The 72,089-nt window shown below is 39.1% G+C and overlaps 2 protein-coding genes across 2 annotated transcripts in view; one reads left to right on the top strand and one right to left on the bottom strand.

Moving 5' to 3' along the window:
• ALDH7A1 (aldehyde dehydrogenase 7 family member A1) overlaps positions 1-8,180 on the top strand; it is a 16,294-nt gene extending 8,114 nt beyond the window's left edge. The window contains 10 exon segments of the mRNA XM_029965401.1: positions 521-618; positions 1,640-1,681; positions 2,798-2,892; positions 3,770-3,854; positions 4,143-4,249; positions 5,003-5,119; positions 5,550-5,647; positions 5,825-5,898; positions 6,865-6,940; positions 7,685-8,180. Coding sequence (XP_029821261.1) covers positions 521-618; positions 1,640-1,681; positions 2,798-2,892; positions 3,770-3,854; positions 4,143-4,249; positions 5,003-5,119; positions 5,550-5,647; positions 5,825-5,898; positions 6,865-6,940; positions 7,685-7,739 — 847 coding nt within the window. The 3' untranslated portion in view covers positions 7,740-8,180.
• Positions 8,181-23,706: 15,526 nt separating this feature from the next.
• On the bottom strand, positions 23,707-66,716 carry GRAMD2B (GRAM domain containing 2B). Its single transcript, XM_018086125.1, has 14 exons — positions 66,520-66,716; positions 42,255-42,377; positions 38,798-38,885; positions 38,415-38,481; positions 37,350-37,453; positions 34,033-34,128; positions 32,973-33,044; positions 32,763-32,843; positions 31,961-32,072; positions 31,136-31,258; positions 30,836-30,923; positions 30,290-30,391; positions 28,424-28,517; positions 23,707-24,980 (listed from the first exon to the last, which is right to left on the bottom strand). Exons 1-14 carry the CDS (start codon positions 66,642-66,644, stop codon positions 24,939-24,941), a joined length of 1,317 nt encoding a protein of 438 aa, XP_017941614.1. The 5' UTR covers positions 66,645-66,716; the 3' UTR covers positions 23,707-24,938.
• Positions 66,717-72,089: the final 5,373 nt, after the last annotated feature.

Below are 72,089 nucleotides of genomic sequence, written 5' to 3'. Positions count from 1 at the left end.
ATGTCCCCATTTTCCATGCTCACACAGGACTCAGCACTTGCTTATAGATTTACACTTGTGCTTGGAAGCTGTTCAAACCAAGCTTCAAACCAAATTATTTTGTTTGATTTTTACAATGTGGAAATTCCCAGTACAAATGTATACTCAGATGTGTCTTTTGAGCATTTTAAGAGGAGACAAAACAGATGGCGAACATTAAAAAAAAAGTCATAGATATGCATATTTTCTTAGAGATCATAACAATTAGATCTGATCTCACTATGTAATTTAGACTGAATTTTAGTCTTACTACAAATGATGCTTTTATGGCCTGAAAAGGTAGAAGGAAATGGCCTTGTTCCTTGTTTCTCACTAAGAAGGTTTCCTGCCATTAGCTCAGCCACTTACCAGATGTTTCAAAGAGGTGGTTCTGACTTTTAAAGATCTCCCTGATTGAAGCTGGTGTATGTGGAAGGTGCAAGCTGCTTTTCCATTTATGTGCTCTTCCATTGGACATGGTGGTATGTCTCCCATTATGCAGGACAGCAATGGCGAGAGATGAGAGGATGGACCTGTTGTCCTTCACTGGCAGCACAAAAGTGGGCAAGGAAGTAGCACTTATGGTTCAGGAGAGATTTGGTGAGTGTGTACATTCTCCTCCATTTCTCTCTATGGCTGGTACAGGCAGTGGAGCCCCATAGCATTTTAAAATAACAGCTTGTTTCAGCTGTGTTATCTTTTTCCTTTTTTTTTTTGACTTGGGAAAATAGGAGTTGAAACTGCTCAGAGATAGGTACTGCATTTTTTAGTTGGTTCTGTTAGAGCTCGGCATTTTTTTCCAGGATATCCACAAATCCGTGGTCCTACAACTAATAAAGAGAAGGGTGTAGTGGTGTCCATGAATGTAATTGTGTGTAAATCGTCAAGGTGGACAGGCCTTATGGTCTTTTGGCAATGTGTTCATGAATACATGCCCACTCACCTTTTATTCCTTATAAATATAGGAGAAGAGTGATGATTTTTGAGATGCTGTTTTTGTTGCAAATATTTAAAAGTGTACAGGCATGAAATGTACAGCAGCTCAGCTGCTGGATTCTAACTTTTTAGTTTTGAACAGGAAACCTTGTGAACATGGTTTTCTCATTTTATGCATTTGAAGTTCATAGAAGTGTAAAAAACCAAACCAAACCAAAAAACCCAGAACAGATGTTTACTCAGAGGTAGAATTGGGATTCTTTCGATCAGATTTTAGATAAAACAGTTGCCAGAGAAATAGGTAAGCCTAGTTAAATTTTATGTGTGCATTTTGATCTCTTATTCTTCTTTGAATTCTTTTTCTTTGTCTGCATCACACTATTCATGCTGCAACTTTTTCCTGTTTTCCTGTTTTTCTTTCCTGTGCTATTTTTGCATGTTTTTTAAGCTTCTTTGTGCCATAACTGCTGTCCATGTATCTTTCTTCACAACCTGTGATAGATGTAGTATTTGGTGTAATTTTCTGCTTTGGCTAGAGTGGTTAGTTGATTGTGATGCCTAAAACCTTTTGTTCATCCAGAAAAATATGTTTAATGAACAATAGCTCTAGTTAGAGGTGAACTCACTGACTGAGGTGTAGTGAATGTGTGTGCATGACATAACTTATTTTGTGTGTTCTTGTTAGGTCGAAGCCTGCTGGAACTGGGAGGAAACAATGCCATTATTGGTAATATGCACTGTAGAAATTTAGTCCTATAGATGATATTTGGAAGTTATTGTGCATGTTTGTAGCAAGTTGTCCCTTTTTTCTGCTTGATGGGGGCTTTTTTTGGTTGGTTGGTTGGTTGGTTGTTTTTTGTAAGGTTCCCCCCCCACCTACCCACTGGACTTTTGAAAGTACATAATAGAATGTTTGGGGTTTTTTCTGTCTTCGGTATTGTGGAAGGGATCCAGTTCCCAGATAAACAACATAAATACTGTAAAGCTGAGCAACATGGAAGAAAGAAAATGTAAGCTAAATACCTAAATTGCAATCCTGTTGTGTTATAGTCTTTTGTTTCACCTTGCTCATATTCTGAACAAATGTGCTTATCTACATGTATCTCATCTACTCTTTTGAAAATCACAGTTGAGCAAGTCTTTCTTTTTTTCCTGTGCTGCTTTGTAGCCAGTAGCATAAACTGGTTTTAGACTTTGAAAATTGTTTCATTTTTCATATCAAAGTCTTGCTTTTTCTGGAATTGGCTTTGAATGATTGCATAATCATTGGTTGGATTTTATCCCAAATTTAATAATACTTTTGGATGCTTAAGAGAATTTTGTGGAATTGGTTAAACTCAGTGATATTTTGGGAGTCATTTGAGGCTTATAAAATGTCTCAGTGTCTTCTAGCTGGAGGAATTGGTTCAGCTCATTGTGTATTTTTTATTATTGTACACCTGTGTGTTTAAGCTACGTTTTTTGAAAGGCCATCTGGATATACTTTAGCATTGTTACTTTATGCTACACTTCTCAGTGTGGAGAAGGTGGAGAAATGGCAAGAAATTGCTTGTATTTTCTTGAATTAAAATGAAGCTGAATTTCTTTGCAAACTTGATTGCAAAAGGCTCTCTTCAGTAGTTCAGAACTTCATTTATGTCCTATTGTATGTACCTAACTCCAGTTGTAAAGAGATAATAAGAGTTTCAAGGTATTTCTATATATCTTAACTGTGCTGTGCTAGTGCAATGGCTCTTAGTGCTTCTTGACCAACTTGTCAGTTTATAATATAGTGTAGGCATCTTAAGTCTTGTGGATTGCCTGTTTACTTCAGTAACATGCTCATGTTTTTATTTTTTTAAAGTGTTTGAAGATGCAGATCTGAACCTAGTCATCCCATCTGCTCTATTTGCCGCGGTGGGAACAGCAGGTCAGAGGTGTACAACTGCTAGAAGGCTGGTGAGTAAATGTGTATTGTCTGGTTTGGGTAGCTCTGCATTTTAACTTAGTTCCAAATTAGCTTAGAAAATGCCTGACAATTCCTAATACTATGAAGAGCAACAAATAATATTTGAAACACATTTTTACTTAGTATAAGTATACTTAAATAAGTATGATGGAAAAATAAGACTATGGTTTCATTCCACCATAATTCTAGATCTAAACAGTTTCTTTGTATGTGTTTTCAAAGGTATGTGGTGCTAAAAGCCCAGAAAATAATACTTGGCATGCTTCTGTATTTCTCTCTGTTTTCATTGCCAGAACTTCTTTGCTTGTGACTGCTACACATTTTGGTGCAGGCTTTAGATTTCAGCAAAGCAAGGGGCTGTGTGTTGCTTACTTTGTTAGTAGTTTTTAACCAATCATTTTCAACAAGTTTAAAGGTGTTAGAGTGTCAGTCAGTGTTTGTATAGTCTTTTCAGAGTTGGGTTGATTGGGTAAATATTAGTCAAAATTGATTTGGGTGTATTGGGTGTATTGGAAGGGCAGTGATTCCTCAAATTGTAGCAATAAAATGACTTGAGTATTTGTCCTAGAACACTTAACTGAAGTGTTTACAGAACACATCGATGTCACTGATACGAGATCGGGTAAAATTAAAGCAGGGTTTTGTTTCTTCACTTGCTTTAAATCTTCATGGTGAAGATTTTATGTATTTGTTTTCTAGAGTTGATGCTGTTTGGAGACCTTACTCTGTGTTTATTTTTAACTTTGTGATTTGCTGAATATGAGCAACACTATCTCCACACTTCATTCATCCCTCTTCAAAGTGCAATGGTATCCAGGAATAGTTACATAGACTATGCTGTCTTACACCTTTCTTTCCACATTTTAGTTTCTCCATGAAAGCATCCATGATGAAGTGGTGGCAAAGCTTGCTAAGGCCTATGCCCAGGTCCGCATCGGTGATCCATGGGATCGTAAGTAACCATTTCCAGCTCACGGATTTAGGAGACAAGTTTGTCTGTTTCTTTCTCTTTAAATTCCAAATGGGTTATAGGTCAAGAATATCTAGTTTTAGCAGTTTACCTGGGAGTAGAAATAGCTGGTTTCATTTAGAATACAAGCTCTGAAAGGAAGATGAAGAATCTGGCTAACACTGCTCATCTTGGACAGATTAAAACGTTAGTCCCAAAATGTCACGATAAGAGTACTTGCAAATGTATACAGTTTTGCTGAAAGTATGCCTCTGAATCTTCTGTTTTTAGCTGACACTCTGTATGGGCCTCTTCATACCAAAGAAGCAGTGAAAATGTTCCTTGATGCAATAGAACAAGCGAAACAACAGGGTGGCTCTGTGGTCTGTGGTGGAAAGGTGACTTTAACTTTTATTTTTCCTGCTACATTTTGTGCTCTAGGAAAAAACACAGTAACATGGTGGCTTAGACCAAGATTGTTTCTCAGTTTGTTCTGTCAGCCACTACAGGATGTTAGTTTAGTCAGTCTGAGAATGTTTGAATTACCTTGTCTTCAGGGTAAAGGTGATTGTACTTCGAAACTACTTTCTCCTTCAAGAAATGGTTAAGAGTTTTTGGCTCTTTCTTACACCACTCTCCTGTTGCAGGTGATGGGGAAAATAAAAACAGCATTGTAAATGGTGAATGTCAAATGTATAACAAGAGAAATAGGGGAAATCCCTGAATTCACAATATCAAACTGCAGGAAATACTGAAGATTCAAGACAGCCACTTGCATATTTTCATCATATGGGATATTTAATTCTCCTTGAAGTAACATTCTGGGAATTCTTGCCTTCACTGGCACCTTCTTTTATTCTTGATACCTTTAAAATTCCAATTAGCATACAAGTTGGAGAAAAGAAGTGTTTTTAGTCTCAGCTGCTAGAGTTTGCAATTTGGTTACCTCCTTAGTCGACATAAGCTATGCTTCTATATTTTAAATACTTAAACAAGTAAAATTTAAGTTACCTACTCAGATTACCTGAACTTCTGTTTCTGATTGCTAGACACAGCTGTAGTAGTCAGACCACGAGGGATTCCTTTCCTACACTAGTGCTAAGCTAGATGCTAATTTAAACTTACTCAGTTGCTTTTTGTGTGTTTTGAAGGTTATAAATCGCCCTGGAAACTATGTCGAGCCGACCATTGTGACTGGCCTTCCTCATAATGCGCCCATTGTCCACACTGAGACATTTGCCCCCATACTGTATGTGCTGAAATTTAAGGTAAAATAACAGTAGGGAACTAGTCAGGTGTCAAGGATGCTAACAGAAGAGTCAGGAGAGAGATGTCATTTCATGTATGTCATGTCCATGCAATTCTCCCAGCACTTCAAGAGGTGGTAACTCTTGTTCTGCGCAGTGAAATATCCACTGTAATAGCTCACCTCACTGCGTAGCTACGTTTATGTGAAGAGCACTGGAGTTAAGAGTCTGTACAGGAATAGATTTCTATTGTTTATGTTGTATTGTTGATATTGTTCCTATCTGTTGAAAAGCAGAGAGTGTGTTTTGTGCAGTGGTGGAGGTACTACTGTCATGGTACGTGTGTGTTTGTTATGGCTGTGATATGTTGGGGTTTTTTCTCACAGTGCTTCTTTGTAACTGCTTTGCCTTGAATAATCATGGCTTAACCACTTGTACATGTTCCTTCTAGGAGGAAGAGGATGTTTTTGCCTGGAATAATGAAGTAAAACAAGGTCTTTCCAGCAGTATCTTTACCAAGGATTTGGGAAGGATTTTCCGCTGGCTTGGGTATAACTTAAATTATTTTTCTACTTTCCTGAGGTATAAGTTCACAGTCTTCCATGTATTTTGTAAACCTATGCACAATTCTAGCTGAGCATTTTATAGCCCTCATTTTAGGAAAGGAGGGCTTTAGGAAAGGAGCCTTTCCTGATCCTAAGGAGGAATTGTGTCTTATCCTTGTAGGCCAAAGGGTTCTGACTGTGGCATTGTGAATGTTAACATCCCAACCAGTGGAGCTGAGATTGGAGGTGCTTTTGGTATGTTATTTATGCTTTTTTTTTCCTTTTCCTTCAAATGGGAAAGTCCTCTAACATTTGATCTAGAGGCTTGGTATTATTCCTCAGACTTCACTTTTTCTTAAAAGTGAGAATTTTTTTTTTGTTTTTGTAACAACTCTGGAAGAGAATAAAACATTACCCCTGTAAAACTGTTATAATTTAGGTATCCCTTTTTTATTTTTCAAGGTTTTAATCAGTCTATTTAAATGACTAATTGTGAAGAAATCAGTGAAGTTGATTTTGAGTTAGACTGCTTTAGCAGTAAAGAGATACTGGCCAGAGGTAGTTGGATTTAAACCCCCAAATATGAATATTTTAAAAATATCTGTATTTAGTTTTTAAAAATTCCATATGTTATTTCTTCCTTCCCATCAAAGGAATGTAAGTCAGAGGTATGTTCTGAAGGTGTTTAGAGGTATGGCCAGGTGGAAAACTGTTTAAAACAGTTTTTAAACAATCTTGAGCATTTTTGTTGTGAATATTTGCATGTTTATATAAGATCCATAACCTATAGTATTTTCATGAAAAAGTCTTTAAATAAGCATTTTTGCCTTTATTTCTCTCTTTTTTTTACATATTTAAGGAATTGAGGGAGTAGAAGAAGAAATATTCACCTTATTATTTAAACAGTACAAGAACCAGCACATTCTGGTACTCTTGTCTCATGTTAAGACAAAATATCTTTAAAAAAAGGTTGTTTGGTGCCACGATGATGAGATTTCAACTCCAGGCAGATATTTTTTTGCATCAAGCATGAGGGAGATAGCTAGCTGTGGGTATTTTGTGGGGTGGTGTTCTAGTAATTCAGTTCAGATAGGGAATAAGGGCAAAGGAATAGTTTTTCCCCATGTATTTTTGTAAAATGTCTCACTTCTTGGAGTTAGTCCAGATTCCCATGCTCAAAAAAAAAAAAATCAAATTTAATTTATAACCTTTTTTCCACAGGTGGTGAAAAGCACACTGGTGGGGGAAGGGAATCTGGAAGTGATTCGTGGAAACTTTATATGAGACGGTCTACTTGGTAAGACAGACCTTTTAAATTCCAAATAAATGTAAACTGCAGATAAACTTTCAAAACATATAAATCTTTAACTACAAAGAGACTCTCTTTACTGAATGTGAGATAACTATATATGAGTGTAATTGCCTTTTCTTCATATTCCTTAGAAGATTATTTGAAGGGGTTTTATGAAGACCCTTTTTTCCTTTCAAAAGGAAAAAAAAACCCTGTTTTTTTTTCCGCTCTTGCTTGATTTTAAACTCATCTAAAAATTAAATTACTGGAACTTGTCAGGAAATACATAAAGCGACAACCACAGTGAGGAAACCACTATTGCCACTGGTGGGTGATTTAGCTATGTTTTGGTTATCTAACCCCAAATGTCCTGACAGCCCATGGTGGTTGACCGTTCACATTCCCTGCTGGCCTTCACAGCCTTTACCTGTGCTAACTTTGGTTTTATGAACATGAGAAATCCCACTTTGCTTTTTCGATCTGGATGTTGTCACAGTAAAAGATTAAATAGATAAAGAGAAATAGATCCTCTATCAAGGAAGAAATAATGGGGAATGTGGTCTTTCCCTGTATATAGTTACTAGGTTGAAAACTGGAGTAAAGTCAGTTCATAACTTTAAATAGGCAAACTGCTTACAGAAGCCTTTTGTTTACATGTGACAGAAATCAGAAGCCTTGTACATAAGAAGTGGACTGCATAATCTGTCTCAGTGATTAAGTCTGGTCTCTAAATACTTGTTTCTCTTCCAGTACAATCAACTACAGCAAGGATTTGCCTCTGGCTCAAGGAATCAAGTTTCAGTAGCAGCCTTATGAATGGTGGTGCTATGAACCCTCCTACCATTTCAGAATCAAGCACCTTCTAAGCATTATGGGGATAAAAATTTATTATCTGAAACCAATTCTATCAGAAAATCATCTACTCTAAAATTGCTTCACTTTCTATGTATGAATTTACTACTTCAGTCTTCAAATGAGAGAAGTATATGGTCTTTGGGAAGAAGGGAGAGGGACTGATACTAACAATCTTGTATTCAGGTGGCCTGGATAACCTGTTGCCTTACTGCTGTTTTTCAGTACCAGCACTGTATCCCTTCTCTCCCCACCATTCCCTGATATTTCCAGCTCGAACACAGCTTGTGCTTCAAGCTGTGTGCCGAGTTTCCTGCAGATAACTGGTGTTGTGGGGGTGGGCAGTACAGGGCTATTTTTCAATGCACAAATAAAGGTACATTTTGTGAGATGGCTTGGGCTTGTCGTTTGTTTTGTTCATTGTTTTGGAGCAGGAACATTCAGCTAACTTTGTTTTCACACACTGGGCTACGAGCTGAGGGAATAGCATTGGACTAAAAGGACTGCTTCTCTTTCAGAAAGGAGACATTCATTGAATATGTTGGGAGATATAGAGTAAGGCCAAGGACTACTGTAGTCTTTTGGAACCTTCTCTTAATGCTAGAAAGGGTTACAGCCTATTCAGGTTGTCACAGCTCATGTGACACCCTACAGCCAAACCAGCTGAAGCACTGAAGATGCAGTCAGAAGGGAATACTCTTCCTGAGGGAATTTGCCAGGAAAAGGCAAATTGTTTTTATATGTTTCACCTCAGATGGGAATTTCTCGTGGCCACTGGAGATTACAGCCAACAACAGCTCATTTAGGAGCCTTGCTCAAGACTCAGGGTTAGAAAAGGCACAGTGTGACTAGACTGATTTTAGCTTTCCACAGAGTAACTTCTGAGGTTTTTAATGTACTGGGTTTGGAGATTTCTTTTCCTTATGTACCAAATTTCCACATTTTGTTCATTTTGTCTCAGATTCTAGGAGTCTGATTTGACTTTTGATGTTGTAATAGCAATGCCATGCAAACTGTATTGCAGGTCCACCATACCACAAGGCTAGTTGGTCTTCTTTCACCTTAGTATCTTTTACCTTAGTTTCAAAATCAGTAGTGTTTAGAATTTTACATCTGTATTATAGAAGGTATTTGGGGTGTTGCTTTCTGTAGATCAACCATTAGGCAGGCAGTGTTTCATCCTACTGAGTCTCTTACATCCAGATGAACTTTCCTCTATTACTTTGTGCTTGGCCATTTAACTAGGAAATGGATTTCATTAAAGAATGTTGTATGTTAGCACAGAGAAGGAACTGTGTGCATACCCTAAGCAGAGAGATAAATCACTAGCAGACAGAGCAAAGAAACAATTCAGTTCCCAAATTTAATAATTCTGAAAATAGCACAGATTTATACAAACTGTATTCTTCAATGCTGTTCTATGGCACTGAATGTTATATGAAACTCTCAGCAATGAAAAATAAGAATTCTCTGCTGCTTATTAATAGTATTTTGATAGCCTCAGGTCACTTCTGTTGTTCTTGAAAATAAAGGCTCTTTTTTACTCTTTTTGGGTAAAATAATTTCACAAGTCCAGTGATTTAATTTACAATAATAAGGTTGATTCTGCCATCTGGCTTTAGATATGTGCACTCAGACCATGAATGAGGCAAAAATGGGATGGCAAGTCTGATGTTTGACTAGTCTTCAAATCATTATCTGAAAATGAATATGAATGGAAAAAGTGTGAGAATGTGGTCAAGAGGGTGATTATAGCAAACCATGCTAAACTGCTTCTGGAGGTTAGATTGACATTTCGATACATAGCAGTCCCTTCTTTAATACAAAATTTGAGTAGTCTTACAGAGGATTTGGCTTGAAATACTTGTGTAACTACCTTTGTATGTTATGAGTAAGCACGTTAGATCGACTTTATGTGCTCTCTACCTAAGCAGATTACAAATTCATCCTGACTTTTGCAAAGATCCTGTTATCTGCATGGACTACTAGTATGGCCTCAGAGCATGTAATCATAATGCTTCATCTGCTTTCCAGACAGCTTTGAATGCCTTACATTATTTTTGCAATTTGCTTCTCCCCACCCTTTTATATATATAGGTATGTGGTGTTGAACATTCCTACCTGAATTGACTAGCTGAGTGACTTCCAGTGAAGTAGCTCTGGGAAGAGTGACTTTTAAAGAAAGCTGCACATTGCAGTATGTTTTGGCAAGAATTTAGGTGCCTGTGAGCAGTTATGATTATGATGAAGTATTAATCTAAGGAGGTTTAAAGACATGATAAGCTCCCAGTTTCTCAGTTTCTGCTTTAATCTGGAAAGTCCACTAAGGAGATTGTAAACTGCATTAGCTGTCAGCAGGTTATCTCACCCAAGCAAAGCAATTTTGAGAATTCATAAAGTGTGTCTTGGAGCTACTGGTATGTGCAACATAATGGAACTTGCAGTTTAATACAAATTCTGTCAGCATCTTCCACAGTTGCATAAACTTAATTACCACTGAGTGTGTAACACCAGTGAATAACAAGTGTTAAATGACACGTGATCAATAATTCATTTGTTAGCACAGTATTGCTTACTGTGAAATGACCTTGATGGAACAGTCTTGCAAGTAGCTTCCTTTCTTTTTGTGATATTATTACCTGAAGAAAAATGAAAATTCTACTGATTTAATTTTTGCTGATAAACAAAGCAGTTGCTTTTTTAATGAATGGTGAAAATGTGAGCTGCAGGCTGCTTCTCTTCTATTGTATCCTATCACAGTTTCTAATTGCAGAGCTGGTATGGGGACTGTTTTCAGGAACCAAGAATACTACTTGCCAGTAATAGGTCTCAGCTTGAGATTTTGCAAAAAGCGATCCTGCAGTGCTGAATTTAAAAGAACCAGGGAAGTGCTCACTTATCTTTCAGTACTAACATACCAGCCCATTCATGTTGTATCATGTTGTTTTCTTGCAGTTTCTGTCGTTCTGTTTATGTGTTGTTGCTGAACAAGTTGAAAACCACATGGCTGCCAGATCTCTTAATTTGTGGCAGCTGTCTATGTTCCTGTACAAGAAACCATATGTATAGCTGCTGCACTCAAGACTCATTAGCCAGTACTAGTCCATTTATATCTCAGCATTAATCTCAGCAGGAACTGTGTGATAAAGTGTAAACTACAGGAGACATCTTTGCCTGGATTTTCTTCTGAATCACTGGCCATGTTGGTGCTGCATTAAGGTGCTGGCCATGTACTGGAGAAGTGTATACTCTTATTTTCCTGACTTAATCACATAAAATCAAATTCTTGAGTAAAAACACTGGCTTAGCAAAGACTTATTTTAGTGTTTTCTGTTTAGTATTCCTTGATCAGTAAAACCTGCTGTCATTTGCACATGCCAGGTGTTAGAAAACTGATGGATTAATTGCATTCTGTCTGCAAACTTCTGCTGCAACTGTTCCTTGCAGAGAGAAGTGTCTTGCCTTACTTTGCATTTTCAGCATGCTTGCCTGTGGATAGGTGGTACAAAGGTAGATAATTTGTTATCAGTCTTTCATTTCTGCTTAATTATTAGCACTGATTTTCCATACAGCTCACTACTTAACAGGGAAATGCACCTGCATTTTGGGACAGGGACTTACACAGAAGAGTGTAGTGGAGCCTTTTTTAAAATCGTTGTGTTCCTCCTGGTGTCGCTGTTGGTCAGGCTAAAGCCTTTGCATTTGCTAGCCAGCTGTGTAAAACACAGACCTCTTTGTCTGAATGTCTTTTATGTTCCAGTACATCTGGGAATGCTGCTCCTGAGCTAGTAATTAAATACATTGCATTCTGCAAAAGCCTCAGTTGATTAGTGCAATGGCTATATAAAACATTAACTTCAAAACCCAAAGGATATAAATAATAATGTTTCAGCCGGGTACTCCTTTCCAGGGAAGAATAAATGGTTTAATACATACTTTACCCAGTATGTTACTGTTCTCCAGCATTACAGCTCTTTTCCTGAAGCCTGATTTCAAGGTGGGCTAATAGGGAACAAATAGTGCAAGCTAGATCTTTGAACTTCAGGGGAAGGTAAATCTTTGCACTACATTAAAGTCTGGAAAGCTGGCAATAGGTGGCAATTGTGTTTTGCACTTCCCTGGCACTATCCTTACAGGTGTCCCAAACCTCCACAGATGTGATAGTGAAGTTAATATCACCTGTTTGCATATTCAGGACTGTTACAGAGGTAATGAAATCACAGCATGAGAGTTTAAAAATGGGAGATAGAGGAGGAACAGAGGATAAATATAATATCTTTTGCTCCTAAGGATTTTATTTAATTCCTGAACTAAGTGTTTATTGTCTCCTGTCTTTTATGAATTTTAAGAGGCTACTCACTCACTGGCCTGTGACTTAGACTGACCTATAATGATAGAAACATCTCAGTCCAGTGTGACAGCTGCACTTGAAAAGTATCTAAAAAGTGTAGTAGCACTCAGCTTTTCTTTGAGCTGTATTTCTTCTAACAACAGTTTGGACCACAATTGCTGGTATTTTTATATGAATACATTTATCTGAAGAAGTATGCAGAATTCTCATAGAACCCTGGAACACAAACCTCTTTCTAGCTCATATGTGACTGTATTCACTTACACCTGTATGTGCTCCTGATTATATGTTTGAGAAATAGGGGATATCTGTTTGCCACATAAGGAGTAAAGACACTCCTCCTCCTCTCTATTTAACTCAGACAGCACTTGATTTATGGTCTTGGTTTAAAGCAGAACAAATGGCAGAATAAGGTTATGGTGATGTTTCATGATACAGTACAAGTCGAACTATTCTCCAAAGATTTGCTACTATATTAAGTCCTTGTAGGTTAAAAAAAAACAGTGTGAGGACTTCAGTTGAAAGAGAGGATATTTAGGATCATGGAGTGAAGGCAAAAGAGACAGAAACTTAATGGCATAGAAAAAGGAATGGAGCACAAGTAGGAAATCTAAAAAGGGTAGGTCAAGCATTGCTGTTCCACAACCAGCTTAACCAACACTGGCTGCTGGCCCCCTGTTTTGCCTGTTCATTGCCTTCCCATATTTTTTGGTTAGCTGTGTTGCTGATTTATTTATTTTCCCCCTGCCAATTCAATGTGGAAGTGACTCCCTGCAAAATCTGAAGAAAGACACAGGCAGCATTGTAGAGAGACAGGACCCAGTACCATATTTTTAGATGCTGGATATTACATGGGGGATGCTGGGGGAGGTCTGACTGTTGCAAATGGGAGGCGGAGCAGAGTGTGCAAAATAGGATAAATTGAAAGAGCATGTTTTCAAATATATAAAAGGATAAGAGAATTACTGCGTGAGAAGAGCGGGGAAAGGAGTCAGATGTAGTTTAAGCTAACACATAAGTTTACATTTATGGCATATTTAAGCATAAACAGACATACTCACTATGGTATAATATCATCCCAAACCTCCAAACCTGTTCAGAATTCATTGATTATGGCATGAATCTAATAGCTGTCAAAACTATCTATTGTGATTAACAAAAATACCCACTATCAACACAGGCACCTCAGAACAGAAGAAACATTCTTGTTTTGATGGTTGTGTTTCTCTTAATGTTTTCTTTGCTGTAAAAATTGTCCCAATGTCATTAAACATGTTTTGTGAAAAAAATAAACCAAACCAAAACACCACACCAGTCCCTTTGGTCTGCGTTTTTAAAAATCATCTCTGATGTTGCAAACCATGCATTTCAAATCTCTGTGAGATTTATGTCAGCCATTGTTTGTCTAAGTACTCCAGCTTGCATGCTGATCATATCATTTTCTCTTCCGGGTGTTCACTGCCTTCTTCTTTCTGAACAACAAATACTGAAAGTTCACAGAAAGGCTAACCCTTCCTGGTACTGAGCCCGTGTTATTCCGTGTTGTGTTGTTCCTGTGGGAAATAGTAAATATGAAGAATAGTTCACTCAATTTTTATGAATTCTTCAAATCACAAATTTCCTAATTACTGTAAGTGAGAAGTTTGTCATTCCTCGGAGTGTAAGTTTGTTTCTTTGGGGCTTTTTTGAAACTGGGATAAGACATTAATATTTTGGGGTCCACTGGGTTGCAAAAAATAAGTGATTTGCTTGGCTTACAATGGCCTTCAGCTACTCAGAAACTATATTTTGAATTATGTATTTAAGCTGCTAAGAAAACTTCTGCAATGTGGGTTAAAACATGGAAATCATGGTCTTTCATTATTTCTCTACCAGAGATCAAACCAAGTTCTGTAACAGAATTACAGCAGATATAACCCAACTCAAAACAATAATTTTCCCCCTAAGTACCTATAGACTAACATAATATGCTCTCTAGCATCTCCATAACTTTGCATTTATTTTAATTATCTGTTTCGTCATTCTATAGCTTTTCATTTCTCAGCACTGAGGGATTAGTCAACTTTTGTTATAGTTCAGTAAATGATCAGAGCAGAGCAGAAAATATTTCTGCTCTTTCCTCATTATTGTGACTTAGCATTGTTTCTGTCTGTATAATCCTATGTAATTACTCTAGATTGATATTTGCTGGGGATAGAGAATCTGGATCTACCAGACTGCTTAATTAAGACTCAAGGTGTTAATTTTTGCTTTCTTCCATGAAGGCAAGATGAATACAGTGAGTGCAACCAATGCACAAAAATCAAGTTCTTCCTGATATCTGCTCTGATCATTTCCTTCTCAGCTCTTCCCCAGGACAGAGCATGCGAGAAGCTGAATTTTTCTGCAATATGCTGTTCTGTAGTTCTACTTGTCCAAGAGATGAGAAAAGCTGTCTGCCCTTTTCTGCTGCCCTTCCTGGCCCACAGTGGAAGCCTGCACTCACAAGATGCCCTCCCAGTTTCTCATCAGCAGGGCAGAGTGCCAGGGGTCAGAGGTACCAAATAAAGGCCTCCCGCTGTGTCAGCCACAAACGTGACAGCCTGACTGCAAGGTGAGAACAATGCATGAGCATCTTGGACTGAAACAGGTCTGGTCCTGTCTACAAGATGTCCAGAGGAATTGTTTTTGCTCCACAGTCACATGGTGCAGTGACTGCAAGGTAAAAACACAGAGATTTCAATACAAAGACATCTTCCTTTGTATAGCTGTGGCCAGAGCACTGTAAAGCAGGATTTTACCTTGTGCACTGAATTAGAGGCTGAACAGGTTCTTGGTTAATCTGTTGCCTCATCCTGTTCTTTCCCACACAGGACATGCTGTCAGGACACGTGCTGCTCTCTGAGACAATGCTGTTCCCTCTGTGGCCCACTGCCAAGTCTCTATCAGTAGATGTCAAAAAGCATTTGCCTGCCTAATTCAGTAAGTTTTCTCTGAACAAGGACAGGGCACCTTACAAAACCTAGTTGTAAATGTTTTCTTTTATGTCCAGGGGTGTATATCCAACCTCAGTCTTAAACATAGGCAAGTGCTGCCAAAAGGGAATTAGAAACATATAGCAGCATCTTCCACATCTACCCATAGGAGATGAATGTGTAATTACCCCCGACACTCATCATTTCCAGTTCCTCATTCCTCTGCCAAACTGATTACTCAGATGCTCTAATCTATTTAGCAAAGCTGATGCAGCAGAGCTGATGCAACATACCTTTGCACTCTGGACTTTTGCACAAAATAATCCCAGCTGATTTTCCTGGAAGCATATTAGGGCTACTGCACTACAGGCCCACTGGTGGGGAGGGGAAGCAGCAGCACATGACCAGGAAGGTGGTAAAGGTAGGGTGACAGCAATGCTGGTTTTTAAGGAGAGCAATGGATGGCAGTTTGGACAACAGTCACAGCTGGCTTCATTTAAGTGCTTAATGGCAGAGGAGATGGAAATATGCAAGGATCTGAACTGAGTTGGGCAGATGAATGACTAAATCCTTAAGGATCAGGCAATGCTGATTTCTTTACAATAACTTTTAATCTCAGGAAAGATACTAGCCACTCAACCATATGAGTGGTGAGATAAATAAACATATCATTATTGTTAGTAATGATAATAATGATAATGATGAAGATTATGCAGTTGGTCACAAGTGTTTTGTGAGGGATTGCTCACTGCAAGTGCTAGAGAGGTGGTGGAAACACAGATAGTGTAGGTTACCAAAGCACTCTGCTCTCCCGTGGCCCATGACACGTGCTTTTGCCAGTAAAATCCCAGGTGAGCAACTCACTCATCAACCAGCCCTAGGAGAGAAACTGATCAATTGCTCGTGACTTAAGAGGAGTAAGAAGAACCACTGAGCCTCAACAGAGTTGTGAGTGGATATTTTTGCTTGTTTGACTAATTCACACTTCCTGAACTGTGCCTCACTATGCCAACTACATATTGGTAAGAAAATTACTGACTTTCCCTTCCTTCATAAACCTATACTGAAAGTAGAAGATTGGCAGACACTTGCACAGTGCAGATTCTCTGTTGTCAGTCATTAGCATTGCTGCCAAAAGCCTGTCAGTGCCCTCAACCACTGTTTGCTCAGACCTCTGAGCCGGTATAGACTCACCCACTGCAGCAATTCACACTGTATAACAATGCTTAGTATAACACAATTGCATTATCATATGTGTTATGCAATTGTATGTGATGCAAAGCAGTGGGGAAATGCCCTGGAATTCCAAAAAAGACCAACATACAGAGACTTTTGTTCTTTGAGCAACTTCTTATTCATAACATAATTTAGGCTGTTCATACTCTCTCTTTGGTGGAGCAGATTTTCTACTGACTTCCTTAACAAGATTGGCAAAAATTTTTCTAGACTCATGAGATATATGAGGACAAATATATTGGAGGAAACATCAAGACTTCATTCCAGTGCATAGACCATCTATCTGTGTTTCATTTGCTTGCATGGCACATCCCTATTACTCTGCAATGATGACAAACTTCTGCAGCATTCAAAGATACAATTTTCATCCCTCCAAGACTGGTAACAGTGCTGCACTTTCCTGTCATGAGGTTGCAGTTGTTAGCCTGTGTGCAACCTTATCTGCTTATGAAATCCTCATGTCAAGACCAACATAGGAAGGAATAGTTCTCTCCTCCAGGAGATGAGAGTTGGATGCTGGATGAGAATCCACAGTGTTGGATGAGAATCCACTAGAAGGGCATCCCCTTGTCCAAGAGCAGTGGCATATACCTTTAAGTGGTGGGTATCACCAGGAGAAGTAACAGCTACCAAAGTGGTGAAATGGCTGGAGATTTAAAATTTTGCCAGTACATTATCAAAGGTCTTTGCCTGGCGGTGACAGAAACAGAACTGCTCTGCACAGGGCACTTCCTCAGACAGAGCAAGGAATAGATGACTGGGGAAATCCTGTACTGCTTTGAGCTTTACAAGTCCAGGCTCCCAAGTACCCTTCTAGGGTGGCCTGGGACACCATGTTATAATAATTTAGTGGCTCAAATAGCACAGTTGTTACACACTCACTCAACTATGCTTGGGGCCATTGTAATAACTTTTTAGTTGATGGAAAAACTGTCAGAGAAAAAAAAAATCACCTTTTATGATTTAGGCATTAACTTCTCTGTTTTTCCAATGGGATTTGAGTACATCTGTTTTTGCAGTACACTCTTGCACATTGTAAAAGAAAGAATGGATCGATTCAGACCAGAATAAATATTCAAACTCCAGAAATCAAACTAGCTTAAACATCTCTTACTCTGAGAGCTGGAAAAAACCAAAAAAAACCAACAAAAAATGTAGGTTTCAGAAAGGTAGAAAAGAAAACCCAAAACCTTGAAAAGAACACTATATAATACAATGTACAGTTGTTATTGTATATCTCCAAAACAAAAAGAATGACATTTTTTCAAAAAATGCAGAACTATAAATAGAATTTCTAGTACTTAAGGGCTTATTATAAGCATTAAAACAGACACAGGATATAACAGCTCTGCTTCTTACAGCAGACCAGAACTAATTCATCAAAGAGAGATGAATTGGAAAACTGGTAAGCAGAGAAAGTAAGAGATGCAGGAGATGATTATTTCTGTTTGGTGTTGGCGCCTGGAGACTAATTTCACTATTTAAAAAGAAGAAAAATTCCAACAAAGTATGCCAGCATATAACCTTGCTTTTGCAGGAGAGTAAAAAATATTGTGCATAGCATGAAGTCCATCTTATCCCAAGGCATACTTGCTGTGACAGATGTGCTTCCAACTTTACCACTAAAAGTTGTCACAGCTTTAAAAGAAGGTCTGATTTCCTCTAGTTGCAGGTAGTAGTACAGGTTTGATTGCATTAGGTAACTCTAACTGCTCCTGGAGGGAATACAAACTAACAAAAAAAAGAGGAGTTTTCTCTGATGCTCACAGTTTGAATAAAACCAGAGCTGTGCAGAAGCCTAACTTACTGCTGCTGACACATTTGGTCAATCTCACTTGTCTGTGCCCATGGCTCCTTGGGCAAGCACAGAGGTAGGTGTACAGGGCAGTTGTACAGAGAAATTGCCCCAGAATATTCTTGGCATACAATTACACAGAAAACAATAGAGGGAAAAAAGGTAGTAATGTCAGCAAAACTCCTAAAACATAATTTCAGGCATTGCTCAACAGGCCTGCATTTGATACTGGGCTGTCTTACAGACTCTTATCAACATCTCTGGTGGAAAACTATTTTTGGATGGGTTACTATTTACCAGATCAGCTTCTGGATCCAGCACACATCTGGTAGAACAAGATGGAAAATAGAAGCAGACAATGGTCTGTAAGCAGAAGAAGGGAGTAACTAAGTACTGGAGCTCTCAATAACCAACTCTAAGCACTCTCATTTCTTTAGTCCTAAACCTGATCCAAATCCTGTACTTTCATTAGTTCAAGTTTTTGTGGTAGGAGTTACTGTGATGGTCAAAGAGTGATTTCAGAACCAGAAATGTATGAAGGGACTTGGAAGAGAAGTGTGTCAGATGTGTTCTTAAAATCAAGAAGTTTGTCTTTCACTCAGCAACATTCTTCCTTATAGCCATTACTGTTGATCAGAGTCTTTAGAAGCATGACCATTTCCAAATCAGCTCAGGTAGATTATATTGGTTTTTTCATGTGTGCTGTTAGTGGCTTTGCTTAGAACAGTTTCTGGGAAAAACACCAAAGGACATCACGCTACTATCGTAAGTCAGGGTCAAGGCATTTATTTTTCATGATTCATTTGTGAAAGAAAGTTCATAGTTCACTACATACATCATGGAAACAGCTCTTAGTACAAGCTGACTTTCTTCCCACCTTGCCTCTGCTCCAGAAGGTGCCCATGTGTGCACGCTGCCATGACAGCAAGCCCTAAGTGTGGGAAGGATTCAGAACTATATCTGCCCTGTGTGCCAGGTTCAGCATGTAAGGTTTTAATTAAGTTACTCATTACCTTTTCTTCTTGGAGGGAACCCTTATCCATCTATTTGAAGACAGTATGAAGAGCTGGTTTTTAATTTTGTACTTGGCAGCACATTGGAATGATTTTCCTTTAATCTCCTGCTAAGCACAGCTAAAATGCCTAGTCAGTAGAAAATTACCTTATCAATACCATTATGTGAGAACAGCAGTTGAAGAGGCCTTTATTGTACAGTCCAAACTACCTGCATTGCCAAAGATTAATAAATCCTTGTTATGAAGCCTAATGTAGAATGTCACACCTCCATAACAGGATGCAGCTACTACATCATCATGACATGAGCTTGCTGTTGGTTATGTAAAGCCTGAAAGATACCTTTTCAACTCTAAGAACATAATGAACTTCTAAGCAGTTTCCAAATGAACTCAGTACAGAAATTGGCAAGGTAAGAAGGTCACATAAAGAATACAGTACATTGGCACAGGCTCTACACACAACAAACAAAAGGAAAAAAACAATGGGGGGAAGAGTTATCTAGACTGAATTCACAGAGGCTGGCAGCTAGGGAGCCTAGTCCATATGAAATGCATATGGGCAATAATTTTTTGGACAATTATCTTCAAGAGCTGATTTCCATGTTTTTTGGTACAGTTTATTTAGTGAACAGACATCCAACTCAGGGTGGTTACTCCTTACACCTACAGTTACACTCTTGGCCTTGCAGGAGAGGGAAGATTTTTTGGCACAAATGCTGCCCATAGTGGTGAAAATAGGTAAAGTGATTCATGCAAAGCATTTCTAACTTAATAGGGGGTATCTGGAATATTCTTATAGTTCTGTATATATACTTCCACAATCTTGGCAAAGGCTTTTCTGGCATACCTTGAATTCGTGCTCAAAGTCTGCCTGGTAAAATGCTGCAGCCTGCCCCCTTGTTTGTAAATTATGATATGAAACCAGGTGCAGAAGAAAGACAAAAACTCCTGATTATCATACTAACCCTGCTGGTATTCTCTCAGAGCATATTTCTCATCAGTTATTTCTGGGGATCACCCCCTTTGAGGGTCCTATCAATAGCAGGTGTAGTCAAGGTTTCCTAAGCACAGGATATAGGCCTTGTCATCAAATAATCTTAGACTTAATCTGAGTAGGCACAGTCTTGATGGGTGTTTTGACTAAAAGGAATCTTGCGGTTCAGTAGATGTCCCCAGGAAGAAAAATAGAAGGTCTGAAAAAACCCTCTATATAAGTATCAGTGAAATGCCTGTATTTTGGACAGCAATAGTGACAGGGATCATGACATTGCATGAAGCTCAGGGAATAAACTCTCTTAAATGCTGTGGAGTTCATGTATATTGTACATTGTTTTATTGCATGGATTTGACTGATTTTTTGTTAAAATACAGGAGGGCTACTGACAAACAGGGAGTAGCAACTTAAGGGACAATTAAGTGAAATTTACTGGCATATATTTTGTTATGGCTGTTCAGTGACCAATAGGATATCAAGAGGCGCTACAACCATAAAGTGGTATTACACTGATTTTAAAACCCAAGAAAGCAAAAAAAACCCCATCCCTTTTGTATAGTCTCATTATACGCAACCATGTTTAGTAGAAAGCTCCACCGGGTTCAAACTATAAACACAGAAGTGTCAAATGAGATTAGTCAATTTCCCCTCCTGAGCAAATTTGCCTGTCAGACTCAGATAGTCTCACCACGCAAACTGAGAGCAGGTGCCGGTAAAATGCTTTCAAACGACATTATTCCTCTGCTGTTTATAGAGGCATACAGAGGCACTGAGCGCAAAAGGGAACTGTTTGCTCAGTTTAATGTTTGCTCAGTTTTCTGTTTAAACAGCCAGCTTTTCCATGATCATTACTGCATATCACACCTGCGCTGTAAATGCAAAATCTCTTCTGTACTTGGGAATGACACCTCACTAGCAGTTGCAGCTGAACCAGCTGAGCAATAGCCTGCCAAGGCCTGGATAACACCAACACGGAGATTTATTTAGCATTTGTCAGCTGACTATCAGGTGGAAACACAGAAATGAAAGTGCAGGCGTAGCAGGAAGCAGAAAGCATTACTACACACCTGCTTGAAGGTTCATGTGAAAGTAGTTAATAGTATTAAATAAGCCCACACAAAACCACACACAAAACTGTTTGTCTTTCCTGCAAATGCTAATGGGAGTTACTGCCTTTTCATGTTCTGCTGAGAGGGGGGCTTTATAATACTTCTTTCTTAGAGTGCTAGCTGCATCCTTCACACCAACAGTATCCTAAACTTGATACATGTCTGGCGCATGATTTGGCAGAAAACTAATTCAACAACCCCCTCAACCCAACCAGCCTCTCCAAATGCACATTACTTTTTTTGTCTCCTTTTTGCTACCTGTGAAAAATGCACAAGAAAGTGGCAACCATGAATCTGGAAGAGGGGAGAAATGGAAAGGAGGACTCTTTCCATTGACAGCAGCCTGAAGGTAAGAGGAATTCCAAAAGATTAAAAAGTCATACCTATAATATACTTCCATGTTCTCTTCTGTCATCCCTTCCCCTCTACCCAGCAACTATCAGCAATTTGGTATACGTTCATACCAGTGAAGTGGAGAAAATCACTTTAAATTACTCTCAGTAGGTCAGGAGTTCCTTTCAAAGTCCACTTTGAAAGGTGTTGTCTATGGCTCTTGCTGACAAGCACCAAAGTGTCTTTGGAGTTTCCTCAAAATTGTTTTTTAAGAAAGAAAATCAAGCAGTGTTTACTTTGCCTCTTCTCCCTTACAGGATGCATTCTTATGAACTGAAGAAGGTTGGGCTAAGACTGTTTAGAAAAAAATACTGGGTCACCAACCACAACTAGAGAAAACATTAGTGATGTGCCCCTCTTGCCTTTCATCTGCAATTTCAAGGTATCTTCCCAGAACCTGGTACTCTTATTAGGTCCTTCAAGGCTGGTGGAACTTAGCTGTTTTTCTAGCCTCTATGCTGTGAAGGACAACAAACAGATAAAATTGGAAAAACAAACATGGAAGAATTTTTAAAGTTGGCTTTTTAAAGCAGATTTCTATGCAGCCTATGCGGCAAATTATGAATGCTCATTATTAGGAGTGTGTGCTAAGTATTTTGTGTGGATTTCTGACTTCCCTGAAGTCACACATCTTTCCTATTTCTGCAAACTTGCACTTTTGCCAAAAAGTAAAAGCCCTCCTCGTAGCCTTTGTATGCACTACCACAGATGGTAGGAGAAGTCCCCCTACTCTTTAACAGACTCCCAGCCTCACAGGAAGCAGATTTTCCTTGCTTACCATTGTTGGTACTTTCCTCTCAAACACGACTGGGGCAAAACCCCTCCTCTCTATGTGTAAGATTGAATCACAGGATTTAAATCACTCCACTTGCTTGCAAACTTTGTCCGTGCAGGGTCTTGCACACGCTCTGTTTGAAGTACCTCAGCACTTCTCACTGCCCAACTGCACACCGACACCTGAAAAGGGTGACATTCCCAAGGACATCCTTCTCCTCCCTCCAGCAAAAGGAGGGCGAGGGTAGCAACAGAAGTGGCCACACTGAATTGCATCAGTGAGCTCACATGACCTCCAAGTCACAAGACAATTCTTTCTCTGGAGCTTAGTTTGTTTTCCTCTGTTTGAAGGACACCATTACACCTTTGTCCAGACTCACCTCCCCTGGCACGCTGCAGTAACAGGCTAAAGGGCACACTTCCACCTCTGATTACTCATTCCCTCCAGTAATTATTTTGTTCACTTATGGCTAATGATAAGGAGTTAGCCTGCCTGATATGCATAGGCACATGCCAAATATTATATCCCTCCTTGTTCTCCTATAGCAAAGCACAGTTTCCAACATAATGGAGTAACTGGCTAACTCAGTTCAGCTGCTGGATATAATCAAGTTTTCTTATAGTTCCTTTGATAAAGGTGACTTGTGGCATCAATTTTTCAACCATAAACAGAGCTACAGACTTCTGTTACTGATACAGAATTCAAGGGAGAGAAGTAGAGAAGGTAGAGAGTGAGGTCAGAGTACAAAACATTACATAAGCTATGTAACTGTAGAAAAGAGCAGGGATAAAGAAAAAAAAGAAGGAAAAAAATAAACCTACTTATTTCAACACTTTTCTTGTGAAACTGATTTTTCCAATAAAGCCACGATAGTTGAGGAAGCAAAGGCTTCAATAGGGAGAACAGTCAAATATCATAGATTTCTTACATACTGTGCTCTGGTGGAATCTTGTGCCAGGCAGCCATGTTAGAGCACACAGGGCTCTCTAAGCTGCCCAAGCATGCCAATACTCATCCCATATCCTTCAAGGAGGAAGCCTGAGGACCTTGAGAAAGTTATTAAAATTTCCTTAAAACTCTGGGGGCCAAATTTGCTTGTAGTGTTCTTATTGCAGTCTGGGAAGATCTCATGTACAATTGAGCAAGGACAGTAGCAGAATACAGTTCCTAACCCTTTCTGTTGTGTACTGGGTTTTGCACAAACTTTGTACTGTAAGGTATAAGCCTCATAATTATGACCTTTGACTAAAACTGATGGATGGAATTGGGTTCTTTCAAATTACAGTCAAGTCGCTTGCTTTAAAAAAGTTTATTTAAACATAGTAGGTACATTTCACAGAAATGGTTATAAAATGCATAGCATATTACAAACAATACTGTTACTTTATAGATAGTAGTTGTTATTATCCTAAATATTGCTTTTAAAAACTAATGAGCCTGCTTGGTGAATCAGAAAGCTAAAAATCCCCATCTTAGGCACTCTGAAAAAAATAGTATGTGATAAAACAAAGCAGGTGTCCACTTTATCATTCATTCTACTGATTGTTTATATTGCTGCACCATTAATTTGCCAGTCCCTATTATGTGGAAATATCCAGTCCCTGGAGTCACATACCAAGGCTAGATTTCCACTAACTGGAGTATAAATTGCACTTGCTCAGCCAACCAAAACCCCATTCAACTCCAAGGAAAGCTGACTGAGGGTCTTCACACCAACTAACGTAAAGGACAGAGATGACAAAGAGTGGACAAAAAAAACCAAGTGGCTTTTCTAAATTGTGCAGATGTGTCACACCCATTCTGCCATTCATAAACAACTAGATTGTAAGTTGGCAAATCCATACAGATTTCAAGCTTTACTCCAATAGAAACTGAATGCCCAGCAGAAACAGACCTTACCCTCAGTGGTGATACAATGTCACAGAAGGTGAAATTGAGCTTTTCTACAGCACCTGAGAACTGAGCACGCCTCAAACATTCAGGACTTTGCACACCCAAATGCAGAGGCATCTATTTTCTGATCTTTGGGATGTCAGGGTGCAAAGAAGTAAGTAAAAATGAAGAGCACAGCACCGTTCCATAACCAAAGCTAAACCAGATACCTGCTCATTCACACAGCACTTCAGCACATGAGTCATGACTGAAATTCTTCACATTTACATTTGTATGACAACAGGCATAAAGCAAATGTTGAGGTAAAAGGATATGGACCAGGTTTGCACTGGTGTAAGCAAGTCTAGAATCAAGCAAGCTATAAAGTCCACTAATTCACACACAAAAGAGAAAGAAAAATCCCCATATTTTTAAAACACATAGATACATGTAGATCAAACCATGTATGTTTTCAAAACATATAGATATACGTTCAAGAATAAACTGACTTTTTGCATTATGACATGAGCTTTACAGTAGTTTAAGCTTGGCTTGGACTGAAAATAAAGAAGCTTGAACTCTGGCCAGCAGAGCTCCTTTGGAACTGTTTGTCACGATGGAAGAATGAGGTTTGAAGCAGTCCAAGAACAACAATGTTTCATTCACCATCTTCAAGAAGTTTCTGTAAGTTGTTCTGTATCTTAGAAAAAGAGAAGGAAACGGGGGGACACAAGAAGTGTTATATTGTATTTGAAATAAAAAATAAAATCAAGACATGCTTTTCAATATACTCTCTGTGAATGTTAATTCTGTCACACCTACTCATACCAGTGGTATTCCTGTTAAATGTTTCCTGCACTAGCATCAAAGGAAACACCTAGATACGACTGACCACCACAATACCTAGCTTTTATATTATGAGTATCTCCTGCAATTTTCTCCTACAGATTCTCTCCTTCATTAGGTATGAGAAAATAAGATAGAAATAAAATTCCAGCTTGAAGCAATGGGACAAGAAAACCAATTATTTTGAGCTTGATCCAAATCTGATAAAGGCCTCTTCCAAGTCACAGCTCTATGGTTTAAGTGGATAATTCAAACAGTTTTGTAACAGCTTCCTCTATGATGTGTGCACAGCAAAATAAGGTCTTCTAACCATTAGGAGATGTGTCCCATTTGCCAGGCTTAGTCCACTGATTGTAGGTCATCCTCTCAGCTACACTGAAGGCAATGCTAGCCAGTGGCATCCTCGAGGATAATTTGTACAGACCTATTTTTACACAGCCTATTTTTCCACTTTTCCTCTCCTTGTCCTTAAAAGCAGAGAGGGGGGAATATAGTAGGTCACATCCCCTGGCACACAAGTAGTCGATATGTCAGTATCTTAGTAACTCACAGTCACTGGTTACAGAAGGTTTAGTCCCAGCTACTTTCAGGCTTTTATCTGAGAAGCCTTTTTACTTCCTGTTCAAGGATACCACTTTTTAATCCTACTTCATGATTTCTATCCCAGATGCATACCGTTTTCAAGAGTGGTATTCTGGGGAAAGGGAAACAGTAAGAAGTACCTAATTTTTTAAGAGTTACAACACAAACATTAATTTCCTTTTAACAAGATCAGTTAGCATAAGGGAATGAGTAATATTAAGACACATTTCCCCCCCCCCATTTAACACTTTATCCTCTGACACACATGGTGCATTTCAACAACCCGTTAAATAAAATTAAATGCCAAATTAGCAGAATTTTGGTAAGCCATGGTAGTTCTTGGCTCCAGGCATAAAGGAGAGCTTGTAAAAATCACAAGGTCACACTGAAAAAGTCATTGCAACATACTCTTGCACTGAACATCTTTTAACTGCAAAGTAGTTTTTAGTTTTCAATCTAGATAATCTCTGTGCTCCAGTTTACAGTGCTGCGCTCACAGAAGAAGCAAGTGGAGAGACGACAAGCTACACTGCAACTTTTTACACCACCTCTGCTGCTGCACCACTATTCACTAAAGCATATGAAACTGTTAAGCAACTGTAGTAACTTTGCTCAGAGAACGAAAAGCTATTAGATTTCTACCAGTTTTTCAGTACAAAGAGTAGGGTCAAACATTCTGTTTTAACCACTGCTCATCTAGATTAGAGAGAACCAGCATGTGGCATTATGCAGCTACGGGCAATACTGATTTATCTTGTATGCAGAACACTTCACTGTCTTGAACAGCTGTCAAGTAAGTTTTTAAGGGTCCAATCCTGTAGACACCAAATGAAAAAACCACACAACTTAAGGGGGGGTCACTTCTCTGGGAACAGCTGAATGATCCAGCCATCCAGCTGCCTATTACTGTGTCTCCAAGCAGAGACTATATAAGGGAATGGGAAAGTGCCTAGCCCTGCTGCAAAGGGCTGGCTGGCTGGCTTCCCACTGAAATAAGGCCTCCCATGAACCATCTTGCCAGCCTGTCCCAGACAGCTAGAAAGCAGTAACCTCTTAAATGACCTAATTTGGCTAAAGATTCTATCTGGTAACCATCTGGAAAGCATTTTCCCCTTGTACTCACACTGTTATTATTCAGAGCACAGAGAGGGGTAATGATAGCATTACTCTAGATTTCCACTGACAAGGGGTTGAAGATGTGGGGAAGAAACTCCTTTTTGGCAGTATTTCTAAAATCTGTGCCACAGAGGTGTTATTATATAATCTTAGCTTTATGCTATTTGAGAAACTTGGTTTGGGGAAAAAAGGTGTTGAAAGACCTTGGCACAGACTCAGTTTTAGAAACAGAGGCAAAAATATCCCATGTGACTTAAGCACATAGGAATTCAAGTAACTTTTGGTTTTGTTCCACCAGTACTTTTGTCATTCTTGGCCTTCGTATGTGTTCCCAACACGCAACATTTCATATACCTGTACTGGATGCATTTATCAGCGTTTGGGGGCAGGGTGGGACGAGCTCTGCAGGGGCAGCAGCTGTGGGAAAGAATCAGGGGCTGCTCCGTGCTAGACACAGACATTTCAGCAGCCTCTGATGGACCCACCGCATCAACCCAGCCATGATGGTGGTGGAGCATCTGGCAAAGTATTTTAGAAAGGTGAAAAAATGCCACACAGAGACAGAAGGAGAGTAAGAGGATGGGAAACAGCAAAAGAAACCCCAAACTCTGAGAAGGAGGTGGGGGAGGAGGTGCTTCATGGCAGAGATGTCCACACCGCAGCCCATGGAGAATCCATGCCAAAGCATGCATTTCCTGAGAACTGGGGCTCTTGGAGGAGCTCGCACTGCAGCAGGGGGAAAATAGGTGAAGAAAAGAGAAGAAGAGGGAAAATAGTTATGCACTGAATGTAATCCCCCCACTAGCCCCATGCGGGTTAGGAGTCAGCAGCAAAGGAGTCAAGTTAAGCGTGGCGCAAGGGAGAGGATGGGTGTTCTATGTTGTCCTTGCTTATCAATACTCAAATCTATTTTAACTTAGTACTATTTTAAATTGATTTCCCCGGAGTCGAGTATGTTTTGACTGCAATGGTAAGTTGTAAGCAGTCTCTCTGCCCTTATTTTGACCCATGAGCTTTCTCCTCCTATTTTCTCCCCCTGCCCCACTAAGAAAGGGGAGTAAGAGAGTGGCTGGGTGGGCATCTGACTGCTGGCCAAAGTTAGCACACCACAACACCTGAAGTGGAAATAAGGTGTGCACACCCTCTTGTTATGTATAGTTTTCAATTTAAGTCACCAAATTCATTTAGTTTTGCAGTTATATGAAAGTCAGCATTGTTTTTCTTAATCAAAAAAGCAAAACTCAAAAAAAAGCCCCAAACAGGAAAATTCATCAAACAGCCACAAAAGTTAAAAATCCTTAGCCCTGATATATTAAAAGAAGAACTGAGATCACCACATGTAATAATCACTCCTGAAGTGTCCACTTCAGGGACAGTATTCCTAGTTATAAGCATCAGGTCAAGGTAAAATTTCTACACATACCAATATTATACTTGGGTTAATTTGTAGTTCAAAAACCAGTCCTTTGTCTAAGAAAATGTGTCAGTTTTTGGTATCAAGTCTGGAGGTAACTTGACACTTTTCAAAATAACAGATCACAGAAACATAGCAAGAACCTGATTAGTCTATCAGCATTTGATTATATCATAGGATGTTACCTTTTCCAATTTCACAAGATTGGCAGTTAACTCATCACAAAGGGCATCAGCATTAATTTGCAGATGAGATCCCAAACCTTGGTGCACTGGATTTCTGTCAAACGGAATGAAAAAGTAAGTGTGACAGACTCAAAAAAAAAGAGGAAAACAGAACTGGGATTCACCTATAGAAGGCAACACAGTGGCAACACTGTGAACTGTACTTGTTAATACAAACAAAGTACTAAGTCACTTCTTTATGTGGTCTCATTCTCCAGAAGTTTTGATGTAAAACTTTACTGCTATTTCCACTGAAAAGGTGCATAAGTTCCACATCCTGTGACTTGGAGGAAAGCAAAAAGCCCACCCCCTTGAGAATGCAGAAGTGCACATTAGATCTTCCTTCCTGTATCTTTTACTCTTTGGGATTAGAACACCAGAAACGGGACTGTCTTGAGTTTCTGAAGAGCGACACAGCATTCTGTTAATAAAAATATGCCAGAAGTGAGAAAAAGGCTTTTGACGTCACCTACTATGTGAGGCAGGTTTACCCCGCTCCTTGCATTGCTGGTAACATATAAATACAAACCCCTTTAAGATAGAGAACCGTTTCCTTCCTATCCCTTTTTTATGAAGAGCTTAGCTCTCTCTTCTCACACATGCACTCAAGTCCTACAGCTTTCCACAGATGACAGCTGAAAGCAGTTGGATCATAAGCAGGCCAGTCATTGTTCGATATGACCGAAAGTGTAATGTCAGAGCGACATGCTTTTTCATGGATGGGTCATCAAAGAAAGCTGAATTAAAAAGCACACTTATTTAGGAGCTTGGTATAGGTCTGAAACACTTTGCAGACAGTTCCACGATGCCTGAGTCAGCTCAGTCTTGAATTTTATTTTCCCTCTCTTTTTTCATAAGGTGCTTCTCCAGTTGTCAGCATTCCCATTCGTGCTGCATGTGGCTACAGGTTTTGCACTGACTTTACAAATGACTTTTGAAGCCATGTTTTTTAGAGTAGCTCAGGAAAAAATCTATTAAAAGAAGGGGAGAAGAGCTAATGCAAAGCTCAATAAACTGATTAGTATTTTCAGCAGTATCCAGTTAACTGCCTTCTGTCCTACGACAGGTACAAGAAGCCGACACAAGTTCTGGTGGCAAACTGCTGTGGAAAACACATGCCTCTGTATTGCCTCTCCATTTAATGTTTGCATATTTTCTATCTATGAAACATGGAGACAAAACAACAACAAAACAAACAAACAAACTAACCACAGGGGAAGATGATAGCCAGGATTAGCTACAGGAAGGAACTATTCATGGAACGGTGGTTCCTTTCCCTATTTCCCCTTCAAATACACAAAGAACTGTTGTCTCTTGGTGTGTCTGGATTTTTGTTTGGTTTGGTTTTCTGGTGTAGGTTTTTTTTACTTTAGCAAGACAGGATATCAGTTTCTAAAGAGAATATAGGTAGCCCAAAGCTTTAGAAAATGGTACACAAGTGAGACAGATGTACTGGGCCAAAGATTATGCAGTATGTTCTATTATTTTAGACTAATCAAATGACATCAAGACTGAAGACAGAAGTCACACCATTTTCAAGGATTACTGCTCTGGAAAGGAGCTGCTCACTTCAGCAGTTTACAGTGAAGCTACCCACAGCTATCTGAAATATTCTAAAGACAGCAGTACACCACAATATATCACATTTGTACTAATAGTCTGAAACAAAAAGATGAGATTGGGCTAGATGAAAGAACTACAGAACACTAAAGGATCACATGGGCACTACAATATTACAGTGGTTTTTGAAGAAAATAGATGAACACGAGAGAGACTTGAAAAAGACTTTAAACCCCCAGAGTGAATGTTTTAAAGACTGTATCTTACTCCTTAATATGCGAATCAAAGGATGTGATGGACATAAGACGTTCCTCCAGGACACTGATTTTATATCTCATGTAGAAGGTAGAAAATATTAATATACAAACACTGCAAGAGAGAAGAATAAAGTACATCAGTTAAGGAACCTTTAGTAGTACCCGACAAATTTAATGTTAAAAGCCACTTAAATTGTTACATGTACATGTTCAATAATAAAGGTATCATTCTTAGAAACACTTCAGGAACACAATCACTGGCATTCAGACAGTTATGAAAGTCTCAGCCTTGAGTATGGCTTTTTAAGTGACATAAAAAATGAATCTGCAAGTACTTAAATACTGTAAACATTTCCTGAATCAAAAGACCCCTTGCATATAAAAGGCCAGTCCCAGCAGGCTTATATATATATATATATATATATATTTCTGAAAAGTATAAAGGCCACAATTCCCAATAATTTTCCTTTTTCCAGTGAAGCTTAGATTATATCAATTCTGTAAATGTAAGAAAATCCTAATATTTGGACAATCTTGGTGTTAATTGCTAACTTACACAACTGCATAAAACACAAGCACGTGGTTCAGAGATAAGAGCTTCTGGGACTTCACTTTGTGGAAGAACCTGAAGGCTTCAGAATGGCCTGCAAGGAAAAGAACCAAATGTTACTTTGATTGGAGCAGACCACAGCATACAAACAGTTTTGAAGCATGCTAATACATGCTAATTAGCTAACAGCTAATACAAACAGAGGGAAAACCAAGCCAGAGATCTTCCAAATTATGTGAACTGTCATAACTATGCAAACTTATCTCAAGTAACTCCAGCTGATGGAGTCTGCCCTTGATTCCGTACCATTTCGAGGACTGTTTCGGGCTTTTCCATCAGGTCCACGTTTATTATGTGCATCTGAACGAACAGACTTGGTGTCAGTCTTGGAAACTTTCAAGTGAGTCTGTGTTTCCATGACATGATAATCTGTCAAAAGTAAGATTTTTAATAAAGCTGAAATATGAAGTCAAGGGAAATTGCTGGTAGTTTAAGTTAGTCAAGCAGTAGGGGAAGAGGATGATTTTAAAAGGTTCATTTCTGTCACTGGGTACAAAGCAGTTTTTTGTATCCTTGGAATAGTTTACATATGAATTCTGCACAAAATAAAAACAAGCACCTGGATTGAAAAGGGATAATGTATGTTGCCTGTATATTTCCAGATCCTTTGAAAGATGGCAACTCATGAAGGAACATTCAGCATGGGCTACATAAAACAAGTACTGCTGTACTCATTTAACTTATATGTAGTGAGTTTCTACACAGCATTACTGCTAATTAGGTGAACAACTTGAGACAACAGCAGATTGCAAGCAGCAGTGTTAAGTATTTTTCTTCTGTGTTTCAAAGCAGGAACAGCTCCTACATTGTATCTGTCCTAGTATGGGTAAGCAACTGGAAGCAGTAATGACAACTGAGATCTGCTGCTGACCAAGTCACTGCCTGAATGTGGATTGCAAAGGGTAACGAAATAAGAAAAATGCAGGTATTGGGGACTTGAGGAAGACCTCAAAAATCACATAATTCTCCAGGACTGTGGAGAATGTAGATTCCATATCAGAAGGGGATTACAGGCGCATAACTGAGAGCTAAGCCATGCTCATTTTCTTGGGGCTCCATGATCCCATTCACCTTGGAAGCATTCCAGCTCTGGTGTCTGTGAGCCTGTGCTGCTGGACTCTTCCATCTCTTGTCTTCGCTGCTGTACTATTCCATCCAGATCAGAATAATCTTCATTGAAATCCTGATTGGGAGAAAAACATCACAAAAAGGCTCAGTCCTGTTCTAAATCTAAGCAATCTAATTTCCTTCAACCTCTCTCTGCAATTAGAACCAAAAACTAAAGCTTTAAAACTCTTTAACCAGGAATAATCTCTGATATCAAGATGCTGACATCAAGTTAAAAAAATAAGATCCATAAGATCACCAGAATTCAAGCCTCATCCCCTGCCTTTGTTTAAGTAAAGAAATTAAGTCTGTGTATAAAAGTCAGACTGCTTAGTTATACAAACTGGAGAGTCCAGGATGGGCATTAGTAGACTTAGATTCCGGTCATCACATGAGTCTACACAGCTCTTTCATGTGTCTGAACAAGCTTACAGAGGGAGGAGTGCTTCTAGAAACACTTTAGAAACTATTCATGGCAGATGATGAAGTAACTTTGAGTACAGTGAAACCTGATTGCAAAACAGAGATATGAAGAACATACAAACCTTGGGATAAATCCAAAGCACATGCATGTATATATACTGCATGTGATCAGTTCAAACGACACCTATGCTAATTGCTCCAAGTGTTTTCTAATGTTAAAAAATCATGGAGTTTGAGAAGCAGATGTCATGATTTCCATCAGTTTCCTTTCGTAAGAGATTATAAATAGTACTTGCAAACAAAGATGCCATGCAATAAAAGAACAAACTTCTAAACCATTTACCAGGGGGAGGGTTGTAGGACGATCAACCCTGAAGCTGTTTTCTGCAGAAGAGGGATTTGGACTGTTGCCTACGCTGGTATCCTGAAAAAAAGCAGCAGTGTTAACAGGAACACACTCAGAAACTACCTGGTATTTAACAGCAGAAAGGGAGTAATAAAGAACACAAAGCTACACAGCCATTAGTACTTCCTCACTCCCACTAGTACTTACCTCAAGATGTCTACAGATAGATTTTAACAGCTTGTAGGTGGTATCTCTGGAGAGTAAGGAGACAAACATGTACTGAAAAACAAAAGTTCAACAATTGCTTAAGAAAAGGTACACACTGCAAGCTTCCTTTTATTTAAATAAAACTGACAAGTGGTTTTGCAAGTCAAGTACCTACTTTCAAGAACTTTAGTACAGCAGGAAAAACCTGCACTTCTTCTAAATCTATGACTTGAGGTTAATCACAACAGGCACATAAAAGTTACCATGTTCTGCTGCAGGAACCAGAGCATAATCCAGATCTGTTCTTTCTTTTAAAAACACTTTCCATGCTGTGTTTTACCTACCCCTTAAAAACCCCCAAACAAACAAAATCCCAAATCCAAAACTTGCTTTTAGTGTACAGTCTCCCGTACCCACAAAATATTTGTACAACGAAAGTATGTTGGTTCTAAAGCTGCTCTTAGGCTAATCACACTTCCAACTGACTGATGCAATTATTATTCCTGAATATCACTGTAAGCAACTGGTTTTTGTGTGTCTGAGGTATGGCTGGTTAGGTAAGAGATACAAGTAAATGAAAGAAGACTGTCAGATCTGCCAAGGCAGGTAACCTTTTGTGCATGCACTTCCCGACCCAGCTGTTTCAGTTCCCTCTATGCTATGACAGCAATCTTGGAAAATAGGGAGTGAAAGATTACAGAGAACAGGTGGCAAACAGAGATTCCGTGGTTCTTTTTTTATTTTCTCACCAAGTTCTATATAGCTTTATTTACTGCAGATCCAAAGAAAAAAAGACAGGAAATTAGTAACAGGAAAAAAGTTGTCCTTGCCTGTCAAAAGAGAGGAGGCAGAAGAAGTTAGAATCATTCCCAAACAAACCAGATCCCTCAGGGTTCTGACTCTAAATGCCCACATGTGACCAATTCCCATAGCTTTTTAACTGGCCACTTGGTACTTTCCAGATGCCTTCATATTACTGTTGGTAAGTAAGGAGAAAGAAAAAGTAGAAAAAAAAGAAAGTGGGTAGGGTGCAATACCATTGCCCTCTACCAGTACTTACCCTATCTGTGACTGTCGCTATGATCAGGGCATTTGGCACAAGAAGGGCAGTTTTGGTTTTCTTCAGCAGTGTCACTGACAGCACAGGTATACTAATCTGAAACAAGATTGAAGCAGTGTTCGAATCCCAACATGTGCACACAAATCTGCAGTACAATCTTTCACAAGGGGCAGCCTACCAACTGTGATAAGCCAGACCCTCTTAGAGATTTCTCCACTACATCCCTGATTACTATTATTTCATATGGAATAGGTATGGTTCCAGATTATTACTATTTCTTAACTACTTCTGCTATTATGAAATGCTAATCCAGGCTTCTGCTTGTGTCTTCCTTTCCTGATCCCTTCTGGGTCTCACAAGACTATAGGCTTAGTTCACTGTAGATCTGCAGAACACACCAGTCTTAGAGTTAGGCTTCTTTGTTTAGAAACCAAACATTTCAGAACACATCAGACAAAAGAAGCTTGTTGAAGAGTGAACACAAAAGTCTTCTCCCCAGTTGCAGATCTGCAACAAGCAGGTGAGTAAACAGCTTGTCCTTCAGCAATATTGAAAGATCCAATATCCACACACTCTCTGACTTAAACTGATTCCCGTGTGTGCCAACGAGGCTTGACTACATTTACATTGCAAAGTTCTCAATCTTCACTCCTGCTTTGTGTTTACATCCAACCCCATTAGCTTAATTAACATCTGCAATGTTTCAGAGGATTTCACTTTAGATATTCTGCATGGGCTTTTCTTGTAAAGCTCATGTTGCAAAGGAACAAATATCTGGCTTGATGCTCAGTTGAAAAGCTTAGAGACTTAGAGAGTTAGGCAAATATAATAATCCTGGATATACATGATTAAGGTACAGATCCTGTTAAAAATTCCTTTGGCACAGACTGTCACAACCACCTGAGAAACTTGGAAACAAGGTTTAAAGTGTCTGTAGATTGTTCAAAGAGCAATCACAGAACTGAATTAAAAAGATGTTACTAGAGGAGAATGAAGCTACTCTTTGCACAGATTCTTGTTAACTTTTGTTCAGAACAGTAACACAAAATCATGAAATGAAAAATTATTCCAGGTAACAAAAAATATATTATAGTATTAATAGGCTGGTTACGAGACTGCCAAATACTGTTTGAACAGAAATCCTACTACAAGCTACAAAAAACCCAGCTTACAAGTTTTTTATGTCAGTTCACAATTTACCTCCAAGAGCTTTGAATCAGAGATGATACTGCAAGCTATTCTGATGGACAACATCACTGTAATCAGGACTAAAGTGTACTTCAGTGGGATTAAGCATTTACTTATCGCTTAATGTATTAGACTGAAAGGGTAAACACACTGCTTTATCGCTACTTTATTCACATCTCAAGTAATAATTATTTCAGAATACAAGGTTAACCTGCAAGCAACTTGGAAAACAATTTAAAAATGTAAGATAATATTTAAATTCAAAAAAGACTCAAGGCCAACATATAGCCAAATAAGAGCTACCCAGAAAGAAAGTGATGTCTGTCAAAGCCTATTCAATCCTGCCAAAGCAATCTCTTATTTTTGAATACGCACAATTGTCTTCACTGTGTATTCAAAATTCCTGATTTGCATAGTTGTTCCCTGCACCAAAGCTTTCAATAAAAAAATTCTGCAGGTAGAATTCATGTAAAAAGTTTTATTAGAACATGTAGATCTGCTATTTCTCACAAACATTTTATCATGAGGCTTAAATTGTTTTACAAGTTTTAAGCAATAGACGCTTTGCATCTTGGAGACTTTGTCAGTGTATCTGACTGCTAAGAATGTTCTTCTTCCTGTCAAGCTTTATTTCCTCCTCTCTCTCCCACTACATTAATTTTCATTGTATTAATGATTTTCCTGGTTTTTTTTGTCGATGGTATTCCTAAAAACTGGACAAAGCTTTAAGTAAACAATAAGGACTATCCCCTTCATTCTTAATTTTCCCCATACTGTTTTCTGAAAACAAGACCTGGAATTGAATATTTTGGAATCTTACTACAGTCACATTTACAATACTGTCTGTTCTGTCTTATCTTGTGAAATGTTTTCACTTTTCATCATATATATATATTTATGTATATATTCCTGCATTTGAAACCCTGTTGACAAAGATAATTTCCTAGTACTACATCACTGTTATTCTGCCTCTTTTTTTCTGGGTTTTTCTATTTTTCAGTACAGTTCTACCATATTTTGTAAACATTTAGCTTAGCTTGAATTTAGAAAGCTATTCCACAGTTGGAATTAGTCACATTTGTTCATGCTGAATAGAAGGCTGCTAGTAAAGCAGCTTCAATTTTAATGGACAATGTGCCATTAATAATTTCAAGTGTTCTTTAAAACTATTCCATCTTTTTAAAGTCCTTTCAAAGACAGATATTCTATCAAAATGGCTGACAGCAGAGAAATAAGGTAATCTCAATCCCTAAACTGACTTCAGCATCCAGTTCACTGGATCTAACCAGGAACTTTGTTCAGAGATGCACCTGAAAGAAAGAAGCCAAAGAAATCCTTCAAGTGAACTGAGCTGTTTTCCAATAAAAGCCAAAAAAAAGCAGCTTATGTAAACAAAATCACTCCAAAAGCTCCAAATCAACAGAGCCAGAGCACAGATATTTTTGCAAAGATCTGTGTTCTTTATTTTTATCTATATGCACATCATTACCACAGTGGGACTGAACCTTAGGTGGGTCACAAAGACTAAATTTTGATCTTCCCAACTGTTCACATCTCATTTCTGCTCTGCATACTAGGCTCACAGGTAAAACCCTTGCAAACTTGTTTTTCTTTCCCTGTTCTCTATTTATGCAGAATGGGAGAGACAGAAGAATGCTTCAAAGAGCTTTGCCACTCAAGTCAGAAGCCAGTTTTAGTTCTTCCTCTTTAACTGCCTTAAAATATGTTGATTCTTCTCCCCAGTTCCCCAACTATAGTCTTGGAGTCCTTAATACTTTGCAGCCTTCATTATTCCCTCTCCTCCTCTTTTACATACTTACCCCAAGAGAGACATTTTTGCAGTTTGTGCTACACAGGTTTCACAACACCCTCACTGCTGCTTGTCAGATCCTCTCCTTTCATCAGGCTTTTTTTCAGACAGAAAGTCTTTAAGCAAGAGACTCAATCTCTAATAAAGATAATAGTGCTCCAGTTCTAGAGTGAATTTTGGCCATCACTTCTAAATAGTGACTGTATTTAAAAAACTTAGAAATATTAGTATTCTAGTCTTGCATAATAATTTGAACTTCTGGTGATGAACAAATTGTTAAGAATAGCATTACTGTTCCATACATAAATATTTTACTAACCTTAGTGTCTTTACCAAAAACTTTGGAATGGAAGCAAATCCAGTTTTCAGAAAGGAATAACTTTCCTTGGTACAGAATTTCTTTCTGCAGAGCACAGGTAAAGCCTGAAACAAATAAATACTCTATAATCTTCAAGGTAATCACAACCCAAGCCAAGCCAATTCAGGTTTTGTTTTGTTCTTTTTTTCAAAGCCATAATATATTTAGATTTATACCTTTGATAAACATTGTCAAACTTTGAAATTTTCAATGATTAACTGACACTGACAAGCTCAGAATATGTCACAGGCCTAAGTTTAGGCTCAAAATATTTGAAGAATAATGACTGAAATGAATAGTAACATGCAACTGGTCTCTACAAGTCAAAAATCCTTTCTGAGAGACTACCACCTAGCTTCCTATAAACTTTTTGACTAGCTTTTAGGTAACTATGTTACTTAAACGTAAAGGGTTTAATGAAAGTTTTAGCTTTAAACTTCTAGCTCTATAGCAGTTGTCTAAACTAGATGACCAGAGGTAGAACCCACATAAAGTAATACTGCTTTTACGGCATAGACATGAGCAAACCACTTCTCACTCGTAAACTGCCTTCCTTGTATTACTTTTAAGAAACATTCGTTATAAATGTCTATGTAGAATTCCCTTGTTGTAAGTACCACGGGCAACAGCACAATATTTAAACATTTGATGTCCTTTCCGTATTAGTGTTTTTAAGTATCAAAGCATCATCGACAGCAAAAACTCGAGATAATCACTTGACCAGTGCTGTCTCAGTAGTGCCTTTAGTAAGGAAGATTCAGTACCAAAAAATACTGCACTAGGCTACTCTGCTAAGTATTGCAAAGTGGGCTACTATTCCCAAACAAGCCCAAAATGCAAAGATTTAAGATCTGCAAGATTACATCAAAATGGCCATTGCATGTAGATGAAGGCCCTGAAGCTCTAGGCAGTTGGAGTTAAAGGTTTTTAAAATGTAGGTAGTTCCTCTTGTACAGCACCACAGTTGTTGGGTAACTACATTATCTAGGATCCACAGCCAACAATGACACAGGGATTAATACTTACTTTGTTTCAGTGGCTCATCAATGGGAACATCTAGAAACAGCTTATGAAAGTGTGCATTTGCCTTCAGCTAAAAAACAAAAAGCCCCACACCCAAAAGACACATACTTTATTAGACAGTCTGACAATCCAGTGACCTGCTCCACTTCCTGGTCTCCCCATACCTTCTCATTTTGCCCACTTGTTTTACAATAAATCCTCATTGTTTTTCTGTGTGGCTATTAACTCTATAATCTGCTTTACCCAGACTTTAACACACTGATGCAAAAGGAACCTATACCATTATACAACCATGAACTATAATATTGCTAAACAAAAGGCCTCTCATTGTAGTTATGTGTTTATTTTTAACATATGTAAACAAACAAGTAAATTCTCTGCCCTACCTGATTTGAGGCACGTTTTTTCCTTTCAATCTTGGAGTCACTCTTGATATCCATTGACAGGACTGGACTATCTGTGCTGCTCTTTGTCCTGAAGATTAAAAAAAGCATCTGATATAAGCCTGGCCTCAGTTCATTAGTCTTCGTATGCTACCAACAGGATGTGCTTTTCCATGAAACATATTAATCCTTTAAATAACTATTATCTAATTCATTAAGAATTACACAGAACTAAAGAGGAGTATATCTTATTCTTAAATTATGTCAGTTCCCCCTGAAGGTGGACTTTTAATTTAGAAGAGATATTCTAAATTATTTACTTGTAAGAAAGTAAAAAAATGTCAAGACAATTTACAACTTAGTGCATTAGCTATTACAGTGTTTAGCTTCACATTAATTTGTTTCTTGGCAATATGTGAAATACTAATACTAAGCAGATTCCTTACTAATGCACGATGAAGTAAGATAAAACTTAGTAGTTGAAAGTGAAAGGCAGTGTGCGGAAAGCTATGAATGTGTATTACAGGAAGTGAGCTCATTTGAAAGTGCAACAGAGAAGAAACACATATGTACAAGTCAGAGGATGGCTACGAACTGTGTCGTGTAGCGTAATGAAATCATTAAGATAACCAGCAACCCTAGAGGAGATTAAACGAAATTCTGAGTGCCAGTTGTATAGGAAGCTGTACCTGTACAGCTCTAGGCATTTATACTGGAAAACAAAAAAACTCATCATACAACTCTAGGGAAGAACAAGTACAGAGGAAAGTCTCTGTGGATGGCTGGGAAAATAAGTTTTGTCTGTTTTATAAAGGAGTAATTAATGGCCTGGACTGTTCAGAAAAACTGTTCAGAAAAACAGATTTATTGTTTCATAAATCAGGAAGAGAACATTACCTCTGAGAGCTATTTAGCACAGAACAAATGCATATCAACACACTATAAAAATCAGGCAGCTCTTTTTTAGATGCCTTCAGTTACAGATTGAAGAGCAGAAGTAAAAACACATCACAGGACTCTTATACTGAATGACCTGAGGAACATGCTGTGCTAAAGATACAATGGGGAAAGAAAGGTGCTCGTAAAGTTACGGAGAAGATTATTCCAGGAGGTGTTGCAAAACACCTTAAAGACAACACAGTTTTTCGTCAAAGCCAGCACGGCTGCAAGAGAGGAAATTCCTGCTTATCAAACCTGACTTCCTTTTATGACAAGGTAACTCACGTAGATGATCAAGGGAAGCCAGCTGACGTAATCTTTTTGGATTTCCATAAAGCTTTCAACACTGTCTCTCACAGGATCCTTCTGGACAAAATGCATAGTACACAGCTGGATACACACATCATGTGGGGGGTGAGCAATTGGCTCACGGTTCAAGCACAGAGGGTAACAGTGAACAGGGTAACATCAGACTGGTGACCTGTCATTGGTGGGGTTCCACAGGGCCCCATCTTGGGCCCTGTGCTATTCAACAACTTCATAAATGACTTGGATGCAGGACTGGAAGGGATACTAAGCAAGTTTGCAGATGAGACAAAACTCGGAGGAGCTGTTGACTCCCTCGAAGGCAGGGAGGCCCTGCAGAGAGACCTCGACAAATCAGAGGACTGGGCCATCACCAACTGTATGAAGGTCAACAAGGGAAAGTGTCAGATTCTGCACCTGAGGTGGGGCAACACTGGGTGTACAGAAAGACTGGGGAATGAGATGCTGGAAAGCAGTGCCATGGAAAGGGATCTGGAGGTCCTGGCTGATGTCAAGTTGAATCTGAGTCAGCAGTGCCCTGGCAGCCAGGAGGGTCAACCGTGTCCTGGGGGGGACATCAGGCAAAGCATCACCAGCCAGTCAAAGGAGAGGATTGACCTGCTCTGTCTGCTCTGCACTGGGGCGGCCTCACCTTGAATACTGTGGCAGTTTTGGGCACCACAGTATAAGAAAGATATTAAGCTATTAGAGAGTGTCCAAATGAGGACAACGAAGATTGTGAAGGGCCTTGAGGGGAAGCCATATGAGAAGTGGCTGAGATCACTTGGTTTGTTCAGTCTGGAGGAGAGTGAGGGGAAACCTCACTGCAGTCTTGTAAGGGGAAGAGGATGGGCAGGCACTGATCTCTTCTCTGTCGTGAGCAGTGATAGGACTTGAGAGAATGGCCTAAGTTGTGTCAGGGGAAGTTTAGCTTGGATATTAGAAAAAGATTCTTCACCCAGGTTGGGCACTGGAAGAGCCTCCCCAAGGAAGTAGTCACAGCACCAAGCCTGACAGCGTTCAAGAAGCGTTTGGACAGTGCTCTCTGGCACATGGTGTGATTCTTGGGAACGGTTCTGTGAAGGGCCAGAAGTCGGATTCAGTGATCCTTGTGGGTCCCTTCCAAATCAGCATATCCTGTGATTCTGTGAGAAGTTTCTATTACTGCACCATATCCTGCATAACAAGTCTTCTTTACTTGCCTAAACTTGAGAGGTTCAGAAATAATAAAATCTCTAAGGGTGAGAGGAACAGAAACCCTAAGTATAATGGAGACGCAGTTAGAAAGAGATTGTATAGTAGGACTGATTTAGATAAGAGGGGAAGTGGCTGCATTATCTCAGGTGGTTCCTCAGAGAAGAAAACACTGAAATACATGTGCACATGTATTTCTGTGCTTATCTAAAGCACAAGTTACAAAAAACTCATGCCTACCCCTCACCAAACACAATCAATTACATTATGAGAGGTAACACTAGAAGGACTCAGGGAAAAAAAAGTAATGACATATTCCTTCAAATACCTTTTCCTCAAAGATGCTTCATGAAATTAAGTGATGTCTTTTAAATATTTGCTTTGTGATCAAATCCACAGTGTCAGGTTGACCACTGACTTTTGAATTCACTGCTCAGTGAATTTCAAAGTGGAAAGGATGCAAAAGCTGTGTGCAAACCATTCAAGCGGGATTTTAGTATTACTTAGTTTTCTTTTAGTAGAGTTTAAAATGCATTCCAGTTCTCCAACAAAGTAATAATGACTGTTTCTGTGGAGACACTACAATAACCTATTTCAATATAGAACTGAGAATCTAAAATGAAAACTTATGTCATAGTTTTACCATGGACAATCAATATTCCAGCATGAAAGTGTTCTGGAAACAGGCCAGGACTCAAACTGCAGCTCAGTTTGACTGCCTGTCAAATTGATTGTGAAAGGGATGTAACTAGCAATGGCAACAAACAGTGCAATGTATTTTTTCCTAGAACAGGGAAAATAAACCAGCTCAAAGATTAAATTCCCACTATTCTGACTGCTTGTGTTGGGTAACAGAGCAACCCTGGAAAGTGCGGCTGACTCCTGTTTATTTGCACAGTGTGCAACCTAACCCACAAGTAGGATGTCTGATAAATATTGCTAGTCAGTCTAGCTTTTTTAATGGGTTGTAACTGTTCTAATAATTTGACCAGAGGAAAAGTGACAGTATTTCTGACATTACCTAGCAACATCAACTTTTTTCCGATCATCAAAATACTCCATTTCACTGGAGGGGGTCTGCAGCAACACAGTAGGCAATTTTCCTGCCTTTCTCTTTTCGTCTGTTCCATTTTCTCCATCTGAACTGCAGAGGGAAAAATAAACAAATAATTAGAAATCCAGATAGCGATGTGTATTGCAGGATTCATAGTGATGTCAAATGCCACTGCAACATATTGGCAATACAGCACATAATAAAGAACAAAATTATGACATATCTTTTAGATTAAGGTCCCGAAAAGTCTTCATCTACTGACTTGACTGTATTATGCATCTGAACAGTATTCTTAGCTCCAGTACTAGAATTTCAGCAAGAGAGGAAAACTGAAATACTGCCATGGATATTTCAGCGCTCATAAAATTTGTAGCTCTAGTTTCTGTTCCAAAGAGTATGTCTCGTTTAGGAAAAATGCATTCCATGTTCGGTACTTAGACTCAGATGACTAATGGAAATTAACTTGATCGGTAAGCTGGGAGAAAAACATCCTGCATGACAGTATCTAGTGCTTAGCAGATTATTTGTGGTTCAGTGTTGCAAGAGGAAGATGGGTCCTATTTTGCCTCTAACTTACCTCTTCTGTGAGAGTGCACATGCAGAATTTTTACAATAAAGGTTCCCCTACAAGTACAAAAAGCACTGGTTTTATTTTACAAAAGCAGCACTGCCACCACAGTGCATTGTCTTTTCACATCACATGTCACTGCCTCGGAAATATATGTTAAGGAACTAGAGTCTGAAGGCTGAGAGAGGTGCCATCAGAGCCTCTCCCTGGCTTCCCTTTTCATAATTTTCTAATAAACTATTAACTCAGAAAATTTAGATTGAAAAAACTGTCATTAATAACTGGGTCTGAAAAATGACAATACTTTAAAGTGACATGACAAATATATACAAATATCTGCCTGTGGAAACCTGACACCTCAGAAAGACTCAAGCATGCTCTTAGTATCAAAGAACAAAGCCAAACTATGTTGCCCACTAATTAAATGCCTGGCTTGAATGACCCCATTTACAGAGGCTTTCCACTAAAATGTTTAATTCCTGTCATTTTACAGCAACACCACAGCCATCACATGACAATGTCTTTACTACAAACAGTTTCTTTTCCTACTAAGACAAAAGTTTTGCTAACAGAGGTTCTCAGACTGATTTAATCTATGCCCCAAATCCTTGGGCTCCAAGGGCAGCCACAGAATATCAGATGTGAGTGGGATAAGGAACAGGATGAGGCAAAATTATCAGCTTCAGTCACACATGTATTTCAAAAGAGCAGCTCAGCATGGAAACTCCCAAGTGAATAGGACTACATAACACAGCAGTGGTTTTAAGATGCAGTTGCTTGGGCTTGAAGCCTGACTGGTGCCCATCATTGCCTTGGGCAGCCTGCTACTCTTACCTGGCAATGCAACTGATTCAGGTGGCCTGTCTCACACCTCTGTATTAAAAATAACTTTCAAAAAAACCTATAACACAAGTTTTAGTGTTTACTTACACCTGTCAGCATGGTTAGATGCTTTGCTACTCTTAAATGCTTTTTTTTACTTATTACTCTTATTCCTTTTCCCTCATCCATAAATGAATCCCTGCTTCACAGGTAAACCTATGAGCCTGTTCTATCCTATCTGTCTTCCCCACTGACTTCTACTATTCCTGAATCTTTACTGTCTGAACTCATTCCATCTAGCTCCTTTCAGATGGCAGAAAGTTTGGGTATCTCAACATGTCAGTCCTACTGACAGCTGTGTTTAGAAATGCTGAGCTAACTCACGAGGTGTCTTCTGCAGCTGAGAACAGTGACAACGTACACAAACACAGATGTGAGGAGACTCACCCATGTAACATGTGCCAATGGCAGTAGCAGTTGGCTGCATTCTACTATCTGACATCGTTTCACTATGTCTATCCTTCACCCTAACTCCTATATGCTTTCTTCTCATAGTGAAAATCTACCTAAGGATTTGTCCTTAAACTTCTGATAACTACAGCTTCACACAGCACTTAGCAGGTGGAAGAATTTTAGCTGACCTTCTGGAGAAGATCATTCCTTCCTAAATCTTCCTTTCCTTTTCTAAAACCAGTAAAATATTGTTTATCTAGTCACAAGTAATTTAAAGCAGTTCTTACATTTTTATGCGTGAGTCAGTATTCATAAATGCTTTGTAAAAAGAGCATAAAAGTCAGGAATCCATAAAAAAAATTAGATAAAGAGCATTTAAGAAACAAGTGACGCTAACTACAACTGTTAGTGGTAGCTGCACATAAAAGAACTGTATTTGTAAATATCAGGGTAAAGAAAAAAGACTTAGAGACATCAGGATTGTTGATACGAAAAAGAAAGTTTCTCAAATTGAACATATATTGCACATTTGGTACTACTAGCAAACCCACTCAAAATAACATCTAAAAGAAAAAAAAGAGAAAAGTTATCTCTAGCTGTCACAAGGAATATTTTCAAAGCCAAGGCCTATACTTACTATGGGATCATACATTGCATCCAAGCAAGTTATTATAAACATTAGTTGTGTTTAAGGGAAAGTGCTACGAAATCCATAAACCAAGGCAGTGGACTAAGTTTCATTCTAATGAAGTTCAAAAATACATTATTCATCAATATATTTTAAAAGTCAGAGGAACTTCCTTTCTTCTGATCTGAATAGTTTCTGTGAAACAAAAACTTGCTGGCAGATGTGCATAAAGTTCTTTATACTGCATAAAATTTTCTGAACTTCAAAAGGTTTTCTTGTTTGGCATTAATCTTCTCCCAGACCAGAAAAATTCAAATTCCCTGTGAATGTTATAATGTACCATATTAATGGGATTTTTTTCTAGAGAAAAAAAATTAAACACAGTAATCTAAAATATAAACTTTTCCCTGTTCCCTTCCAAACGAGTTTGAGTAAAAAGCACTGAACAAAAATCATAGGCCGCAGTTTGGAAAGTGAGCCTTAATAAACAACAGTTGTCTTTGACAAGCCAGTACAGAACCAGACACAAACACTTCTCAGGCATACATAAAATACCAAAAATTCCAGAACTGTATGGTGGTTACTGTCTTTAATTCCCTGCAACCACACAAATCCTTCTACAAAGCTTTCTCAGGACACCACTTGGTCTACCTGATAAAAGGTCTAAAAGTTCAGAAGCAACAATAAGTTGTGACAAACCAGTCCCCTGGTCCACAAATTACAGATCAGTTTCGCAGGAGGAGAAAGGCCTGTTGAATAACCAGAGAAGTTAGCTACAACTTCAATTTTTTGTAAAACTGGAGCCAAACCAGAATTTCCCTAAGGTTTAAAGCTGACTCAGAGTTGGTGCAACTTTCCTTCTGGGGATGCAGCATACATATCAATCATCATGTTACCTTAGAAGCCCTGTTGTTCTGCTTTGTTTCTTTCATACAAAAGTATTAATTTTGCAACAGCAGTTAGACTGCTATATTACCGCAAATGATCAACCAGTAGTGTGAATTGATTTCTCCCCTACTGTCTGCAACCATGCTTGTACACCATGGGTGAATATATCCATCACAAAGAAATTCTGTATCCCTTAGTTGTGTTGGATTTACTCGGCAGACCAAAAGGATTTGACAAAGGAATCAAAGCAGTGTAAAAGGTCCAAATGCTAAGAGATAGTGTTATTTAAGCTATTCTTACTCCCTGACACTGGTCTCTAATCAGAAACTAAAAGCCAAAGGAAGAGACTCCAAATATTTAAGGATCCCAAACCATGGAATCTTCTGAAGGAAGGAATCCATAAGGACCATTGAATCCAACCCTTAGCCCTGCACAGGACCATTGCCAAGAATCACACCATGTGCCTGAGAGTATCATTCAAATGCTTCCTGAACTCTGTCAGGCTTGGTACTGTGACCACTTCCCTGGGGAGCCTGTTCCAGTGCCCAACCACCCTCTGGGTGAAGAACATTTTTCTAATATCCAACATAAACCTCTCCTGACACAACTTCAGGACATTCCCTCAGGTCCTGTCACTGGTCACCAGACCGAAGAGATCAGTGTCTACTCATCCTCTTCCCCTCACAAGGAAGTTGTAGACTGTGATCAAGATAACAGACTAGGGCAGGCTTTGGAAGCAGAGGAGAATGAGCAGGATGAAGAGATCTAAGCAGTAATCCAGGAGACATAACCAAAAACATGCTTCAAGCAGAGAAGACTGCAAGAGGGTATGATGAAATGTACCAGTGCTTGAAAGGACATTCTGCTAAGCACACTGCAGGTCAGAGGTCTCCTCCTAGACACTGACTTTCCTATCACATCATAGAGGAGCAGTCATCTCAAATTACCTTGTACTAGGACTAAAGTCTTAAGTCTTCTTTCAGAAGATATCATTCCACTAAACATCTTTTCTATGCCACACCAGTCTGAACAAATTTTTTTTGCATGTGTAATTAGATTCTGGAGTGCTTTATCTGATAAGCTCGCTTTCATACTATAAACAATTCCATTACTTCACACCTGGACTGAAGAAAATACCTTTCCACAGTAAACTCTCCTGCTGTCCTCTTAGAGCATAGTGGTCTCCCTACTGGAAAAACTAACAGAAGTGCACAAGCTGAGGACTTAGGTGTTGTCTGTTTTGTCTGTTTGTACAGTCTGGTCACTTGAAGCAAAATGCCTCCTGTAGCTCTGTAGCCATGCTCCAGTGTTAGGTGGCACACAGCACTGTTTATGTGAGAAAAGACATCTCCTCAAAACAAGCCCTCAAAATAATGTCATGATTTAATCTAAGACCAAGTACCACTTTTACCACGTAAACGGAAAGTCAAACACTGACTATCACTGACACCACCAAACCATCAGAAAAGGCAGAAAACTATCTACAGCTACCCTAATCACACAGGACCAGAGAGCTGCTTAACAGTTGCTATAACAGATGTTAAAGATGGCCATAATGTATCAATTTGGTATTTATATAATTCCATATACTTAGGACACAGCTTATACTTAAGGCTGAAGTCTGAAGGAAGTTAAACAGCTGATTCTGAAGTACAGTATTTTGTTTGTCTTTTGTATACCAAACAAACAGCCAGCAGATGTATTTATACCAAATACAGAGAGCAGCAAAGCATTAATGTGTGTGGAGATGTAAAACCCTCCATGAAGGGTCTGTTAATATGAATAGGTATGAACCAGACTGAGATTTAACTACCTCAGGTTGTTCAAGAAGCAGGTTAATTCTCTTCTCATGAGATCAGTCAAACACGGCAAAATGGAGGCAGTTACACAGCTGCACATTAAGTGTATAAAACAGGCATATGGATGGGCAAACATGCATACACACCATGTGTTTCCGTATGCATTTCTAGGATGAAACATGTCTGCAGGCACAGCTGGAATCCTGATGTCAGATGCCACCAAAAGAGGAACGAACCCAATTGTTAGGGATGACCTTAAACTCTGAATCTAATTTTATACATGAAGGTAATTAATTTCAGAAATACTTGCTGTGCTTTATTCCACGCTTCTCTCTTGGAACACAATTACTCACTTGTGAGTAGTTTTGTATATCTGTGTTGCTATATCTTTATTAAAAACATGAATGAAATTTTTGAGTTAATACTGAAGAGAAACCCCTCTAACACTTTTAAAGACAGAGGAAGTCAGGTTTTTCTCCCCAGCTGAAAAGACATTTCACATAATAACTAGATCAAGTTTCACACTGCCTTACCACTTGGACATCAGCAAGATCACTGTGACACTGTGGACGTCATTAGCAAGTATGTAAATTCTCTGCTCTAAATACCATCTATTATTAACTGTCTGTATTCCCTGTCTAATCAAAACCAGACTGGTATCAAGTTCCATAGAAAAAAAACCAAACACAAACCAGAAGAATTCCCTGTGCTCTGAAACAAGAGACACTATAACAAGATATTTTATTAAGTCAACACTAGAACAGGAACACAAGCCATTTAGCTCTCTTGTCTTTTCATGAGTTTCCGTTTCATATATCCACTCCAAAAAGCAAGAGCCCTCTCATATGTATCTTCACTCAACTCCACACATTCCCACGATGCAGTTTTCATGGGAGTTTCAATAGGTTGGCCAACAACTATTTATCTGAACAAAAGCATAGACAAATCTAGCACACAACAATTTTCCAGGTGTAGAAAAGAGGGCAAAGGCACTTAAGTGCCCGGTCTACCAATTGTTCTATACCAAATCCAACAAAAAAGACAAATACTATACCTATATACAATTCATATGTTCAATACATCTATCAACCAGAGCTGCTCCTTAAGTCAGGCAGAAACACCACAAATCTCTGTGAAAGAACACAAGCATCTTTGCAAACGAGGCGTGATCATAAGAGCATAAGCATAAAGGTTTGGCCTCATTACCTGAAGCTACATCTCTGGTATTTGGAGGAAGAACTCCAGAGCAATATGCCTCCACATGAGGCATGTTTTTCTGCCAGTTTTCCAGCATTAACTGTGCTTTCAAAAAAAATTAAGCAGTTACATCAGACTGAAATAGGATTAAGAAAAAAGACATCAGCAATTATATTAAAAATTGTTATTAAGAATGCAGAACAGTCAGAAATGAAAGCAGAGTCTGAGAGCAATCTTACCAACACTTTATTTCCATTCTCTGCTTATAAAAAGTGAAGCTGCCATGAATCACTTGACCAGCAATGTCTGTGTTATGGCACTTCTAGAACTAACGACTTACTATGCAGTACATAGCGTGTTTTAATTAATGTACACAAGAAAAAATAACTTTGGTTCTTATAATAGGTTATACACAAAGAAAAGGATGCTGATCAGGCAGCAGTTTTGTTGAGAACTGGCACTGATAACAGATAATCCATAATCATTAATAAGATTTCCCTGTTTCAAGTGAAAAGTGTATTAAAGATAGATTCTGCTTCTACATATCGATGTACCTTTTTTGTTAAGGTTCCCCAGGAAGAACAGTGCACAACAAGGCCAAATGAAAAACATTAAGTGAGATGAAAATGAACATCTGTGTCTATCCACCCTATTTCATCACACCTTCCTTGTTTAAAATGGAACAGTAAATGAGAAGACAAAATTTGAAGTTTCAAGGAATATCCGAGTACATTTTTATGTTTCATCAAGGACAGATGTGAACTAAAGTAAAATCAGTGTTGGAGGCTCACTGTTCACCAAGAATCTGGCAATGCTGAATTTCCCATTATTGTATTTGCAGTCTATGATTTTTCTTACAGACCTGCCTAGGTGTTCATGGGAAAGCCCAGGACAATGTAGATAATCTAATACAAAAGCTACTGTTTCACAGTAAGAAATACCAGCTCCCAACAATAGGTCTAACCAACACTAATTGCAACAGTGCCTTTGACAGTGACACTGAACATAACAAACCATTTTCCTTCCAAAGTCTTGGAAAAAGACAGCCTTATTAGAATCAGATGTGACATGTGGTGGCCAGATTGCTGCTAAGGCCAGCTGAACTTTACTTTCTGTGTCACTAGGACAATGAGCCTGAATGCTCTGAAAGCCTCCTTCTTCAATATAAACTTTTCCACTGGCCACACACTGTCCTTCATGGCAAAACACACTCTCTCCTATGTTGGCCATAGCATGCTTACATGTATTTTAAAATTTCACAAAAACAAGTAGGTATATATATAAAATTACGTTATTTACTGAACTTTTGTATTATAACCTTCCTTCTCGTCCAGAAGAAGGCTGAAAAACCTAAATGTTTTTTTTTGAACTAGTGCAGCACGGATAGCAGCTACAAAAGCACCATCAAGTCTTTTGTCTAGGTGGTCTATCCCAGAGGGCTAAGCTGAGGCACCTGCAGGAATGGGTCTTTGTAGAAGACATGCCTAGGTATGGCTGGTTTTATAGTGGATGTACAGACCTGCTGTTTTATAGTCAGGTAATGAGAAGGCTTCTCCATTCTATCCACAGAGGATGAAGGCTTCAGTCTGCCTCTACATTCCCTACTCTGCTGAAATTCCCTGCTGCCTATCTGCAGTCTGCATATTATTTCCTGCCACTCTTTCTGGAACCTTATTAACCTCCCTAACCTTAGTGTGCTATTTTTCAAGGACAAAGGCAGAATACAGTCAGTGCCAGGTAGAAGTTTAGTTAAAGGAAGTGAATACTTCAGTACAGCACTGAAGCTCAGTTACCAGGGAATTAAGAAAAGGCAACTGTGTTCTCCTTGTACATACCCCTACAACCCCTTTTATTCAACTGTCCCACCTCCCAGTACTTGATTCTATTGCTGTAATGATCATCCCAGCATGAGATGTTATGCCATTTTACAAAGATGAGACAAGGACCCCACACAGTGGGTGGGCCAGAAGCAGTTGCCCAGGTCCTCCTGGAATCTTTTACTCCCCCTTGCACTACCTGGAAGGAAAAAGAGGTGTTCTAAATACTTGTAAATAATTATAGCCTTCTGGCAAGAAAATATAATCTCTAATTTTGAGGTAGTTCAGAGATCGTCTAGATAAAGTAAGAAGTTTCTCCTCAAAGAAAAAGTGAAGAATCAGGGAAACACTTGTCCTACCATACTCCTGTTATCTGCAGTGAAATTAATTCCATGACAACATTTGAAGAGGCTTTTGCTAGCCGGATTCAGAATGGCACCTATGAATTTCAGTTAAAATAATTACTGAAAAAGAGGTCTGTAAAGAACATTAGAACAAACGCAAGATCTCTATGGTATAAGAGTAACACAAGTCTAAAAAGATTAATTTACAAGGATATATATGGACTTGACAACAGCTATGTACAGAGCAAGAAGATCACTAACCCCAGCAGTGGTATCATTAGATAAGCACATATTTTCTAACCACATGACTGCAACATTTATGGAGATAGTGGTATGAAGACAATACTCTGATACTATGTTTATGCATCACCTGTCAAATACCAGCAATAAATCCTGCTGCCCAAAGCTTATCTGTAGTTGCCTAACAAGCATTTCTCACAGACTGCATATAACCAGTAAATGCAGCACATTTGGGAATATTTCAGGTTAGCCACATGAGACAACTGGGTAGAAAGAAAACATTGTTCAGATGCACATCATGCATTTACACATGGAACAATTATTTTTAAAAAGCTGCTTTTATAACTTAAGCATGCACATAAAGTGAAAAAAGTAAGAATGACAGGGGGAAGAAAGGAAAAAATAGAAGGCATTAAAAAACATCATCATGAACAAATGGAGGTTACCTAGGTTGAAAACCTTTCCTGTGACACTTCAAGTTTAAATGTTTCATTTGCAAGCCTATCCTTCTTTTCATAGATCATATGCTACAATTTTTGCTATAAAAATAAGAAGAACTACCAGGGAAAAATTAAAAAATATGATACTTAATAGACATTAATATCTTCATCCACTGAAAGGACACATCTACACCTTTTGCCCTTTGCAAAAAAACCAGTAGAAGTTTGGCTACCGGAAAGAAGTTAACCTGGATCAAAGCTGAAATAAAACTTTGAATCAGTAATAAACAATCTCCCCTTTCTGCTCTGCATTTTGTATTTCGCTGAAGTAAGAGACTTCAAGAAAAAAAATAATTCGTGAATAGCGATTATGCACAGGTCAGCCAATTTTCTTTTAACTTATCAACTGATAAACAGTTATTAGGAAACATCTGTTACAGTAGAATAATATTTCATACAAACAAACCATAAAAATCACATTCGCTCTTTGTCCAGGAGTACACAATTTGCTTGCAAGCATTTTCCACTGCTTTCAGTAGCATATTTTCCCCAGTATATGCAAAGCATTTTTGCTCCAAAAGGAAAAAAAAAAATCTAAAACCTTCCATACCTTTCAGACTCTCAAGGCCCAGCCTTTTCATTTCTTTAAGTTACACTCAGTAACTGGACATTATGCTGTAACCATAAGGGGATAGAATGTATTATCTGTATTTTCCTATGCAGGAACTCAGCACATCACATCAATACAGAGAGGCTGAACTGTACCACAACAAATACCATCTGTGGCACCAGAAAGTGCTATAGTGACTTCAGAAGAAGCAAATATGGGTGAAAGCACAGTGATACTGGCATGGAATATGAATTGCTTGCTACTACACTTCTGCCACTTCTCCTTCATGTGCCACACTCTTGTTTTCAATGCTAAAATATCTGTTCCACCAGCTGTCTCTGCAGCAGGGCTGACAGCTCCTAAGGCATGTCCAGTGCCACCACAAATATAACACATCCCACTTGCAGGTCAGAAAACTGAATCTCCTCTAAATACAAGGGTTAACTCCTTTTTGGTCTGAGGTCACATCGGGATGTAATGGTCAAGAATCACCACTCAGAAAGTTTTTTCTGTCCTGAAATTTTTTATTTGCTTGGGAGGAACTCCACGTAATGAGAAACTTTCGGCACATCACTGCTTTGGGTCTGCATAACAACAGTGCCCACCTGACACACAGTGTTACCTCTGTGGTCATAAAACTCACATAGATGTACTGCAAACTTTGTAAATACATAATTATCACTAAACATGTCAGAGAAGCCCATTTTCTAAATCAGTATGAGCGTACTTAACTCTTTTTGTATAATGTCCCTGAATCACTGCCAGATAAACAGAAACTTCCCAGTTTCTAAGCCTGAAATAATTAAGAACAACTAATTGAACAACAAAAAAAAACAACCCAAAATACTTCTACAGCTTCAATCTTTCAGAAGCACCTATCCTCCAGGGACATCTTTATGACAGCAGCAGAAGCATATCAAGCTTCAAGTCCATCTCTAAACTGAACAACATTTTAAGTGTATCTCCAGGAAGCATGGTTATTGTACATGAACACTCTACACACATATCTCTGTCTCCTGAGCTTTGAAAAACACAAAAAGATTCCATAAGCCTCTATAACTATGCTAGCGTTTTTTTTTCAAACAGAGGTCAGCATGAACTCTGTTGGTTGTATATTTTTCCCTGGAAGTACATGAAGGGAATGAAACTCCACCATATCCACACACAGTTATGCACAACATTTCTAAAAACAAATCTTCAACGTTTCAACTTCTGGAAAGCTCACTTCTTGCTGAATCAAAACTATGATTCTCCTCTTCTTCAGCTGAACAATCCCCCGTACAACTTCTCAATAGTCAAATCAAAGTTACTTGGCTTGTGAGCTAACTCACAGTTACATGAATACAACAGGTTCTCAGAAGGATCCAGATACCATAGGACTGGCAAACAAATTTCAACTTTGTTTCCAGCCAGCAAACGCTTCAACAGTTTTCTAGTCTAAGACAAAGCATTTCAAGTTTTTTTGCCTACCCCTGGTCTTTTCAGCCTCCTGATGGCCAGACTAGTATTGCTGAAGATTGTAGCCTACAGCGTAACAGACCTCCCAGCTTTCCTCTGCATCACACCTACTGAACAGCAAGAATTGACAGCTAAAAAAATGTCATAGTGTCATAGCAAGTGAGACTTCTCCATTTATCACACTGGTTAAGACTGACCTTGCTTCTAAAACTGTAGCTGATTCTGGACTGAAAGATTAAACTTCAGGGGTCAAAACAGACAAGTCAGTTTGTCAGCTGGTGTACATGCACTGTCTCTGAGATCAAGCTTTCTATGCCCTGTCTTGGGCTCCTAGTTCTGTTCTCAAAAGAAAACTCAGATACAGATCTTGCATACCTGAAGAACTTGATTAGGTTCATTGGCATAATTCTGCGTAGGGGGTCAGGATCCAAGTCTTGAAGTCAGAAGGCTCTAGAGAAGGTCTGGGAATTATGCCTCACTTGTAATGTGAAGTCACTGATGTGATTACACCATTCAGGATAAAGGACACTTAGAAGACACTTTGATTCCCAGTGCTCTCTAACAAGCAAGTTATTTCTGGCAACAGATTTCACTCTGATACATACTTTGGGAATACACCTGCTTAGAGATCAGGGATAGAACAGCTGAGGAAAAAAAAAAAAAACAAACCAAAAAAACCTCCAAACCCCACAGACCTTCTCAGTGTTTCTTTCCAGAGAAAGAGCTAGCTGCTGGTAACTTGTTCGCCTTTTTTCTGGAGGCTAAGATTAAATTTTTCTGAAAAATAGTTCTTTGGGAAGAGGAATCATCTCAGATTAGGAGAAAGTTAACTTTTTAAATTTCTTTTGAGGAGAAAGCCCCACAGTTTTTAGATTCTTGTTTTGCAGATGCTTAACTTCTCAAACACTATCCTTGGGACTGCCAAGACCCATGTGAATTGGGAGGCTGGTATGGAAACAGACAGCTGTTTGACTCCAGTAACATTTTCACGTGATGGTCATTGCCATGGCATACAAGAAACTAAACAACCGAGATCTCCACAGGAAGCCAAAGACCAATGCAGGAGATGAACCTTTAACCCTCTATGCCCCCAGTCACCATCAGAGGCTGGGAAGGTCACCAGCCCTGGGGGAATGCAGAGAGTCCTCCGGCCCATGGGAAGCCCTCTGACTTCCCTACATTCCACCAGGCCGACAGCCTCTGCCACCCAGTAAGGCCTCATCTTCCTCATGGAGAACATTAAGTACTTTCGATATGTACACCTGCTCAATTTTTACAGTACCTCCTAGGTTAAAAAGCAGAAGTTTCAGTATGGGTATTGCCACAACGGGCAAGGACCATGGTGGGGAACCATGCCAAGGCAGGTGACCGACCACCGCCTTGCCTTGTCCCATCTCTGTGCGGGACAGAAGTCACACTGAACTCCCATTTTACTGCCTCGTGCCTGTATCAGACTTTGTGAACTTCTGGAAAAGCTCTGGGTTTTCTTGGCACCCAGAGGAGAGGATCACAGCTTCCCACTGGAGCCCATGCACATTGCCGTAAGCGATAAAACACAGCTGCTGCACTTCAGAAAGATTCCCAGGCTGCTGCGTGAAATCACCAGAAGCAGTATTTATATGCGTTGCTCCTAAAGTGTAACTTCGGAGTTCAACGCTGTGCTGGGGTGCGGACCTTGGCTGAGCGGGGGTGTTCGCGCTCCATTTAAGCCTGGCCGCGGAGCCCCTCTGGCGACACTTCCCGGGGCACTTCGAGGCCCGCGACCCAGAGCGCGGCGCCACCGCGCCGAGGGCTCGCCGCCGCCCCCGGGCCGCGGTTCGCCCAGCGATCCCGGGGGCCGCCGCCGCTCCCCCCGGGCGGAGCCGCGCCCCGGCGGGTCCCCCCCGTCCCGGCGCGGGCAGTACTCACAGCCGCGGACCGCCCCTGCTCTCCGCCTGCCGGCGGCCCGCACAGCCTCTCGCTCTCCGCATCGCACGCGGCTCAGTCATGAGCACCATCGGCACGGCAGCGCCCTGTCGCCCCACAGCACTCCGCCGGCGGCGGGCCCCTCCCCGCTCCGCTCCGCCCTCGTCGCCCGCCCCCGCGCTCGGCCCGGCTGGGGCCGGAGCCCGAGCCGCCAAAAACCGGTCGATCCAGCCGGCCGGGGGCTGTGTGCCGGCCCGGGCCGCGGCCGAGAGCTCAGGGAGCGCTGCCGCCCCACGCTCCCCTCGCAGCCTATCCTTTACGAACCTTAAATTATTCAGTCGGGATGCTGTGTCGCGTGAGACGCCGCCTCCCGCCGCTCCAACAAAAGCCGTCCTTAATGTTTTATACGGGGGGACAGGAGATAGGCGCTTTCACACAGGCGCGGTCCCGGGGGAGAAGGCGGCGATGAGCGGGGCCCCGGTTTCTGTCAGCGTATTTCCCCGGTGACTCCTGGAAGCAGGCAGTAGCCCGAATATCGATGCTGGCCTCTGGACAGCTTGTACTAACGTGAACTTCTGAGGTGACTAGCTGATATTTCCATTTGTGGCAGCTTCAAGTGGTTTTGGTTCCTTTGTCATGAGCAGCACCCCAGGCTGGTTCGTCTGCCCAGAAAATCACAGAATCACAGAATAGATCAAGTTGGAAGGGACCACAGTGGGTCATCTGGCCCAACCTCCGTGCTTAAGTAGGGTTATCCTAGAGCACACAGCACTGGATTGTGTCCAGACGATTCTTGTATTTTTCCAGGGAGACTCCACAGCCTCCCTGGGCAATCCTTTCTAGTGTGTGGTCACCCCCACAGTAGAGAAGTTCTTCCTCATAGTTGGGTGGAACTTCCTGTGCATCAGTTTCTGTCCGTTGCCTCTTGTCCTATTGCTTGGCACCACTCAGCTTGTCTATGAAGATGTTGTGAGGGACAGTGTTGAAAGCTTTGCTGAAGTTGAGGTAGGCACTATCCACTACTCTCCTCTCATCCATCCAGGTAGTTGTTTCATTGTAGAAGGCAACTAAGTTGGTTAAGGATGATTTCCCTTCAGTGAATACATGCTGACTACTCCTGATCACCGTCTTGTCATCCATGTAAGTACACATGGCCTCCAGGATGTGATGTCCAACCACCTTTCCAGGACTGAGGTGAGGCTGACTGGCCAGTGGTTCCCTGGGTCCTCCTTCTTGTTCTGTTTGAACACTGTGGTGACATTTGCATTCTTCCAGTCCTTAGGCACCTTTCCTGATCTCCGTGGCCTTTCAAAGATGATGATGGTTAGCAGTCTAGTTATATTGTCTGCCAGCTCTTTCAGCACTCATGGATGTATCCTGTCACAAGTCTGTGGACTTGTGGATGTCAAATTTCCCTAGATGTTCTCTAAGTAGTTCCTCCTTGACCAAGGGAAAGTCTTCCTTCCAGCATTCTTTTACCCAGGTCCACTCAGAGATCCCCGAAGGCTGGTCTTGCCAGTGAAGACCAGTGCAAAGAAGGTGCACAGGAGCTCTGCCTTCTTTGCATCCTCTGTTACCAGGGTCCCTTTTTCATTAACAGGCCCATATTATCCTTAGTTTTCCTTTTGTTATTGGTGTATTTGTAGACACCCTTCTTGTTGTCCTTGACATCTTTGGACAGATTTAATTCTAGATGAGTCTTAGCCTTCCTTGTCTCATTTCTAGTAACTCTGAAAAAATGACCTAATATTGTGCAAAAAAGATCAAGTATGACCTACCCTGGCCTTCCCTTGGCTTGTGCTGGTGGAGGTGTGGGGCAAGTTTGTGCCCTCAGGAAGGTTAAATTTAAGGAAGCATTTGGCACAAGTTGTCTTGCATGGCAGGCACAAACTGTGAACATGCATATGAAAAATGTTTTCACTGCCTGCTTAATACCCAAGTCAGGTTTTAGTTTGGTGAACTAATATTTTCATAAAGTTAAGATGGAGTTGTAAGGATACAGTCTAAAGAGTGCCAATCTTGGGAATGAAAGTTCACGGTAACAGCTCTATAAAAAGGTCTATTTTCATGTTTTAATGTGTTAGAATATGTTAATAGAATTAATAGTAGAATATATTGGTTTCTTCCTAACAGCCAACTGTTCACATGAGGTAACAGGAGAATATGTACACGATAATGGCTTCTGTTAGTGAATATCTGTGTAGGAGATAGATACTAACATACATTTCAGATTAAAAAATGTAAGAAGCAAATTAATCACCTCTGGAGTGGCATTGTTAGGATTACTTGAATACTTAGTCTTTTGGAGGTGCAAGAAATGAATTTTAGGTATTGCAATACATTCAGGAAATCAGTGAAAAGAAAGAGGTGTTAATGGTGAAGATGTTCAGGACTGCCATAGTTTCTTGGTCACACAGCAAATGTGAGATTGCTGTATGATCTTATCTAGGCTGTGTCGGTTTAATTAGCTCCAGTTCAAGAAAATGCGAAGACTGTAAACCAAGCTGGATAGAAAGGAAGACATTTAAAATGGCTGTATTTCTGGGAAACACCATTAGCTAATGTTTATGTATTGTTTAACATAAAAGTCAAGGCATATGTGGAAAAAAATGAGCTGTAATTTACAAGAAAGATTATTCAGACTTGTTAGGTCCTGCACCTGTGAAACATTGATTGCTTCATTATGCTTCCCTGTGGAGCACCTGAGCGAACTTGGCACTGCTTTACAGAGCCTCTCCCACTCTTTTATGCCAGACACAACCTGTGGCTATATACCAGCATCTCATTTATCTAAAGATAACAGAATAGGAGCCATTTTAGCTGTCTGGACTGTGAGTAGAATTGGAACTGAAAGTATTAGGCAAGGCAGGGTTGGAATCCCGTGTCTGTTCAGGCTCAGAACCCTTTTCTGCAGTGCAGCAACCTGTGTGAGGTTTTGTGTTCCCCTCAGATTTTTCTCATATAAGGGTGTACTAGGCATGCACAGGATAATTAGAATCAGCAGGAAAAGTGACTGCCTACCCCTCATCTTGTTTTTGGAGGCTTCTCACTGCACTAAAAATGTATCTGCTGCTAATTTAGTCCTAATTATGAGGCAGACTTGTGGTTGAATGACTCCTGTGTAAGGAGGATATGCACTTCAGCAGAACAGTGGTGGTTTCTGTAAGTGAGAATCTGACTTTTAGATATTTGAATAAATAAAATCTGCTGTCTTTTGAATGCTTAGATTTTCAGTCTGGCAGATTTACAGGAGGTAAATGCTGTTTTGTTCACTCATCTCCAGAGGTTCCTATCTCTGCCTCAGTGGTGCAAGAACTGAAAAGGAGTTGCTTGATCCCCTGGAGCTCAGTCTCTGTTTTGGTTTCGTCTGGTTCCATTCTCAAGATGTGCAAAGCTCTCTGATTTAAATAAATCAGTCAAGTTATTTAGTGTAGAAGAAACTTAGTCTCAAATAAATTGATACCTGGAGCCTAAACCGTAAAAAAATAATCCTGGCTTAATACTTTTTTCCATATCATGATACCTTAATTCTTGTCAGAGAGTTTGTTCTGGCAAATTGCCAATACATGCCTCCTTAGAGCAGTTTGCTATCATTTGATAATGACAGTGGAAATAATGAGCAATGACCATAGCTTGTGATTTTTTTGGAGGATTTGAAAAAGAAACTGTGGCCAAGCTCTGTCAAACTGTACGTGACACAGCAACTCCAGAGTAAGAGGACACACTCCTGAGTGATAAAAGTTCTGAATGCCAGGATCCCCAGTAATATGCAGTGAGGAGTGCTCTATATGAAACAATCAAATCTGCAGCTGCTCATGTTGGTGGAATATACTTGAAAACTGTGTGCTTTTATTTTGATCAAGTCTTACAAACACACACAAAAAGTGCAGAGAAGCTTTTACTGTGATAATTGTTCATTTATATAGATATGGTAAAGCAAGTATTTGAAGACCAACCTGTCACTAACAGAGACCCATTGTTGTGCGAAAATGTGGGCTAGGTTTTTCTTTAGTTGATGAAATGCAGACTGGGGAGAGAAAGAGAAAGCAGTGTACTCTAAAATTACTGTTTCCTGTTTAGTACTTGCAGTACTAGTGATGCCATGTAGGCAAAAACTGACATGGTCCTGCTCTGAAGAGTACATAAAATCTCAGAGAAGGTTGGGTGTTTTCAGTAGTTGGGACCTTCAACATTATGTGTAATATAGCAAAGGATGAAAAATTAGAGGTGAAACAATGTCACTATAGAAGATTTCAGATACATATTAAATCACAGAAAAGCAGAATGGGGAGAGACTCACAGAGTCATCGAGTTCATTCCCTGTCCCAAAGTAAGGCCTGCTATTCTTGTGTTATTCCTGACAAGACTCTTATCTAAGTTGCTCTTAAAAGTCAACAATGCGTCCAGGCAATCGATTCCAATATTTGCTATCATCTGGGAGACATCCTCAAACCCTAACGTGGTCCTGAATCCTTGTTGCTGAAATTTAAAACCATTACTTCTTAATTTATTCAATATGAAGAACAGTGAAAAACTGTGTCCAGTTTGCCTTCATTTTCATCTTATCTTTAGTCTCAGGTAAAACGTACAAATTGTTTTCCTATGAACTGTGTCTGACAGGTTCAGATCTTTTCTGAAGTGCCTTGCCCCAGGCTGGACACCAGTAGCCTTACAAAGGCTGCATAGAGAGATTAAGAGATTACTCATCTATCGTATACACAGTACCATTGGTCATATTTCATAGTAAAATGTTTATGTGTTTCACAACAGGGTGAGGCTGGCTAAGGTTTAGTGTTCAAACACTGTGACCCAGTGAAGCTTTCATAAAGGACAGCTGAGATGTTATTCTCCTCTAGTATATTAACATCAATTTTCTAGATTTGACTAAGTATGACTGTCTACGTATCCTTTGTGTATTTTGCTCTGTTTTTTTTTCCAGTCTGTTTCTTCAATTTATCAGAATAATTTTGAATCCTATCTTGAATAATATGAAGAAAGAATAAAAGAGCCTAATGGGGCACACTGGAAAGGTCTGTATAAAAAGCAGTAGAACTGCTACCCAGGCCTAGAGATTCTTGGATAGGATATTGCTGTTGAACAATAAAAAAGGCAATCTAGCTGGAAATAAAGAGGGTTAGAGATTGTCTTAATCAACAAGGTTTATTTCAGTACAGTCAAGGCTATTCACACAGTATTTCTCAGTTTATATGACAAGTATCAGCATGCCTGAGTGTGAGGAAACTTACTTGGAAGGAAACAAAGCAGAAAATGAGTACAGTGATTGCAGGCATTCTGTATAGTTCGAGCACATTTCTCCTCTGTAGCGAATTTTTCTGTATCTCATTGCAGGTGCAAAAATGTATTAAGAGATACAACCTTAATAGTACCTGAATGCAGGTACTTTTGGCTCATAAGTCATTATGTATGTCTTGTCTTCAGTTTTTTATATGATATTCTGCATTGGTAGGATTCTGTGAAAGCTACAGAAATTCTTGGAAGCCATTAAGTGTTGAAAGACCTGCTAAGTTGAAATGTGATAGGAAAGCAGTTTTATGGTAAATGCTATAGAAATAGGAGCTGTGATAGTATGAGACACAAACTAATAGACAATTGGAAAGGTGTTGAAACAGTGAAAAAAAAATCTGATTTCTAGAATATATACAAGTCAAACACAAGTCAGAGTGAAACCAGGCTTACAGCTTGGGAGATGCACAGTAGAAAAGACAAAATAGCTGCACTTGAAGGGTGGTGCAGCACTAGAAGAGGTTGCCCCAAGAGGCTATGGACTCTGTCTTTGGAGGTTACAAGACCCTGCTAGACAAGGCAATACCTGATCTAATCGGGTGTTGATGCACTCAAGCACTCAAGCAGGAGTATTCAAAAACAGTGTTCAAGTCACTCAGCACACTTGAAGTATTCTCAAAATAGATGGAATAAGCCAGTGCCTAAAATAGCCCATGGAAAATAACTAGGGCCAGAACACAGAGAGTGGTGCAATTCTGTAAGAAATGAAAAGCAGTTTTGACCAGTTGACTCTCACTCCTTGCCTGGGTTAAGAGTTTAGTAATTTGTTTCTAAAAGCGTGAGATTACTTTATAGAGACCCATATCAGGTCACTGTTTTCTTCTGAGCAGTTTACTGGAAGTCTTATCTGCCTGTCCATTCCTGTTTTTTTGTTTAAGGTAGCCTGGATTATTGTATTGATTGAACTCTGCTTTGGACAGGGAAGTATATAGGGCAAATGGAGTAAGCTGGGCTGAAAGGTAGAGTATTTCTCATCACAAATGTTGAGGCATACCGAGGCTGTTTGTTGTGGCTCCATACTGACGCAGTTGGATGAACTAGACTATGCCAGAATCATGGACTGTAACACCCAGCGGGAAAAAAGAGACAAACCGTCTCACAAAACTTCTGGCTTACTAGTAATGTGGTGTCAGCCTGCCTCATAGTGAACGTGTAACATTGTCCTTGTGCTCCATTAACACATTTACAGCCTTATTTATACCAATGACCTTCACAAGGACCCGTTTATGGTCACGGAGGACACACTGCATACTGTCAGTCTTACTGCTGTGTCTTGCTGGGCTATACTGACCAAAAGAACAGTATGGGAAGGAGGCTGAATGGAAAAACACAATGTTGAAATAAAGTAACATTCATCTCTCTCCAAATTGTTCCCGACAAGTTTTTTATATTGTGACAAAAGCAACCTTGTGACATGTAATAGTTCAGTACTGCTACCTGTGAGAAGGCACTCAGTCAGTTGGCACACAGAGTGTCTCCTCTTAGTTCACAAGGAAAAAAAGTTAAGGCATGTTTTTCGTGCAATATATTGCCCCGGATGCCTCATGAGTGGCAATACTAGCACGTTAGAATACTGTAATGCCTAGATCTTGTAATTTAAAAGGATAGGATCAAATCCCATGGCAGCAAAATGCATCTTTCTGGATTTATAATACAAATATATATATATATATATATATATATATCTCCCTTTATAATAAAAGAAATATGTTATCATTTAATATATTGTCTAGCTATGCTGGAAAAAATAAATGCAAATATTACTTGTTCTACTCTGGTGGATCAGATTAGCTTGATTTGTCATCCTCTAATTATAAATGTCCAAGGAAATGCTGGGTGACATCCAAGTATGACATCTCTGTATACAGATACCTGGGACAAAAATTTCAATCCAGGTACAGCTGTATGTTTAGGACATCAAACAGATTATGTGCATCAAATGAATAAGATACATGCATGTGTATAACTATTGAATCTGTGTGTCATAGAGGAATGCAGTGGATCCTTTTTGGAACCAGATATGCATGCATGCAAGCAAACATTCACGTTATGTCTAAATATAGTGATCATTTTGTTGAGAGAAACCTTTGGTCATCTAGTAGTCTCTGAAGAGTAGCAGTATGGTATGTTAAGTTTGTAAGAAAATGAAAATTAGCTTATTTGAGAATAAATTGAATCTTCCATAAGAAAATATAGTACCCAGACATTCCAGAAGCTTAGGAAAATTTTTTTCTCACCCTTAGAAGAGGAAGGTTAAAGTGAGGAACACAAGATAATGGGAAAGAGTGGGTCATTCTATCAGTTTTCTCACAGTTGTTAACATCAGATGGGGTTGTGAATAATAAGCTGTTTGACTGAGCTGATATACTATTCTATCTCATTTAGAACTAAGAGCTGTATTACTCTGGAGGAAGAAAAAAAAACCCCAAATGTAAATATGTCTTCATATTCAGGCCACAAAGTGTGAATGCCAAATCCCAGATGCAAGCCACTGAACATTAAAGTGGTTGCCAATGTTCCAGGTGCTCATAATTGAGCTATAAAGGCAACACACCTTTTAGAAGGTGGTAAGTATATGTCTGTCTTTTTAACATGACTGCTTAAATTATTCTGAACTAAGCCTCAGCTTTACAGCAGTATGTTGGAAGATTCTGAGGGGTATAATTTCAATGCCGAATTTACTTTTAAAAAGTTTATTTTTCTACCAAAAAATTTTCAGAGAGAAAACCTAATGTGGGGATAATTTCTTATGTCCAACCAAAAAACCATCTGTTACAAAACCATCTTTAAAGTTTATGTGACTAGTTGTTACACGGTTTTTCTGTTATTCTACTGTATGCAAATGATAGGTAAATATTAATGCCAGATCACAGATGCAAAACATGGGGTTTGTGTTTAATTTATTTATGTGTTGTAATGCACCAAATGAGCTGCCAAGCCGGGATTAGAGTAAAGGGACTTTTTGACTCCCATTGCCATGAGTTTACATTTAGAAAACAAATCTCTCAATGCTGTACATTTTTCTGTATTTTAAAAAAATTGTTTATAATCTTTGCCTAATATCAATGTTACTGACAAATACAAAATCTTCTCTCTTTTTTCTTTTTTTTCCCCCAAGCATTTAATGTCCAACCTGCAATGTGATTACTGCTAGGATTGATGTAAACATACATAGCAGTGTGACATTCACAGACCTAGTGATTAGTAGTCCTGATCTAAATTGCTGAAAAAACACATTTTCTTGTGTTTAATATGTTTTGGGTTTTTTTTTTTGCAGAGTCACTCTCAAGATTGGTAAAAACCAAAAGGCTTGAGATTTTTCTAAAGTTTAGGAGATCTGGGTACAGAGTATTGACTCAGATTATAGGGATGGGCTCCAAATGAGAGGTTGAGATCCTTATTGTTTTAGCATGTATTTTGATCTGGACTGTGGAAAATGTTTTTTTTTCTAATTTCCAAACAACTCTATACATTTGTGCTGATAAAATGCTGCATACACATGTGGTGAATACTTTTATCAATACAAATTTCCCATCTATAATGCATATAAAGCTGACATCTCAGCTATAGCTCCAGAGACTTAATTTGCTTCTGAAATCAGCTCTGCTCTATGTCAGGAATAACATACTGCCATGGTAATAAACTGTAAGCTCCCCTTTATGAAATGTTAATAACCCCCTGGATTCTGGCAAATTCTTGCTCTTCCACATGGTGCCAATTATAGTGAGACGAAAACAGAGGTATATAAAAACTTAGGCATATAGTCAGTTTTTGTCCTCAGGCATGAATAATTAGGATGAACAAGAACAATCATTAATATAGTAAATTTTCTCTGTGGGTGCATCTTCATACATATGAAAAATGGGACTGTATTGAAAATAGAGTCTGAATGCAGAGTCTGCATTTATTTTTCCTGAAAGCATTTTACCTGATTTTTTGTGTAGCTCATTTTTGCATAAATGTATCATGACTGTGACAAACACATGAAAAGCAAGTTTGATGAGAGCTCAGTCCAGCTACTGGCTCATTGTGTGCTATCATGTATTCTTCTTATTATATTGACTAGTATTCACAGCCTGGTATTCCATCTTTGCTATTGATAGAGGTATCATTTCACATCAGGGCCTTATGGTCATATTATCCTTACTAAAACAGCAACTGAGTAAACTGTATTTCTAGAAGGCCTGCCCCTACCACTCAATACATTTGGCAGGCAGGTTGATTATTGAGAAATCTGAGGTAAAGGACTCTGTTCTTTGTAAGGCCCAATCATGTTGCTGTCAAGCGTATATGGCAGCTTTTTGTGTACTGTTATCTAGTGGTAAATAAAAAAGCAGGTAAGTCTGTCTGCCCAGTGTTCTGGACAGGACAGAGAAAAGAGGACAAACTTTGTATTTCCCAAATTAGAAGTGATTAAATGTCACCTTCTTGTGTTGCACCCTCCTTATGCCACTGTATGTACTTATGTGCCATGCCTGATTGGAAAATGAGATCAAGAGGTATACAGAAACAGATGTGGATTTTTTGTTTGAAAAACAAGCTCTAAGTGATTAATTCTAGATAAGAGTCTCTGAAAGTTCTAATTAAAACTTAAAATTTCTGTTTCTGTATTATCTGTCCAAACTCATGGACATTATCTCTCTGACATTTGAGTTGGAAGAAACGACGGTATGCAGATAAAAAAAAAAGAGAAAAAATGAGACCAACAGACTTATTTATAGTAGTGACCCAATTACTGATATGTATTGTTACTCCATATAAAATATTTGTGCACAGCCACAAAGAAATGTAACTCAGCCACACAAATACTATGTGGAGGTGACTGTTTCAAATCACTCTTGATGGTTGTTGCACTGAGCAGATATTAAGGACAAGGGCTTGGTAAAGAATTTTCAAGTGGGTTAAGAACCAATAAATGTCTAAAGATATCTTTGAATAGCTTTTAAAGCTATTTTATTCATGATGGGCTGACCTAAATACTATGGATGTTTACTTGTCTTGCTCCTGCAGTAGATGGGGAAAGATAAGTTGAAAGTGCCAGAAGCTCTCTGACATTGCCTTCTCTCATTTTTCTGTGCATGAAGTGTGCATGATTTATCCAGAACTCTTCATTGCAATGAAATTCCACCTCAGTGGTGGTCTGCTATCCAAAAAGCCCACTCTTCTGAAGTAAGGAAAAAAATTTCCCCTTAAAACTTTTTTTACTATTGTTCTATCAGCAAATACTTTAGCAGTATTCATGCATCCAAGTGTTCAACTTCCATGAATGTTCCTTGTGGTTAAGGTACCTTTTCTCTTGAAACATAATTTATTAAACATTGTGAAGTTCGTATAGGCCAAAACACACATGAAAATGTTTTGTTAAGCTGCCTGATATAACAAAGCTTACATTTGTTATGTGCAGAGATCCATTCAGATATCATAGATATCTGGATGACCTGATAGAGGTCACTTAAAGGTTTGAGTTTATTTGTGTATAGTGTTATACAAATTCAAAGCCCTATTTCAGTGTCATAGGTAATGAAGGAAAGAACAACACCCTTCTGTCCATGATTACAAATTTCTCCTTTACAGTAGTGCTCCCCTTCCCAGTGCAATCACTAATATGAATTATCATCTCTGCATGTATTACCTTCTCATATTAAGCTTTGTCATCTGGATATCGTCATTGCTGTATTTGTCCCAATGCCCTCTCTGTTGCTGCCCTGTTCCCCCTGTCATCAAGTACATACAGAAACCCCAGACATACTGGTATTTACCTTATAAATACTGATCCAACACTCTCTGTAGGACTGACTGGGGTGTCAATACTTGAGTTTCGGAAGCTGTTCCAACTTTCAGAATGAAAAACGGAGTCCTCTGAAGAGTTTCCTTTTCTCGACATTTTAATAGAGTTAACTGCAGGCTTAGGTAAATTCAGTTCTACAGTGATTCTTGAAACTTACAGCCTTTCACTGCTGTAGGAAGTGCTGTCTTGGTGTGAGTCCAGCTCACGCCAGATTTAAAAATCAGTTAATGAGTAACATATTGATGCGACGTCATAAGGGAGTTTACTTTTCTATCCGCAGCACTTCATAGGTTCACTTGAAAGCAGAAATCATCTAAATCTAAGTGCACTGTGTCTTTGAAATGTCATTATTAATAGCAATATCTTGTTTCGATGAATTATGAAGGAATGTAAAACAAAAACTCTTATTTCAAATGATGTTTTGCTGACATTTTACCAAAAAATGTAATGTGGTCTGTTATAAATTCTACTTTGTGAATTATCTATCTGTCTCTAAGTACCCAAGTTTGAATAACATATGTGTATATTTCAGACATGACTACGTCCACCCGTCCTGACATGTCAGATTATTATATTGCACTTCTCTGGTGATAAATTTGTGCACATGTGTGCATGTACCTGCTATAAAGTCAAATCATTGCAGATCAGTTTAAAAATAGATAGTATTAATTCTCAATGCACCAAAAGCCAGTAGGACAAAACCAGTTTACCTAACCAGTTTTTCCATAGGAATTGGCAAACATTAACTACTAACACAGTTTTCTGTTTGTTGAAGATTACTATAATGATTAGGTTGGTCAAGGAAATGATCGGCGATGTTTCTTTAGATTGCAAATCCTCACGCTCGAGGCATCCAGAAGTTCTGTTAGACTTCATTTAGGACCTGCACAGTAATGAGGGTTTCTCTATGAGACCGAACAAAGATGTTGAATGTAGTACTCTCTTTCTATTCTTAGCATCTATAAACAGATTGTGAAACAATACAAATGCATTTGGACTGTCTTTGGACTGTTCACAGGTTTTATTTGTAAACTCAGAGACATCTAGTTATACTATGATGCGTTTTTGTTGGTGTTTTGTTTTTTTTTTTTGTCTCTGGTTTCTTTGCATAACTAAATACTTGGTCTTTTTAAATAGAAAATTTGTTTTGTGGTCAGTATTAAACTGTAATGAAATCTATAAATGTGTGAAACAGTAACTATTGAAATATAGGATTAGCATAATAGCTAAGAAGCAAAAGTAAAGATGAAACAGCTGTTTCCTTGGAAGTGAAAATTCCAAATAAATGTGAGAAGTCTTGAGAGAGAAAAGGCAGAAAAGGAATTAAATACATGCTCTTCATCATCTTGGGTATTCCCTGCAAAACTTGTACTTAAGAAGCTGTATTTAAGCTACTTGGAATCTGACTTAATGCCTCCTTGAGTAGCTACTCTGTACATCTTTGGTTTCCTGCTACTTAGGCCTTTTTGTTAGTCTGCATTTCATACTACATGATCATAGGCCAGACACAAGGCTGGCCAGGTAGGCAAAGTCTCTGTACTTTATTCCTCCTCCATAAAACAAGTGCTATAACCTTCAACAAATATTGTAAAGAAAAGGTTTTACCTTCTCTAGTCACAAGGAGAATTGGCCTTGACTGTTGTTTATTTCACATCTACTTACTTAGGATAGGAACTCTTTATTCTTCTCAAAGAAACATAGATTCTTAAAACTGATTAGAAAACTTAAGTGACATACTGAGCTTGTAAATTATTAATATGAAGTATTTATCTTTGAAAACAGTCTTTGTACAGTAAAATGTAATGAAAACCCTTCATTAAAAGTCAGAATGGTAACTGTGTTCACTCTGTATGTTAAAGAACAAGTACAGAGAGAAGGCAATTGGTTTTTTTCCCCAAATGGATAATTTCAGGAACATTTTAGCAAGGAACAATTATGACATGGTTCCTTTCTTCAATGTTATGCATCTTTGCTGTAGTTTACAAAATAGTCACATTCTCTCACAGAGTACTGTATCTGCCTCTGAGCAATTATTTTCTATCCTATGCTACCAGCAGGGTAAGTCTATATTTTCCAGCCTGCAATTATGTCACTGCTTGCACATGTCTGTACTGAATGGCTTCTAGGTTTGTCCACGCTAGTGCAGTACTAACCAGGTCAGGTGCTAGGCTAGGGAGTTCAATGCTTTTGTGTCTACACAGCTGGTATTATTGAGCCAGTCTAAGTTTAGCTCAGGCCTGACTACATAGAATCATAGTGTCATTTAGGATCAAAAAGATGTTTAAAATCAAGTCTAACTGTAAACCTAGCACTGCCAAGTCCACCTTATGAACTTTACTGCAGTGGGACTTGGTGTTATGTACAGCAAAACAGGCTTGGGTGACTGTGCTCTGAGACTCTTACTGCTGCTGCTTATTAAGAGATCTTACCTTTCTTGAATGTTGCAACAGTTACTGCCTCGATTAATGGAAAGAAGAGGAGCAGGCCTTTAAGATGCATTTCTGGTGGGAGCAGAGAAGTATAGTGGTGATAGTGCTGTCATTATATGCCCAAGAGATGGAGATTTCCTCTCCTTCTTATCAGGCTCATACGAACTGAGTTTGCTATTGATTTCTAGTCTCTCTGCAGAACTGTGATCTTGAGATGTTTTGGAGATGTTTTAGGGCTGGAAAATAGTAGGTAGTTATTTGCCATTAGGAGCCCGAAAAGGCTGATCTGATAATGCCTGTATAAAAGATAAGACTTGAATTCATGCCATTTTTATTTCAAGAGCATCTAAACTGTATGATCAATTTCGGGATTGCCATATTTGGATGCAAGGATATGCAAATCTTGTAGTTTATAATCACTAGGCAGATTTTTAAAGCAGTCAATCACTCTCTGTCTTTCTGATTCCTGGTATCCATAATTTTTTGGGGGGGTAGGTTTAGATAGCTAGAGAAATGTCACATATAGAGGTGTGGGGCAGATACAGTACCTTATTTTCTTATCTGCTTGCTTCAGACCTCTTAGACAGATACTAGTATCTTTTCTCTTTCTGATGTGGTGGATCAGGTGTGGGAAGAAGTTGATACTCCTGATGGTGTGGCTATCTGCTGTACACGGACTTCTCCCCAGAGAATTGTTCTTCATCTTCTGAAGAAATTGGTAGCTGAGTGGCTTGTAAGCTTGAATACTTTTTTTACTTGGTCTCTTGCTGTCTCATACAATGAGAACAGCTTTCCCTCTTTACTTTATTTTTCAAATCCATATGTGTATCTGGCCCAGTGTGTCCTTATTTTTCTCAATTATCAAACTATGCCCTTTAATTCTGACCTTTGTCACTGACACTCTGATATCGCTTACCAGCTAGACTAGATCTTGTGGAGTCTAGCACTTTGCAATCGTTTCTGATAGGCAGGCAGAAGGGAAAAAAATGTGGTTGGTGTCCTTGAACCTCATACAGTTTTATTCTCAGTCTGCAGCAGTCATCACTAAAAGGTTAGAATTTGTCCTGAAAAATGTACAAATATATTTTATTTTTTTAATGCTCGTGACTACCGTGATTTATTTTTTTTAATTTACAATAAAGTTAATTATTCCAGGAAAAGAAATGGTAGATCATTATTGCTTTCTTGATCCCTGGAGTATTTCTTCTGAGGACAGTGATACTGGGAAATATATTACTAATGCCAGTTGTGTTGCACTCATTTTAGGTCCTTATGCCTTTACTAAAATGTCCTCATGTTATTGGATAGGAAGCAAAAAGTGATGAAATCTGGGTATTCAAAGAAAGAGGTTTCATTTATGCTAGAAAAGCCTTTGTGCCATGTGATAGGTAACTGCTAAGAAACTACATAAAGCTCTCAAGTTGATGTGATGATAAAGGGAGATGTTGTTAACAAAATATGTAAAGGGATGTTGGGAAATATATTCTGAACAAAACATTCTGTTTTATTATCATCCAAGAATGAATCAAATCAACAATAAACCAGCTGCTGTACTTGTGGCAGAATGTCATACTATTGATTTGGGATGGTAGTGAATGCTATTATGTAGAATCGTATAAGAGTTTACATCTTGGCTGGAGTGCAGCTACAAAACGTTATAGATTTTTTTATAAAGGGCAGGGGAATTGATGAGTGGGCATTTTATCAGTTTGCTCTGAGTCTCAGAATTTACAGCCCTGTAAATTGGAATAAGAGTGTGCATTATTCCATTATGATCCCTACAGTTACCAGGTGGAGGATAGAGGGAGCAACATTTAACTAGTGGCCTGAAGAACTGAATTCTTGCTTTATGGGTTTAGCATGCATAATTTTTGTTTTCTGTCATATATACAGAAGCAGCTGCCCTGATTCAGAAGTGACATTGTCTTTCATGGTTGGGATTGCCTTCAGTTCTTGTTTTCCTTTTTCACTGCACAAGTCTGCGCAAAAATTAGTATTTTTCCACCAAACTGTACATTTGAAAAGTGCACCTTTCCACAGATAATTCCAGAAGGAAAATCGGTTTGGACATTTTAAGATAGGTTTTATGGCTAGTGTTTGATATTCCTTTTTCTAATCTTAGATTTCTTGGTTTTCCTTTTGAACTGGGGTTTGATCTGTTCTACCCTATACTTAATTTGCAGCAGTGAGATACACTTAGTTTGTATGTCGGTTGTGCCTATTTCTGCTTAAACTTAAACAAGTACTGTGTTATGTGGGGTGCTATGGGATCTGGATGCTACGATACTCAGGATTGCTGTGCCTCCTTCTGTCCTGCCCTGAATGCTGCAGAAGACCAGAACTCATAGAGTCACAAACACATTTACAGAACAAGGAGACAGAAAACTGCTTCAACTGCTTAGGTGCAGTGAGAGAGGTAGATGAATATGTAGAATGTGCCATAGAAGCATTCATAGAAGAATGACACCTAGAGGTACATAGGAATGAAATGAATGGTGTGCTTTGTGGAAGCCAATGACTGTTTTCCTCTCTAGTAATCTTGCAGTTGGAACATGCACTTAAAACTATGTCTTTTCTGCTCCCTGGTGTGGTGGTCACCTCAGGAGATGCTGTTTCCTTACTCAAGTGCATGAATGATCCCCTTCCTCCTCCTGGAACTCCCACGTGCTTAACATCTGGAACACATAGCTGAGACTAACCCACTTGAAATACTTGGGCATATCTGTATTTGGATGCTTCTACCTCCAAGCAGGAAAACCTTTTTTAAGAAATAAACCCTCATCCGATGAACTTGGAAGAAAGTCACTGAGGTGGAGAACTGGGTCTGATGTGGGGTTATGAAAGGCAACTTTAACTTAGAGGATGGGGCTTTGTGAAATTTTCTTTTAAAAGAGGGAAATGCCAAATTCTAAAAATTCAAACTTTAATGCTTGAGAAACTGAGGCTGATAAGGAAATATAAGACAAAAAGTCTCTGAGTTTGTTGCCCTGTGTGAGTGAGAGACTTGGGTTTGTTGTTAGCAAGAAAAAAACGCATTGTCTGGTTGAGTGAAAGACTATTGCTGTTAATAAAGCCTGGGTGTTTGCAGGATATGCTTTAAAAAGTTAAACAA

Source organism: Manacus vitellinus, unplaced genomic scaffold (genome assembly GCF_001715985.3).
Source record: "Manacus vitellinus isolate BGI_N305 unplaced genomic scaffold, ASM171598v3 scaffold_9_pilon, whole genome shotgun sequence".
Lineage (NCBI taxonomy): Eukaryota > Metazoa > Chordata > Aves > Passeriformes > Pipridae > Manacus > Manacus vitellinus.
Note: the sequence above shows the minus strand (reverse complement) of the source record. Positions and strands in the feature narration are given on the sequence as shown.

What these genes read in the sequence shown, in the direction of transcription:
- GRAMD2B (XM_018086125.1), bottom strand. Translation starts at nt 66,644, where the DNA reads ATGTCGAGAAAAGGAAACTCTTCAGAGGACTCCGTTTTTCATTCTGAA. An exon ending in TGATGAGCCACTGAAACAAA is followed by an intron (nt 37,454 to 38,414) that starts GTAAGTATTAAT and finishes TATTTGTTTCAG; the next exon opens with GCTTTACCTGTGCTCTGCAG. An exon ending in CTTGTGTTTTATGCAGTTGT is followed by an intron (nt 30,392 to 30,835) that starts GTAAGTTAGCAA and finishes TCTCTCTTGCAG; the next exon opens with TGTTTGTATATTAATATTTT.